At 50.7% G+C, this 70,610-nt stretch overlaps 1 protein-coding gene across 1 annotated transcript; it reads right to left on the bottom strand.

Annotated features, from left to right (window-relative positions):
• Nucleotides 1–14,858: 14,858 nt before the first annotated feature.
• On the bottom strand, nt 14,859–62,667 carry PRDM11 (PR/SET domain 11; the record flags this gene model as incomplete). The annotated part of the gene is made up of 7 exons (XM_082660584.1): nt 14,859–17,023; nt 18,065–18,691; nt 22,653–22,840; nt 37,733–37,800; nt 61,242–61,504; nt 62,091–62,194; nt 62,549–62,667. 7 exons carry the CDS (start codon nt 62,665–62,667, stop codon nt 14,859–14,861), a joined length of 3,534 nt encoding a protein of 1,177 aa, XP_082516710.1.
• Nucleotides 62,668–70,610: the final 7,943 nt, after the last annotated feature.

Genomic DNA, 70,610 nt, shown 5'->3' with positions numbered 1-70,610 from the left:
CGTTTTGCTTACCTGTGTGATTGAAGAGACGCTTATCGTATACGGTCTGTGTGCAGGTTTTGCAGCGGGGGTCAGGCCAGATGCAGGGAATGCTTAATCTGGGGAATAATGGATGCAAGGAATGTGGCTTTTTAAAAATAAGTGTGTCAAAAAGGGTGACAGAAATGATGTATCCTGGATCATCTCATAAGAATTAGAGATTGTCAGGGCAGATGGAATCTTAGCCAGCATGAAATCGTGCTACCGACCCCAGGCACTAACTAACCCAGCAGTTCTCAAACCTTAGTGCGTGGAGAATCACCAGCAGATTCCCAGGCCCTGTTCTAGACATTCCGAATCCGAATCCGTAATCCTGGCTGCACCCCAGGAGGCTGCATTTTTAACAAACACAGAGTAGTTTGCATGCCAAGGTTGGAGCACCGCACTTGGAGAGATCCCTTTTACAACATCCCAGGCAGGATTTCACAGTCCTCGTCAGGCCCCCAACACCCTGGGGCTGCCAGTGTCGATGCTGGACATCCTAACTGTTGGTGTAAAATATAGGAGCCTCCGTTTTTAATGTCGTCATTTGAATTCTTAATGTTTTCATCTGTGCTTTTCAGATCCTGCTCTTGGACTGAATTTTGTGCTTTCTATTGAATAATTGTATTGTTTCATCTCAAAATCAATTTATATTATACTTGGGGAGACCTTCCCTGACCAGGAATAGGTGGGATCCCCCGTTAGTTATTGGGTGCTGGTTGTCATGTCCACCAGCATCACCGAAGTGACCCTCTGAGGCAAACGCATCCCTTCTCAGTATACCAGCCACTTGAGAAGAAATTCAGTTTGGGGCACATAATTTAGTCTGGTTCTGTGGAGGTAGAGAAAGAAAGGAGGTCTTTTGCAAATGTGCCCCTGTCCCTCTGTTTTTAGAACCTATCACTTTCATTAGTAAGTAATGAGCAGCTAGGTTTCAAATCACTACCTGATTATTCCAAATAGCCTTGCACATCATTAATCATATTATGAGCCTTGCTGAGTGGTTATAATCTTTGCCTGGGAACCAGGATTCCTGGGTTCTGTTGTTGACCATCCATAAAATAGGACTAGTGACGTGGCAGCTCTGTCTCTGTGAACGATGTGATAGATGAAATTGTGCTTGAGAGCTATAGGCATCCCTGGCTAGAAACAAACTCCGAGGCTGCCAGCAGATCATCTTTAAGCTTCATGTTGGCAACTGACCATGCCCGGAAAGCGCCAGAATCATCCCAGGCATTTCCAGAACCATGGATTCTACATTTGGACTCTTTAATACTGACATCTAAACTCCTTCAGATGTCACCCAGGCCCCTGACCTAAAAATGAATTCCTTTCCTTCAGTCCTTTAACAAGTCAAATCATTCTTGGTCTCTCCCTAAGAATCTGAGTAGAGACATATCAACGTTTTGTCGTTATTTTTCCTTTCTGGACAGAAGTAGAAAAGCATTTAGAAATAATTTCCACCTATCCCCTGAAGAAACAGAAAAATATCTAATCCCTCTCAAATGGGAAATTCTTTCACGTAACTGGAAATCTCTCCCATTAAGGCTGACCACCGTCTGCCAAGTATTTTTAGACAAGGCATTTGTTAGTGGTTTCCTACGACATGTTTTTGAGAACCCCCTCACCATTCTGGTCTCCCTTTTTTGGTTGGCATGCTGAAACAGAACAAAACATTCCCTATGTAAGCTGACCAGTACTCTCTTCTTGGTAATATCTTCTACTCCGATCTAAAAAAGTCTGGATTCTAGACTTAAATTCAGGAGACACGGGTTCTACTTCCTTATAAGTCCATTCACCTGCCTTACAGTCACACCAAAGGATGTTTGAGGTGAGTTAATGGGGCCCCTAATCCCAGAATACCAACTCCACCCACAGTCATTCTATCATGAGGCATTCATTTCTTTGGATCTCAAAGGTTTAGTGATGGGAGTCAAATGTCACTGCTTAACATGTTAGGTGTCAGCCATCACCTCACTTAACAAGGTTGTATAGAAATGAGACAGATTTTGCAGGGGTTTTGCCTGTTGTGTTCACTGGTATATTCCAAATGCCTAGAATAGAACTGGCTCATGCACCCTCAATAAATATCTGTTGAATGAATTGATGAATGAAGACTGGATAGGGGAGTAGGCAGGAAAAGACACATTTTTATGTAAACGGCATAAAAATCAGAGTCCTAGCTGAGTTCTCAATGGTAAAGTCATCAGACACCTCAGCAGTTGGCCTAGAAATTCATGACATTGAGTATTACCGTTCACCTAATGACAATTTATAGCTCACTATGTAAATGTAATTAACGATAGACGAGATTATAAAAGCCGTGCTTTTCCACCAAAACTCCAGCTCAGTGAATTTTAAATTACCCAGAGATATCAGACTGCCGGATGAAAAAACTTCACTAATCTTTGCATCAGCTTACCTTGTACCAGATACACTTGCAATTTACTACCACGTTAGAGTAATCGAGTCTGTGTGAATGCATCTGGTGGGTTTTTTTTTTTTTGAAAGGAACACCTTGTCCTTTGCCAGGAAGCATTTTCTAAGAAGTGCATGAATCAGAGGTGAATTGGGAGTCGAATCTCATTAACCTGCAACTCACTCCTTGCCTCAAATCAGTATATATTTGTTGAGTGCCTATTGATCAAGACCTTGCACACATCTGTCCAATCTGAGATGTGACTCTTGGTGTGGATTCAATGGCAAATCACCCCAAACAAAGCTACGTAGAGAGAACAATTTGGGAGAGCAGTTCTTCAGGGGCAATTCCTTTGGGATGTAAAGGACTCCTGGGCAGCTTAAGTCAAATGGAGGTGAGGACCACCAAAAGAGAGACCTAGTCCTTGGGATTTGTTTTTGCTGCCCGTGTTCCTGTTGTCAATTCTAGGTGTGTGTCTGTTTTGTAATCATGAACCGAAGCACAAAAAGACGCATGAGATGTTGTAGTCACGTGTCTGGTGTCACACTTTGGAGCAAAAATCTTGCAGTGGTAAATAAATAATTTCCAACAGGGTCAGCTGCCTGGTGTTTTTTATTCCCTTTTACTTAATATTTTAGACATATAAAATGTAGAAAAAATCATTTGATAAACACTCGTGAACCCCTGCCACGTTTTATAAAACTTGACAAATACAGTTGAAATCCTCTCGGCCTTTCACTCAGGAGACCGCCGTCCTGAATTTTGGGTTTCTCACCTCAAACCTTTCTTTATCTTTTTACTACCTGTACATGTAAACCGTGAGCACTACAGAATATTTCGTGTTTTTTATTTTAAATCGCATCACATTATTTTTGCTCTACATTAAAATGTTGAGCTTTATCCATGCATATTTATTTAGCTCTAGTTCCTTTATTTTTTTTGCTGCTGTGTTATTTTCCATTGCGTGAATATATCACAGTCCCATTCTCCTGTTGACGTATGTTTAGATATTTCTTTTCTTTTTTTTTCCGTTACAGGAAATGCTGCTGTGAACATTCTTGGGCAAGGCCTCGTGGGGATTTAGCTTTATTCTTGAGAAGAAAAATCAGGTGGAAACTAGAGACCTTCTCTAACATCCCCCGAAGTGGTACTCCCATCACTGGAAGAGTCAGGGCAGTGGCTTGGGGTTCACCTGTGCTCCAGGTGGTGGGCAGGGACAAGGGAACTTCCAGAATCCTGTCATCTTAGGCCCTCCTGGTGGCTGCTGCAGCCCTGGCTTCCGGAAGGGGCTCAGGCATTAAGCCAGGGGAAGGGCCTGAATTTTCAAGTCAGTAGGCAATCAGCCAGGTCACATGGAATTAAAACCAAAGGCTCTTAAAGAGGATAAATGAGCCGTAAAGAAAGGCTTTGCTTTTCAAGTCTGTGCATGTAATTCCTTATTTTATATCATATACATATTTGTTACCTTTTAATTACAGCCAGGATTTAAATTTCCATAATTAAATAGAAGTGGGTTTTATCCCACGTAGCCGAATACTGTGTAGACTATGTTTCACAGGCAACTACGAATATGGCTCCTGGAGCCCAAAACTAATATTTGAGAGTCTGGATTTATATAAAAGAGAAACGGAAGAGGCAAGAAGGGTTCAGGAATCATTTTATATGGGGCTTCCCCCTGAACCGCCTTAAATAACAAACTCTGCTCCTGCCTATGAAATAACTCAAATCTAGAGCACTGCATTTAGGAGCTGAGAACCTGCAACCCAGCTGGGCTTTGTCACTGCCACCTTCGTGGCCCTGGTCACGTCACTTGCCTCTGGGCTTGTGCCCGCATCTGTAAAATAAATGTGGACAAAATGATCACTCTTCAAGTTCGAACATTTTGTGATTTGGTAATTGAGACTTTTTACATGTATCTCTGGCCTCCAATCTCATGCATAAAATGGACTAAACCCACGTACATGTGTACCTGCCTTCCCTGCCCCTGGTTTGGTGTCCTGACAGCCACCCGCTCCTCCAGACAGTATGTGATGTTACCTGAGGCTCTGAGTCAGCCTCTTCTCATTTGCTTAATTGCTAATGGAGCCGGTGGTAATTTTCCACCCAAGAGTTTCTATTTTTTCAGAGCCGGTTAGAAGCCCAACATTTCAAGAGCTTGGAACCCTGGCATCTGTTCTGTCTCCCTCCCTGGGCAGATGCCTGGCAAGGACAGAGCCGTGCGATGTGGCTGTGGATGGATTTAGGGGGTGGGGTGTTTTCTTGGTACCAGCCTTGGAGAAGGCCCCCTGTGCCCCTCCCTCATCTCCTGCAGGTGAGCCAGCACAGATGGTCCCTGGCGGGGACCCTGGCAGCTTCCCAAAGCCAGAGATGGGGGCAGGTGCCTACCTGGGAGGAGGTGGGAGGAAGCCTGTCTTAGGACCGGAAGCCAGATGTTACCATAGAAACCAGTCTACTGGTGGCTTGTCCTCGGCCAGGTGAGGTCTCTTCTCAAGGCAGACTCTGCTGGAGCCCGGTTTCCCATCCCAATTTCCCAGCACTCATTCTTGGTGGCTCAGGGCAAGTGGGTGATGGCAGAAATCCTGTTTCAGAAACTCAGGATTCAAACCAGGGACAGATGAGGAGAAATCTGTTCTTCCAGCCAAAAACAAACAAACCAACCCTCTTTGCAGTCCCCTTTCCCTCGAGAGCCAGGGAGTTGAGCTGTTGACCAGAAGAAGGTGCCCTGAGGCTCTCTCTCCAGGCTGAGAAGGAAAAGGTGAGTCAGGCAGAGGTCTCCAAGTCAGCTGTGGCATAGGTATTGGTAGCTCTGTATTAAAAGTCACAGGCAACCCCTCATCCAGGGTAGACCCTGGGATTCAGGGTGAAAGAAGGGAACCCTAAACTTCCTAGCATCTACTTCAACCTGATGTTAGAGGTAACAGTAACGATGATAATGACGCTGGTCACCATGTTGTTAAGCCTCTGCTCTGTACTGAGCCCTGAAGATGCAGACTCAGATAAATGACTTGTCCAAGGTCTCACAGCTTGTAAGAGGCAGAGGGGGGACTTGAATCTGGTACCACTCTAACCCTAAAGTTCAGGTTCTGACTTAGAGCCAGTGGCCAAGGGTTTTTATCGGAAACATAACAGATGCGTAGGCAGTAGTTTCACAGTGCTACCTGGAACCGTGGACTCAGAATTGCCACTCTGGAAGAAGCTGGAAAAGTTCTCTTCCCTGGGGGAACTCGGAATACCTGCCTGGGTGGGGTGGAACATTATCCAAAGAACAGGAGCAGGTTGGAGTGGAGGAGAACTCAAGTAAGCACCTCAGGGGCCGCCTCCACTTTGTAGAGAAGGGGCTGGGTCAAGGCCAGGTGTAGCCGGGTGTAAGTGCTGGGGCATCCTAGTCAAATGAGGAAACTGAGACAGAGACGGGCAAAGTGGAAGAATCTGGGATTTCTACTGTGACCAATACAACATTGCTGAGATTGCACTTTTATCGGGCAAATGAAATTTACATTCATTCATTCATCCCTTCGATAAACACTGATTAGGTGCACTATGTGGCAGGAACTGCACACAGTGGTATTAAAAAGTCTCTACTTTTCCCTTATGGGCATTACAATACAGAGGAGGAAGACCAGACATAGAACACACACACACACACACACACACACACACACACACACACACACACACACACACACACACACACACACACACACACACACACGATAATTACACAGTTCCAAAGTGAGATAAGTGTTATGAATGGAAATCTCAGGAGGAACAGTGAATAGTGCCTTGAGGGTAGCTATTTAGAGGACATGGTCAGGAAAGACCCCCTCGGAAGGAAGTGTTTCAGCTGACACTTAAAAGATGAGAAGAGCTACTGTCCTGGGGAAACCATCCCAGGCAGGGGGCACAGGGTACTGGGAGGTCCTGTGGTGGGAAAGAGCCCAGTGAGCTTGAGGAACAGAGAGGAGGCCAGGGGGCATGGGCAGAGGAGGGCACAGGAGCCCAGGAGGTAGGTAGGGGCTGGACAATGCAGAGCTGATGGGCCACACTCAGGACTTTGGATTGAACTCTAAGAGCAATGGGAAACAGAGGTTTCTAAGCAGAGAGGATACCACGACTAGATCTGTGTTCTCACAAGATCACTGTAGAAATGGTCACATAGCAGACCTTTGGGTCTTCAGGCCAGCCTCCTGAGTCTTCTTTCTGGGGTGAACTTGTCTTTTGAAGCTTGGAGAGGGAAGCTGGGGCAGCTGGGGAGAAGAGGGAGGGGAGGGAGTGGACTAGACCTCCCCACTTGCCACATACTCCAAGCCCCACTTTGGGGAGACCGAGCTCACAGCCAAGTGCAGATGGAATATCTTTCTTTTCCTTGCTTCCCAGCTGCAAATGTGGGTCAAATCCGATGGCCAGCAGTGGGGCGGGGCTGACCCTGGTTCACCGGAGCTGGTTAGACATGGACAGCTGTGCCCCTCTGCTCCTTCCTTCCCACTCCCCCTCCCCTGGGAAAAGAAGAGAACCCCAACATTCTATGGAGACTGTGGAAAGGCCTTCACAACAGGAAGCCTCTGGGTGACCTAGGGGCTGGAAGGGACACAGGCTGGGAGGAAGATGGCGGGAACTGAGAAGGCGGAGGTTCAGAAAAAGGGAGAGGGAAGGCCCCTGACAGGAAGCTGGGCTGGGGTGAGAAGGGGCTGAGAGGAGGAGGGTTCAGCATCCGGGAGGAAACAATACAACCACTTTTCTATATTTTTCTTGAATGTATGCCCATCTTCTTTCTAAAACAATTTGGGGAAAACATCACTTATCGGGACTTCCCTGGTGGCGCAGCGGTTAAGAATCCTCCTGCCAATGCAGGGGACATGGGTTCGGCCCTGGTCTGGGAAGATCCCGCATGCCGTGGAGCAACTAAGCCCGTGAGCCACAACTACTGAGCCTGCACTCTAGAGCCCACGAGCCACAACTACTGAAGCCTGCGCGTCTAGAGCCCGTGCTCTGCAACAAGAGAAGCCACCGCAATGAGAAGCCCGCGCGCACCAACAAAGACCCAATGCAGCCAAAAATAAATTAATTTAAAATTTTTAAAAAAATTAAAACAACAACAACAAAACATCACTTATCACCCACCCCCAGACCAGTGCCATTAGCAAACTACTGGGGAAGGACCCCTCCCTGGGGACTGAGTCTGCCAGTGGAGAATCAGGCGAGGTAGTTGGAGGGGGAATTAGAACACTGTTTACCTGCAATAAAATCTGAGATTTTTGTGGGCTAAATGTGTGTGAGGGCAGAGAGATTTATTTTAAATGGTTTTGGTGACACCTCTTTTTGGCCTGATGGGTGGGTGAGGCACGTAAGTTACCTGGTGGAAGTGGACTTGAATGGGGGAAAAGTGAGAACAGCAGGAAGGGACTTGGAAGACCTCTTCCAGTTCCTTCCCACCTGGCAGGCAGTAGGTATCTCACCTGACACCCAAGCATGGGACTCATTCTGAATCGCCCTGAGCACAGGCTGGGAGAGAGGCAAGAAGGCAGAGATTCGACCTCCGTGGGTAAATTTAAATGCTTTTATTAACAATCTTCTTACATTACAAGGATAATATGACAAAAGGAAAGTTTCTGCGTACATATTATGATAAACCAACATAGCTCTATTTGTATCCAGTGTTCTAGGTCCCGTCACACAGGTACTATAAAGCGTAGTCTGCAAAGTAATAACATGAAGAGTTGTTTTTTTTAAGAAAGAAAGTATTAACATATTAATATGTATGTGATAATAGACTCCTAGGTATTCCCCCCACCCCCACTGTGTTTTTCCTTTGTGATTGAAATGAAACGGTTCAGCAGCGTGGGGGGTGGAGAGAAGGAGAGAGACGGGGCTGAAAAAGACGGGAATCAGACTGCTGGCTTTTCCGGAGAGACTAAAGTGAAGACTGAGGGTGCCCCGAGGGCAGCCTGGCCCTTGTCTTTTTGTGAGCAGTATTGTAACCGGCTGTCCTCCTCTGGAGGGCGGGCCCGGCGCCCTTGATGCCCCATGGTATGCTCTCTCTCTGAGGTACAGTGCATTGTGGGATTGCTACCCGGGGATGCCCATCCCCTGGCCACGGGTCTGGTCCACCGCAGAGGGAGGAAGGCTCGGGCCGGGCCTGGTCTCTCTTGAGCCAGGCACTGGAGGGTGTTTGGAGGCCCGGTTGGCAGCTAGCTGTGGCTCAAGGAGACCCAGGTGGACGTGGAGGGGAGAAGAGGTGGGCACTGTCAGAACAGATCCTCCCCGGACTGTAGGTATGGGGATGTCTGCTGGGGACTGAGGTACATTGGTAAGATCGGAGGAAGAGTAGGACAGAGGTCAGGGGAGGCTTGGAGATGGGCGATAAGCGCCTTTGAAGGCCAAAAGGCAGAGGCTGGTCTACAGAACAGAGGATGCCACTGCCCTCCATCTCCCATCATCTGTAGCCCCATCAGCCCCTACCTCCCTACCTCCCGGGGAAAGAAACGATCGAGAGAAACCTGGAAGTGAAACGGGTTTCTGATTCTGTCAGGGCTGCACAAGCCCTTCGTCATGCTGCCAGTGGCACCAGTGCCCCCTCAGGCCCCCAGACATCCCTGCCATCTAGGGGTGGGAGCAGGGACAAACTGAGGGAGGCGCCCTCCCCGGAGGAAGTGAATGAGCTTGGGGCATCCGGCTTAGCCTCTGCCTCGAGTCACAGAATCAGAACAGTGTACGTGAACTAAACCTGCCTGTTACGGTGTCGGTGGGGTGAGGGGTCGCTGGGCCTCCGTGCAAGAGAGGGAAGAGCGTTGACCTGAGTACAGCCAGCAGCAGCTGTGCAAAGTGGGCTGGGCCAAAGCCCTCCTTCTGAACTTGAGTTGCTACTGAATTTATGAGTGTGCGGATATGTCTCTCTCACCCTTCCCCGTTAGCTGATGCCCCCTGCCCTGGCCAGAAAGCCTCTGGATGGTGGGCAGCGCTGGCTGGCCATGCTGCCCTGGCAGACAGCGATGGAGTGGGTGAGGGAGGCCAGGACGGCTGTAGTTCAGAGGTTTGGCCTCTAGGGGGCAGCAAAAAGCATCTAAAGGGGGAGCGGGTGGCATCTTTCCTGGACCTCTCTTGGTCCAATTTGCACCTTTCCTATGGCCACAAATGCTGCTTATTCCTGTGAGGGGGAGGGTATTTGGGGAAACTGTGCAGTGGTCCCTCCACCAGGGGTCAGAGACCACATCCTACTGCCAAGCAGCAGTGACCACCCAAGCGTAGGCTTGTGGGGGGCGGGGACTAAGGGGGCACTCCACGGGGAGCTCAGGGGCTGAGTATCTCCTTCCAACCTCAGACCAAGCCTGCGGGAAAGAAGAGAAAGTGCACGGAGAGGGTCAGGGCCCGGCTCCCCTCCTCTTCAACACTCCGGGTCTCGGAGGCCCCGTTCCCAGCAAACCCTGCCTGCTCAGCTTCCCCGGCCCCCCAGCAAAGGCTCTGCCTCCTCCCTCTTCTCAAGCGACAGGCTTTCCCGCTGCTCTCCCAGCTCTCTATAGACTCTATTTTTATATCTATTTAAACATAGAAATGTATAAATATATAGGATATTATTCATAGATATATAGACGGGATTTAATCTCTTACTCTGTGTGTATACGTACTGCATATGTCCATATATACAATATATATGCTGTAGCATTTGTATCATACACTGCACATACCCCTGCTTCCATGCGCTCTCCTAGGGAGACTGGATTGCATAGGTATTTCCAGGGCGATACCACTTGAAGGGATGGGGGGATGGGGAGAGCCAGACCGAAGAGGAGGGCCGTACCATTTTCCTCCCAAAAGGGCACTTTTCCTCCCTCTGGCTAACACACAAAGATCACCTCAAAGTCTTCTTAAAATATCACAGCTCCATCCACTCACCTAAAGCACCATGTCCACAGATAGTAGAGAGAGGCCTTCCTCCGAGCAGGAGAAGGGCCCTGTGTATCTCTGGACATAATCTTCCCTCCTCGAAGCTGGAGGAGGGAGCCAGCCTAGAACCCATGACCCTCGTTCCCCAGGAGGCCGGCATCTGCAATGGGACTGTCCCAAGCTCACCTGCCCTCTGAACATGCCTTTCTTGTCTAAGGAAGAGGCACTCCCCACTTTGGCTGTCCCAGGCTGGCCTGGCTGGGCCTGCTGCTTGAACGGGCGAGGGGATCCAGAACCTTCTACCCAAACTGGGTGTAGGGACCAAGACAGAACACAAATTCGACTTGGAAATCCACCCAGACCGGAAACCACAACCAGCTCTAGATACAGAATTCCTGTTCCTAGGGGGGTGGGAGAACAAACAAAGCGGGGAGGAATCTAGAAGTTCTCTTTCAACCCCCAAGCCACTTCCTGGGCCCCATGAGGCTCCAGGTGAACGGCTAAAACGATGCCCGCCCCACAGCCCAAGCTGGGCCACGTCTGATCCATTTCAGTCTCTCCACGATCATTTTCAGCACTCTACATGCTTTCGCCTGTTTTCTCCTTCTTGATAACACTTCTAAACAACTGGAAAATATTTAAACATCATCTTAAATAATTACAAGCTCCTTTCTCCAAATCAAAGCGTCAACATAAGCAAGTCAAGGAGAGGGGCCTCAGCAAGACAGCTCAGCATGGAAACGGGTAGCAGGGGCGGGCTGGAGACCTCCAGCTGCCCTAGATTCAGGGCCCAGCACCGAACGCGACCAGCCAGGGATCCAGGACGTCGAGCCTGGTCTCATCCTCCCGTGAGGTTGAGGAAATGAGGGTCTGCCCAGCACCACAGGATGCTGCCCGCAGCCATGGAAGAAAAAAAAAAAAAAAAAAAAAAAAAAGCTGGTGTCGTGGATGCCCGGATTCTCACATTCAACCAGGCAGGCGAAACTCGGAAATTGGGACATGGCAAGAGTTACAGACAGGGCTGGGCTGTCCTCGGGTCTCACAGATAGGTACAAAATGGCAATGGGTCTTTTTTTTCCTCCACTGAGGAAAAGCAGACCATTTTAATCACAAGGGCTTCTGGCTCCTGAGCTCTGCGATGTCTCTTTGGCACAATTGGCCACGAACCTGATCTCACTTCCCGCCCCCTCCATGAACCGAAGAAAGTCACTGATCAGCCAACCCAATGAGGACAAGTTTCAATTCTAGAGACACAGACCTTTCATTCTAAACCAATGGTTGTCACTCCTAAGCCAGGGGCTGAGTTTAAGGGCTCTGTCTCGTCCGAAGGGACGAGGATGCAAGGACCGCCTAGCCACAGCTTTTTGTACTTATCAAAGGGAGGTTAGACTGCCCAAGCATGCGGTTCCCTGGGCCAAACCCTGAGGGTCCCCACAGTCCAAGAGTCCTTCTCAAGGACGCAGAAGAGTGGAAATGCCAGGGATGGAAATCATGGGTAATTGCATGCAGCATTCACAGGATAGAAACACTGGAGCCTCCAAGAGGTAAAGACTCTGTGTCAATTGCAGTGGTGTGTCACCCAAATTGCTCCCTGTCCCAAGGCAAAGTGGCCTTCAGAGTATCATGGGCAACTGGAGTTTTAGGGAGGCCTTCCCCAACTTCAGGACCTGCCAGAGAGCTCATCCTCTCTGAGGTCTGGAGTCTAGCTGGGCAGGTGATGGCGAGCAGCCTCGTGCCGCTAGCAGCTGCTCAGGCTTCTGGCCCAGAGGCAGGTGGCCAGCTCCTGCCCCTCTAAAAAGACAAGGTAGACACTGGCATTGGCCCAAAGGATTTTTTCCCCTCTGGATAAAAATTTGAGCTGATTTTGGCCACGGCCTCCTGAGAGGAAACAGTCGCAGCCCTGCTGCGGTACTCAGGCAGCCATGGGCGATTCTCTCCTCCTGGTTTCCAAATGAGTGATCTAGGGGAGGGCTCCCTATCTCCTGACATAGTGGGTGGGGAGGTGCAGAGGGGGGCAGGAGGAGGCGTAAGGCAACTGTTGGCTAGAAGAAAGGATCCTGACTACTGTTTCTGACCCCTACGGAGGCCCACCTTGCCAGCCATCTCTGCCCTCAACGCATCTCAGTCTGTGCGATGTTCAAAGGAAGCTCCCACAGACACGGTGGTTTGGGTGTGTGGTGGAGAGGAAGTTGGGGAGGGAAAGGTGGACCCTTGTGCTTTGCACTTGACCACAGGTACTGACCCTGATGGGAGGAGGCAGATGGGGAGAGAAGACATCGGCCTAAAGTGGAGAAGCGGATGAAGCTGGGAACTTCAAAGCACAAGGAAGGGCTCTGGGTCTTTCCTTGCAAGTTCCTGCTAACTCTCTCCTTGTTCAGAGGAGGGTGGGAAAGTACGTGCGACTGGGGAGGGGGGTGAGGGGTGAATGTCACCAGGCAGGGGTGCATTGATTTGTTGAAGAAGGCAGCATATGAGGCCTGGCAGTGGGACAGTCGGAGAAAACCAGTTGGTTTTTTGTTTTTTTAACATGCTACATCACTGTTGAAAACAAACAAAAAAGTTTCAAAAATAATATATAATATATATAATATATTTATATAATGAAAAGCTATCGACTAGCAGCAATGACTCTAAAGTTATCTTAGCACCAAGACCATAGGGTGGGGGGGAAGGGATCTGGAGGGGGTGAAGGTCTGGCAGGACAAGGAAGGAGGGGGTGACATGTTCAGTGTTGATGACAGTTCCACTCCGGTTCTCAACGGTGGCATGAGCCCTCGGAGACAAGATAAACCAAGAAGGAAGGAAGCCACCACAGTTTCCTAATGTCTGAGCCGAGCAGGTGGGGGACGCTGGAGCCATGCCTGTGGCCAGATCACACCGTCCTTTGCCCACCCTCTGCCAACTGAGAGGGATGGCTCCCGACAGACCACAGACAATGCAGCTCTTCCTCTCTCCCCCCAGTATAACCTGCACCCACGATGCAGGATCTCTGCATATCAGATATGCATACATCAGATGTGGAAACATGGACAGAAGTTTTTAACAGCTCACGCACATTTTTTAAAAAACTCCCTTGCGAGGTATACTGGTAATTAAAGGAACAAAAGAGCATTGATCAAGACTCCTCTAGATTAAACCACTACTTGCCTCAGGGAGTAGGCGAGTGGCTATTTCTAAAGCTTATATCTCGGGGTGTGTGTGTGTGCGTGTGCGTGTGCGTGTGCGTGTGCGTGTGTAGGCTGATGCCTTGAGAGTCCTGTCTTACCTCTTGTGTATTCCTTTCTTTTAGGACGTCTCTACCCTGTTCAAAAAAGGAAGCGTTCGCCGGCATAGATGCATTACCCACTTTCCCACTACCTTCCTGCCAGGCTGCAGGGCTCGTCATCAGCCTTACTGCAAAAGGACCCAATCTCTAGAGACTCTCATCGGAGTTACGCATAACCCAGGGCACAACTTGCATTGACATCTCCTGCCACCGAACTCTAGCAGGCATTTCTTGATTATTAAAGGGAAAATAAAATACCCCCAAACACATTATATGATTATAAAGACAGAGTATAAATAATTCATGTAAATTGATTACATACTTTTCATTTTACTTGTTTTTAGCCAAAAATTGCTGCCCTACTGGGGTATAGACTTTTTGGCTCTTCATTCCCCCCATATTCCCTGGATCTGAATGGAATTATATTATGTTATCCCACACCAGGTCAAACAGGAAGGCAAGGCGCTCACGCCCCACCCCCACCCCGTCCCCGGGATTTCAAGCTCGGTGTAAGGCGATTTTGCCTTCAGTATAACAGGGAAAATGTTTAGGATCCAGGGGTCTGGAAGGAGGGATTCAACAGACAAGGGACAGGACAAGCGACACGGGTAGGGAGTGGTGGGTGTCACAGTCTGACCGACGCTTTTGTTTCGAGACAGTGAAGGAACGCTGGTCAGGAAATGAATGAAAATCTCTCAAGCTGAAGTTGGGTGGGAGAGGGAAAAGTCAAATACCCCGATCCAGATACACAGCCCACCCTCTCCCAAATGAGAGATCGGATTCAGCTGGACCAGCCGGTCAATGAAGAGGCCAAGAAACCCCCCTCATGAAACCAAACAAGAAAAAAAAAAAAAGGCAAGAACATACACCCAAACCCAAACCCCTCAACCCCCGAACGAGAACAGAAACAAAATGAGCTACCTAAGGTGATGACAGACCCGTCATTTTAGCTTATGCGGTTGGTTGACTGTGAGGTGGGAGCACGTGTGGCCCCAGCACATGCTTCTGTGAGTGAAAATGAGTTTCCACGTGTGTTGCAGCTGCCAAATTTTGTAGACGAGAGTCAGTTTCTGACATTATTCCTTTCCCAGTAGCTTCTGGTGGACGTGTCACCTTGGTTTTTAACATTTTTTCAGTGTGGGTTTATATATATATATATATATATGTATATATATATATATAATATAATATATATTTATATAATGTATCAAAGCTTATGAGTATAGGTTAAAAAAATATTCAACAGCTTAGTGAACTCTGCGATCCGGCTCCCTAAATATCCGGGTAAAACTCTGACCCGTGGTCCACGGTCTGAAGCACTGGCTTCTGTTCCAGCGCAGACATCCTGCTGAGGACCTCGGCCGACAGTGTGTAACTGTTGCCAGACTTCTCCTCGAACCAGCTGTCCAGGGCTCGCTTGGCATCAAAGTTGGCGATCGGGGGGCCGTTGACAGCGATGGTCAACAGGTCGCTGAGCTGCTCCAGGGTCAGGCGGGAGCGGTGGTTTTTGCGGACTCGCTGCAGGGCGTTTCGGCCTTTCTCGCAGCAAGCGGTGGAGGTGGGGAGGACTTTGATGACCTGGATGATCTTGTTCAAGAGTGGAAACCTCTGCTTGTATTTGCAGATGTGGCCGATCAGGTCCTTGAAGCCGTTTTTGGTGTAGTAATCAGCCTTGAGTTCCCGCCACTCCATCAGCAGACTCCCCCGGGGGTCCAGCCCTTCCCTGCAGACATCCCGGGAAAAGGTGGGGATGGCCTCCAGGTGATCAAAGATCTGCACCATGTCCTCCTTGCCGTAGCTCATGAGCTCCTCGCTGTTCCTGGGCCAGGCGGCCAGGTCAAACACCTGGCAGGCCTTCACGAAGATCCGGCTGCGGGAATCGAACCGCTGAGCCAGGATCACTTGGGTCTTCTGGCAGATCTTCTCCCGGATGGACTGGAACTTGGCTTCGGCCACCCTGAGGTTCTTCACGGAGATCCCGTTGAAGCTCTCCCGGAAGTTCTCCTCGAACTCCTGCAGGTACTCCCCCGGAGAGTCGGCCAGCCGGCTGATCTCCTGGATGGCCTCCTCGAGCTTGTCGTCCACCTGGGACACCAGGAGGTACTCGCCCTGGAAGACGTAGGCCAGGCGCGACAGCACGGCGATCACGTCCAGGAGGAAGTAGACGAGCTTGATGGACTGGTAGTCCATGAGGAACTGCAGCAGGGCCAGTGCGATGGCCGAGGCGTCTGCCCTCTGGGTCTGGCTGCTGACATCCTTGAGGTGGGCCACCACCTCCAGGTAGTCCTTGATGAGGGCATTGAGGACGTTCTGCTCTCCGATGATCCACCTCACAGCCCGGATGTCCCCCAGGAACTCCGTCTCCTCGCAGAGGGTGGACGCCGTGGACCGCAGCTCGCACAGGAGGCGTGGCGAGTAACGGTAGAAGCTCAGCAGCTGCTTCAGGTTGTTCTCCAGCTCCTCCAGGCAGGGGAGCTCCTTCCCACTGATGGCATCCAGGATCTCCAGGTGGGGCCGGTGCACCATGAAGGGCAGGCACAGCAGCCAGGGCAGCGTCTTGCGTATCGTCATGAACATGCTGGCCCGCAGGCTGGCCGTGACGTTGGCCCCGTCTATGCCCAAGCCCACGGTGGGCTTCTCATCCTGCAGCCGAATGCCCAAGGCGGAAAAGGCCCGGTCAAGCGCCTGCAGATAGCTCTCTGTGCTGGAGAACCCCAGCTCCTGCAGGGACAGGAACTCCGTGGCCGGGGGCCCGTCGCTGCTGGTGTATTGGACGTAGACCGCCACCGTGTCAGCCAGCAGGTCGTCGCTCTGTCCGTCCAGGATGATGCTGAGGCAGGGTGACTGGCGGATGCGCTCCACCAGGTCTTCGCGCAGCGCCCGGGCGATGTGGTGGATGAGGATCTGACAGTCTCCCTCGTTCATGTACTGGTCCACCACCTTGAGCTCGCACTTCCGCAGCAGCTCGGCCAGGGGCCGGAAGTCCAGGTAGGGCCTGCCCTCCAGGGCCAGGTGGTAGGCGGTGTTGAAGAGCAGGGTCATGTTGCGACACATCTCCTCCGTCTTCTCGGGGTGCATGCGGAGCTTGTAGAGCTGCAGACACTTCTTGTGCAGGTTGCTCTGGCTGTGCAGCTTGATGGTGTGAATCTTGAACTGCTTGGAGCCGATGATGAAGGCCGAGGTGCGGGAGGACTGCACCGTGTACTGGCGGCAGACGTGACACCACATCTCGTTGAGGGTCGGGGAGTACCGCAGGAACCAGAATTTCTTCAGCCACTCCTGCTTGAAGCGCCGGATTCGGCGCCCGGTGGCCGACGACATCTTGGAGGGCTCATCGGTGGCCGTCATCATATCGTTGGAGACGGATTCGTCTGCCGAATCGACCTCCTGGTCGTCGTCCTCCATGATGGCAGGGCCGGAGACCATGCTCTCTGAGGCTGGAAGACAAATGGGAAAGAAACAGTTACACCTGCTGGAAAGAACACGGACATTTCCAAAATGAAGGAGATAGGGCCCAAAAGGTAGGTGTCGCATTCTGTGAAACAGGAGCCGATCCCTATGACAGACTGAATCCCAACCTGGAATTCATTTAGAAGCACTCCTGTCGTCCATGCATGTCTCACCCTCTCTGTGCATTAGCCCCGGGGGCCACCGCGCTCCAGGCTGCCTGCCCTCACCTTCCACGAGTAGGTGCTCAAGGAACTTAAATGTTCTGTATCAGCCGAACAGCACAACTAGGAGGGCAGAGCTGCTGGAGCAACAGAGCACGTCAGAGGTTCCATAGTGGTACACAACAAGGACAGGACGTGGGACGCGTCCCACCACCAAGGCGGTCAGGGGAAGGCGCGCTGCCCTCAAATGAAGGGAGCTCGGGCCCCAAGTGATTTCGGGATCAGAATGCAGTGTAGTTAAGATGCGTGCTTTGAACATCTGAAACACCTCATTCTGAGCTAGGGGGTGCGGTTAAAATAGGAAGTGCTATGTAACTCTCTAACTCAGCTGCAGGTGCGTACTGAGAAAACCTCCTTGTGGTTGAGCATCCCTAAAAGATGCAGGCAGCCAACAGAAAGCAGCGAAGGCAACTAAGTGCCCTGTACCCCCGTCGGTAAGGCCGGGGGCTCTCCCCCACGGGACAGCCTGCCTGAGACTGGGAGAGGGGAAGATTGGGTTTGGAAGTTGGGCTTTGGGGTGAGACACTGGAGAAAGGCAAGGGGTCAAGAACACAGCACACACCCCTCCTGCAGCAGAACTTCCTTTATTGACGAGGAGGATACAAGGGCAAGACCCAAAGCCCCACCCGAGCTGTAAGGCGGCCTGTCGGAGGCACCCGAGGGCGTGCGCTGCGGCCGGTACCCATCTCCGAGCTCCACGCCCCAGGTCTCCCCAAAGGTGGCTCCCCTGGGGAGCGCCAGGCCCCCCTCCACACTGCCCACCACGTGCTCTTCCCTCTGACAACAGTCTCATCCACACCAACTTACCTGCGGGGTCTGAGAATTCGGGGAGCTCCAGTACCTGTGCTGGCAAGGTGGGGGGCTCAGGAAGCGTGCCAGACTTAAGCATGTCTAGTTCGGCCTGGAGTTCCCGGACCTTCTTCTTTAGGCGAATACAGTTAGGGCAAAAGGAGGTGGTGGGCAGCTCGTGAGGGTCGGATGCAAGGGAGGCCTCGGCGGGACTGTCGGCCTTGAACGACGAAGGCTCCTCCTCTTCATCCTCCAGTGGGCCTGCCTCCTTGGAAACCCCTTGGGGGATCTTCCAGTCTCCTTCTCCCTGGGTCCGGGTGACATTTTGCACGCCATGTGACACAGTCATTGCACACTGACTGTAGGCGTCGTTCTGGTACTTGGGGACCTTCCTGATGACCAGCGAGGTGCTCAGTGCCAGCTGGTGGGCTTCTACCTTTGCAGATTCCAGTGAGGCCTCCAACACATCCTTGAAAATGAGGTCGATTTTCTTCTTCTTGGCCTGGGGGTGCACGTCCCCCTCATCAAAACCACGCTTGTAGGGACTTTTGCCCTGTCTCAACACAGGGAGCTGCAGGGGACCCCTCAGGTCTTCTGGGTTATCCAGAGCCTGCTCAGACTTCTCCCTCTGCAACTTCTTCTCTCCTAGGAAGGAAAACCAGGGTGTGAGGAAGTGGGGAAAAGCCCCAAAGAGGAGAAACCAACAGAAAACGAAGCGCTCCTCTCAGGAAGTCGCTTGACACATCCCTCTGGGTCTGGCCTAATGGAGCAGATGTGGCAAAAAGGGAGGTGGGTTACTCAATGGACCGCGGGGTCTAGAGTCAAAGGACCCGAAAAAGTGGGAAGAACTCTTTTTAAAGAGACTGTTTCCATGGAGCTTTATGTGTAGAAGCTCTATGTTTATAAGTTGAGCAAACGCTATAGGGGCAGGGAGTTGAAAGTTAAGGAACTGGCCATCCTGTCGTCCTAGAAGATGGTATCCCACGTGATTAGCCAGGTGGGTGGTACCATAGCTCAGCTAAGTGCATGTGGAGTCCCCACCCCTCCAGGCTGCTCCTCCAGTCCCAGCAATCGGAAGATGGCTGCTTTGACTTGGTAAAAGGTACACACGAAACACTGAGGCCCACTCCTCCCTCCTCCCTGACTCCTGGGAGACAGCCCTGTTAGGGCAAAGTCTGCCTTATAGCAACCGTCCTTTCTAATTCTCCCAGGAACCGGAAGCCTTGGATTATGTGAGGAAGCACGGCCTGAACCTCTGTGGCTCTCACGGATGACCGAGGCAGGAAGAAAAGGGAAGTCGGGCATACCAACAGCGGCTGTGAGCTCCAAGATGGCAGCTCCCCAGCACGATAAAGCACGACACGCCCACGCGGACCCAACACACGCTCAAACTACAGTAGCTGTGTGTCCTTACCTGACAATTCTAAGGACATTTCCTTTTCTATTTCTATCATGTAAATGACGTCAAAGACCTTGGTGAACACCCCAGCAAATGTTAGCCTGATTTTTCAAAATGGCCAACACAGTTGCATAAATTGCTATAGATGTATAGATGCTGCCTGGGGCGACAGATGCTAAGAGGGACCCTCAGAAGGTCCTGACAGCCGTCTATGGAGCTAGAACTCTCAAAGGCTTCCTAGATCAGGGGCGGGGCCCTGGGAGATGTGACTCTGACCAACGTCTTGACCTGAATATATGTTGTCATTAGGCTTCTGAGAGCTGCGTTTGCTCAAGGCCTCCGAGTGAAGGCCAAGGGCTCTCCATGTGCAATCCAGATGTCCCATGCTGTGACCAAGCCTTGGCATCCCACAGCTGGCATGGGGTGATGGACCCTGGCCCGTGTATGACTCCAGGTTTCCCACAGGTCACAGCACAGAAGGGAGCAGCCTATTCAGGATGGTCCTTTTCTGTCCTCACACGAACACCTAAGGAACGACCTTATCTCCTGAAGGCTCCAAGGCTCTTGAGCTCAGGCGGCTCCCCGCAGCCTTGTTTCTATAACATCTGAGGGTGGAGGTGAAGAGAACTTTTCAAAAATGCAACTCGTTCGCCTTACAGATCAGACACTTGCCCATCAGAATCTCTGAAAGTGAAAGGCCACCCTTTCACTTTCTCATGGACCAATCAGGCAGCAAATAGCTGAGGATCTCAGGAGGTCCAGGATACGCATCACCGGGGATTCCTCATGCATCTGTACTCAAGGACAAGGTTATTCAAATTTCCTAGGATGAGCAGGCGATTTCTTTGGGCTCAAGGCTCCCGGAAAAATCTATGGGTCAAAAAAAATCTTTAAGCATTATGAAATTGATGCTAAAGCCTCCATAAAACATGAGGGAAACACCACAAAGAAAATCAATGACCCAAAGTAGACAAAAAACATAAATTCTTTGAATACATGTATTAGATGCATCCTATCCTTAAAAGATAACCACAGAGGAATAATTTATACTCTTCAGGAAGCAGTTCTGGGCTCCAACCAATGTCTCTACTTAATAAGAGCTCATAAGTCATGCTCTGGACTTCACCAAGGCTCCAGCCTCCAATTCCAAAGAAGCCTCCTCCCACGTAAGACCTTGAGTGGTTGAGCGTGGGGAGTGCCCCCTACAGAGCAGAACTGGCACACAGATCTAAGCCACCACTAACCGTGTCAGAGTCTGCAGAAGCTACAGGCCACGGGGACACACGTCTAACGGCCACTGAGCTCCACGGCTGCTTCCCAAGGGCTTTACGGCCAAGTCCACCCTCTGCTCTGGCCCTGCCCCATGGGTGGCTTCCAGTTTCCTTCATGTTTCCTACTTCTCAGCCTGGCCAGGAATAGACACTCCTTCCTCCTGTATCTTCACGCATCTTGGTTTATCTCATTTCAAGTCTGTCTGCCACGCTCCTTTGAACCACCCCTGAAAGCTGATGCCCTTCTCTGAGCGCTCCCCTTGGGTCTCAGGGCTCTCTGAGGATGAAGCAGCTTGAGGTGCTCTGGAGTAGACACGGGGAAGAAAGGACATTACAAATCCAGAAGAATTCAAGAAGATCACGGCCAAGGGATGGAACCCATGTCCTCGGATATGACTTCTCTTGGTTTTCTCTTCTTCTGGTGATATGATTCTTTTGGAGATTTCTTGGTGGTCTTCATTCATTTCTTCTTTTATCCATTCAACCAAGATTTATGGAGGATGTACTATGCATCAGACACTTTTTTACATGGCATCTCCAGAAGTCAAGTGGAAACCACGGCAATCATGTCACAGAAACATGCCTTCCCAAGTATAATCGGCATGTACGTGCCTAACACCCAGCTCCAAAGAAAACAAGAGATGAGGGTATCTATTGGGTCTCCTTTCACTGCTCATCCAATCACCAGATACCTTTTACCAAGTCAGGCAGCAGTTGTGCACTCAATGTCCACAATTCGCTTTGCTCTGTTTTGGTTTTGAAGACAGCTTACTTCCAATGGGTCACTCTTACCCCCTTTTCATCTCTTCCCCTCATGCTCTAAATGAAGCTTTACTTCCAATAAGTAGATTGGTCAGAAACATGATATGGTGGGGCTTGGGTACAGGCTTGGTTCCCGGGACCAGATGAACTCTGGGTCTTTGGATATGTGGTTTTAGTGTAAGGAAGGTCCTGCTGGAAAAAGGACCTTGGGCTCACCCGTTTGCCCTGGCCTGGCTGAGGATGGAGTAAAGAGGTAAGAAAGGCCTAGGAGCTGGGGAGTATTTTAAACCACTTTCAAATGACTCAGTTAAATGGAGCCTGGATGGATACCCACCCACCAGGCCACCACCCACCTCCCTCCAATCTTCTTCTCCTAACAGAGGTTGTTCTTTCACAGCATATCATTAGGACTGCCAGGAATGAGACCAGGAGGAAGCAGGGAAGAAACTAGTTTTGTCTGGGAGGCCTTATAACATGGTAGGTTAGAGCTTAGACCCTGGACTCAGACAGATGTGGGTTAGGAACCTAGCTCTGCCCCTGCTTGCCATGGGATTCTGGGGGAGTCACTGTATTTATCTGATGCTCGGTTTCTACATTTGTAAGGTGGGAACAATAACCCACATGCTATCATTAGTATTAAAGTTCACAGCTGAGGGCTTACGATGGTCAAGACAGACGTTGTTCTAATGTGTTACGTAGATTACCATCTAATTCTCACTGGGCACTTATTGGGCAGGTGCTACTAGGATGATTACAGGGGACACCACAGAAAACCTGCTTAGCACATATTACGTACTTAGTAAATGTCACCTATTATTGAGCCAGTGGCAGTTCACAACATCCTTCCATCAATTTGAGTCAGGGAAACAGAATCAATTTTGATTAAACTTATATGCTTGGCACTGGAGACTTGTCTCTCTCCCTGATCCTCTGAAACGTCTATAATAGGGCTTCTGACCATGTCTGAGGGAGGGGACACACCGGGTGGCCACGGGCGGTGCCAGAGCGGCTGCTCCTACCCAGCCCATAGGTTCCCCTGAGTCCCTCTGGGTCTCCCCATTGCTGGTGTACTGTATTTCCCATCGGTTTTCCTAGGAAGCTCCTAGAGAAGAATTTCTGGCCTCCCCTGGGGCTTGGCAGTGGGCGTGGCCCTCCCTTGGGTGTGGGCACTCACCTCTGGCCAGGTTGCGGTGGATGGTCTCTTGGGACATGCTGTGCAGGCGCTTCATGTAGTCTTCGCTGTACCAGACCCGCAGCCGCTCCCCGGGCCGGATGTCCCGGCACGCCCGAAAGTAGATGCACTCGCTGTGCTGGAACGCCAGCAGGTTCTGCTCCCTCTCCTCCCGGGAGATGACCACGTACCTGGGGGCGAGGGGGACAGGTAAGAATGCGCGGGCCACTCTTTGGCGAGTGCCTGCCGGTACCAGGCGCGGTGCCGGGCAGGTGCCAGCGGCTAGCCGCCTATGAGCGTGCGGGTATCTGCAAAAGTCTACAGAGCGGCTTCCCTGCCGAGGAAAGCACTCCAGCTGGAGCCAGTCCCTTGTCTCACTGTTCTGTGGACTTCAAGCAAGCCTTTGAACCTCTAAGAATCTCTGTTTTCTGGGACTGGAAATGACACCTGCCCTTCCTACCTCCCAGGTTCTGGTAAATACGAGGTTCAATACCAGATATACAGGTGATTGGAAAACCATTCTTCCCTAACTTTTAACCGCAGGCATTCCCAGATACCCGCAGGCCTCTGATGGTGGTAAGGGCGAGATCCTTGAACTGTTCTCAGAATGTCACAAAGCCTATGTGAAAAGGGTGCCCACGAGATCAATTAACAAATGCTGAAGATCAACATCTTTACAAATAGAGGGTCCAGTGGGGACAGGGGAGGTAGGGAAAGGAAAGGAAATGTGAGCAACCACAGGTTAATCCAAGTCATTTGAAGGTCAGGAAACTGAGGCTCAGAGAGGCTAAGTGACTTGCCTAAGGTCACACAGCTAATAAATGGGAGATTGAGCATTGAGGTCCATGCTTTTCTCACTAGAACTCACGGCTCCTATGTGGGCATGTAAAGCACCAACTCAGCAATGCCCAGATAACCTTTAAAGTTCTGTCAGACCCTCAGAATCTATGGACCTCACCCATTCTCCCTGAAATGACATTTCCGATATCCAACCTGCCACCTCACTCGCCTCCAAAAGGTGAGATGATGCAGTATCTGTAGAGAGGTGGAGATGTACAGATCAAACAGGCAAGAGGAAATTATTTGGAGTTTTAGGGTTCTGTGGTATCCAAGTGCCTAGGAAATTTGTAGTCAAAAACAAACTTCTTTTCCTTATGCTATGAGTTGTCTCAAAAGCCAGGGAAGAAATCAAAGTCTGTGCGACTGGCACAGCCCAAAGAACTGTACTTGGAGCAGTCCAAGGGAAACAATAATTCACAGAAATAAATCCAAATGGACAATGAACAAATGAAAGGATTCAGCATCACTAATAAGAAAAGAGGCACAAAGCAGCACATTGTCTTGTTGGCACAGAGAACTTTTTTACATTGTAAGCTCTGTATTGGTAAAGGTGGCAAGACTAGGGTCTCCCATACTAATGGTGGAGCATAAGCTGGCACGACACTTTGGGAAACGACTTGGCAACATGGACTCGAACAAGTATTTGTTCATTCACGTTCACAGCAGCATTATTCACAATAGTCAAAGGTGGAAGCAACCCAAGTGTCAACTGATGGATGAATGGATAAATAAGATGTGGTAATATACACCCAATGGGATATCAGTCAGCCACAAATAGGAAGGAAACTCTGACCCACGCAACATGAATGATCCTTGACGACACATACTAAGTGAAATAAGCCAGTCATAAAACAACAAATACTACAGGATCCCACTCATATGAGCAGTCAAATTCACAGAGACAGAAAGTAGGATGGTGGTTGCCAGGGGATGGGGGAGGGGGAATAGGGAGCTAGCGTTGAATGGGAACAGGGCTTCAGTTGGGGAAGATGGAAAGAGTTATGGGGAGGGATAATGGTGATGGTTGCCCAACAGTGTGAATGTACTTAATACCACTGAACTTTACACTTAAAGATGGTTAAAATGGCAAATTTTATTTCATTTGGGTCTTTCCACAATATTTGTAGAATTTAAAAAAGAACACCAGAACGTTAAGGTGTGGAACAAGAATGCAAAATGCATACCGCCACGCTGACTGTTCTTTGTAATGGAGCAAAAGCTAGAACATCTAAACTTCTGATACTAGAGAAACAACTGAATAAACCATGGTATATTTGTACAAAGGAATGTTACTCATCTACAGAAAAATGTTTTCAAAGAATCTTTCATGACATGGAAAAATGGTCCTGATATAAGGCAGAGTGGGAACAACAGGACTCAAAGCTATTTATATTATGGTTCTAATCATGCTTTACAAACAAGCCTGGGTAAACTGCTGGAAGGAAACACACCACTGTTTTAACAGTGATTATCCATTATACATGATTCTACTTCTTTGTAATTTTCTGTACTTTCCAAGTCTTCCTCAATAAGCAATTATTACTGTTACTCCCTCTCCCTCACCCCCTAAAAAAGGAAAAGACATACACCAACGCCAATTGCAGTACAGGGTGGCAGTGGTGACGGTCACGGTGGCCAGCAGCATTGGGAATCTACATTTGTGGTACCCCAGGCATAGTGCCCCTCACATACAGTCTCAACTCTCCAACGGCGGAAGTCTGCCTTTTCTTCATACGTGAGATTTCTTCTGAATGTGCACACTATTTTCTAGTCCCCAGTTCAGCAAGAGTCTGGGAATTGACCTAGTGGTGAGCACAGCATGGAACTGAGGTGGATCCAAACTTTCCTATTCCCAGACACAGAAGGCAAACCAACCATTCATGTTTTTTCTACCAAGAATCACTTAAATCATAGAGCACAAGGAAAGAAGAATACAGTCTTTTCTTTTTTCAGCCTCTAAACAGCCGTCAGGCTCTAAAAGCTAGAATTGTTTTCTCTGGCACTCAACTTAAAGAGAGAAAAGGTAGATGAGAAACACGTAACTATCAGGGATGTATTCCAAAGAGCAACTTGGTGAGGACGTCAGAAGGTTTAGAAAGATTCAAGTCAATTTCCCCTTCCAACTTCTGGTGTTTTCCTGCCCAACAAGAATCAATATTTAGGAATAGAGGTCCTCCTGTATAGCACAGGGAACTATATTCAATATCCTGTGATAAACAGTAATGGAAAAGAATATGAAAAAGAATGTATATCTGTATAACTGAATCACTTCTGCTGTACAGCAGAAATGAACACAACACTATAAATCAACTAGACTTCAATAACATTTTTAAAAATATTTAGGAAGAGAGCTCCAAATCTTTGTATGGATCACGAAGTATCTTCAAAGATCAAAATTGGTTCAGCATCCAGTTGTACTGGGTTGTTCTGCAAGTTGGCATTTGCAATAAGCTATATATGGCAACTCTCAGTGAATCGTAACAATCCACTCTCCCTGAGAAGATGTTTACGCTACATCATTTTTGAGGTAAAGCTAAATGGAGCCAGCTAAGTCCCAACACCAATTACTTCTAGTCAGGTCTCCCCGTTGTAAGTATTTTGCAGTAACACCCAATGGCTTGATCCACTCCAAGAATCCTGTTCCCACACAACAGTCCCTGTATGAGGAGGCCTGCCTGTCCCATTACATGGCTGCGGGTGAACAAGAGCCCTTCCCGGAACAGAAGGCTTCCAGGAGTGAAAAATCTTTCTATTTGAAGTAGTTTCCAGGTCACTACTTCATTGGAGGGAAGGCACAGAGTATGTCAGAAGGGGGATGGAAGATGCATAGCACAGGCTGATCTGTAAACACTGGTGCTTATTTGATAGCTTTTCGAATCAGACCCTTTGAAGCAATCGAGGGGGTGGGCGGGGAGTGGCGGTGGAGGGGCGGCTCTGGACTGAAACTTTCACGATGATAATGGATTGTTTTTATTCCAAACTCTTTGCTGACTTTGGGTATTGGCTAGATAAGCATGAAGACAACACTTTTCAGACCTCATCCACTGTGTCTTATCCAGTGCACCATATTTTCTAGCTGGGCCAGGAAATGGCTATCAGTTCCAACTCAAGAGAGGAAAATAACCCAAGGGGCGTCCGTTTTGTTGGAAGGGATAGACAAAGGCCGGGCTCAGACACCCTCACTCAGTGGCTATGCCTCCGATGGAAAGGAAGCTGCCCCAGTCACTGAGGCAGAGATGAGGAAAGACTGACCAAGAAGAGGCTGGGCTCTGTATTTTCACATGCATTGAGGTCTCTGGGCTGGGAAGGTCTTTGGGTCATGCATCCACCCACTAGACGGTCACCCGGACTCTAACAGAACACCACGCAGCCAGCCCTTGGCATGGCTGGAGGCCTCAGACTCTTAGTGGGGGATGTCCCCATCTTAAGCTGAAATTGGCTGCCCATTCATTTCCATCCACCGGCTCCAGTTTCACCTTCCTGTTTGACGTGCTAGCCCCACAATCCCCACTGAAGCCAAGAAAAAGAAACTGAAATCTTTTCCATCTGAAGTTGACAAGTCTCTTCATCTCTCTGTCCCCTTTGCTTTCAACTTGGCCCCTTTCCCTCCCCAGGACCAGAGGGAGAGGCCAGCCAGTCACTGCTTAGTACCCTGACCTTGGTGGGAAAGACCCTAGGCCCGGTTTCACAGAACCTCTGTATCTCCTGGAGATCGGAAAATCTTGATTTCCACGACCATGCTTTTTGGTCAAGAATGGCAGAGGATGACCTGGATTCCCAGGTCTGGTTAAAGCAGGCTGGAATCTTCCAGAAAGCGGATGGATCCCTGGTCAGGACATGGGTATTTCCTGCCTGGGAGAACCTCTCCCTGTGACTGGAAGCAAGCCAGGGCAATGCACGGATCAGGGGGTCCCTTTCCTGCTGAGGAGACTCTCAAGGGGAACCAGAGGAAGCCATTTCAATTACTTTGAGAAGCCTCAACTCTAGGTGGGCAGGGCCTTACCTGTGACAGTCAGATACCCAGATCAGTGGGGGAGGTGACCAAAAAAAAAGTGAGTGCCTCAGGGTGGTCCCTGAAGTACCCTGGCAAGTGGACAGCCCCTGACCCTTCTGCAGTCTCCTGCCAGAAATGGTGGGGTTTTTCCCCAGGACCCCTGACATACCTTTAGGGAAAAAAAGGTAGAATTCATTGAGCGACATCTCACTTTCGATTTGCAGAGAAATTAAATATAGTGAAACGGTTTCATACGTGGATGCTTTGTCCACCTCGGCCCATCAGTTCCTTTCCTTTCCTTTCCTCTAAGGGTGCTGAACACAGGGCATCTGAGAGCTGATGAGATCTGGGAAGTACCAGGGGCACTTGAGTCTCCCTCAGCAACACACTTCTCCTCGGTCATCTAACCCCTGCTTCGGGGGCCTCGAGGTTTCCACAGGAAGCGAAGAAAGAGAATATACACCAAAGAAAGATCCTGGAGACCGGGTGTGTTCCAAGTGTGAGATCAATTTCTTTTTATTGCCATCTTAACAAAAATACTTGGGAAGGCAATCTTTGATTCCAGCATCGGAGGGCAAGGCAATGCCAGGCAATAGTCAAGCCATCGGGCTGTCGGACAGGGGGAGCAGGAACCCCCAGAGAACCACAGGCTGGGAGAAGGAGCCCAGGACACAGGGACGTTGCAGTTGCCCTCCATTCTCCCGCCACGGGGCTAAGCTTGGGCTGGGGTGAGAAGCAGAACTCCAGGAATGGCGGCAGCAGGCCCTGGGCATAGCAGTCCTCCCAGCCCCCACCCAACTCTGGCTCTAGGGGGCAGGTGTGGCAGGATGGAGGGTTGGGATATGAGTCAGCCTCAGGCCAGGGAGCAAAGAGGACACACAGCTGAGCTGCACCCACGTCAGAGCTGAGCTTGCATCCGCCACTCCCCGCCTCCCGCCCTAACTCTAAGAAACGGGCTCTCTCCCCACACTCCAAACCCAAACACGAAGCTTCGAGATGTGTGTAGCTAATGCATACGCAGCCCAAGCAAGCAGAGGCAAGGCATGCTGGGACCTGGAACGGGACAGGAGCCCTGCTGGGCTTGGGAGGGGCCAGAGGAGGGGTCGCCTTCTGGATCCCGAGACCTAGGCCCTACTTCTCCCCAGCCACTGGCTGCCAGCCTTCGTGCCGGGGCGGGGTGGGGTGGACTCGCGCCCTGAACGCTGCTGTGGCCTCCCACTGAAACCCCGAAGAGCTGGGCAGGGGCAGGAGCAACCCCCCTCCCAAGTCCCACAGCTGGTCTCTGACAGGGGAGCTGGAAAAACCCACAGACCTGGCTTCCAGTCCTGGCCCCGCGACCGACTACTGTTTCATGTGTATGAAATGCAGATGACGATGGTAATAAAGTTGATCACAGTACCCGACGTGGCTGCCTCGCGCACTGTCCTGAGGACCCACTGAGATCACACGTCTGCGAGCGCAGGGAGAAACATAAAGTGCTCTAAGAATGCCAGGTAGTCTTCCCCTTCCTCCGATGTCACCCCCCTCTTCTCCCAGCTCCACAAAAGGCAAGCATGGCAGCTGAGCACACGAGCGAGGGCAAGCGGAAGGCCAAGGCTGGGGCGCCACCCACCGGGGCTCAGAGCCCTGGGGGAGGGGAGGACAGACCCCTCCTGGAAGGGTTGAGCTCTGCTTGCCCATTCTCAGGCCTCACCCTCCTCGAAAGCAGCAGCCTCAGGGCCGGGGAGGCTGATGCGGCAGCCCTGAGGACGGAGAGCGGGATTCCATTCGGATGCCCCCCACTCTCGCTCCCCCTTTCCCTGCAAGGCCTGCTGCTGTGGGGTGCAGACCAGGAGGAGGCCGACCCTCAGGCCAAGCAAGCATCAGGCAGGCAGCTTCTCCTGCATCTTGAGCACCTGCCAAAGATGAGGGAGTAGGGCTGAGCCCAGGGCAGCCAACCTGTACGCAGTGAGGAGATGACAGTCCCCCCAACACCCTACAAGGGTCTTCGATCCTGGACACAAGAGACTGGCCCCTGTCTCAGGGCCAGACACCCCTCCTCCATCTCTCTTCCTCCCAGCGCAGACTGGCCGGCTTACAAACTGTGCTTTCTCTTCCGAGACCTGGTAGTCCGTGCGTGGGCCGGCGCTGGGGGCGCCTCTGGGGGCTCCGCTGGGGGAGCCTCGGCCCGGGGGGTGGAGCCTGCGGGCGCTGCCCCGTCAGGCCCCCGCTGAGATGCCTGGACCCCATCCCGGATCTCTGTCAGCGTCTGGCACATCTGGCTGACACGGCTGGTCAGCTCGGCCATGGCCTGGCCGATGGCCTGCATGCCACTTGCCATGTCCCGGTGCACGGTCACCAGCTCCTGGCAGAACTGCCGAAACACCTCAGTCTGCTGGGTGTGGGTGTGGAACAGCTGCCAGTCTAGGCCTGTGCTGGGTGGGCCGGTGTGTGGCCGAGGGGCCCTGCAGGTGGCCTGGGCCTGAGGCGAGGGCCGGGGCAGGGCCTCGGGCTTGCGGCCCACTGTCTCGGACTGGTCAGAGGAGGAAGAAGAGAGGAGCAGGGCAGGCCTGGCCAGGCAGGCCTCTTCCTCTGGCGACGGCTGCAGGGGCCCCCGGAGGGGCTGCCTCGAGGGCCCGGGCGTCTCCTCATCTTCATCATCTTGGGGGACAAAAAAACAAAGAAGGGCAATTGATTACAACTGCGAGAAAGAAGGCAGCCCTGGGCTCGGATGCACCCCCCAAAGTTACCTAGCCTCCCCCCACCCTGCTACCCCTCAGCCTCGTTCGGCACCTGCCCCCCCCCAACCCGTAGAGAAGCACCTGCTCCCTAGATCCCTGAGGTGCTTGGGCCAGGCACGCCTGGCGAGACAGGTGAGCATGAACAGTGCCCAGGTCCCCAGGTCCCCTTCCTTGTACAGGAACAGCAACTTTCTAGTGGGACCCCAGCCCCAGGGATGGCACGTCGACCCAAGGGCTCACTTCCTCTCTCTGCGGCTCAGTTTCTGCAAAGCAAAGGTAACAACTGCTCTGCCTACCTCCCCGACCACTTGCCCACCTAGCAGGGTTGTTAAGACTACACAGGAGGACAGACGGAAAGGCACTCTGCGAAGCTCGAAGAGCGACACCTGCCAAAAGGTACTATGATGCTCTTGGCCGCCCTGAGTTCCCGCCTCCATGCGGCCATTTCTGAGCTGCTTGGGGCCACCTTGTGGGCCTGCTGGAATCTGCAGCTTTAGGTCATAGAGGGGGAAGCTGACAGGCTGGAGAAGGGAGGGAAGGGATGGCTCTGGAACAGACAAGCCCAGATGATGCAGAGCAGATCTACCTGGGCGACCAGCCCTGCCGTCCTCTCAGCGCCCCAAGGCAGGCTACCCGAGCAGACACGCCCCTTCTACCTGGAGCACCTGACGGCACACAGGGACCATCAGACAGACTGCTACTTGTGACCAGTCGCAGGGAGGGGCCCAGCCCTGCACATGCGGGTCTCGGCAGCTCTCTCGTGAGCTGGTTCCCACAGCAAGAGCAAAAAGTATACAGGCTGACCCTCCTGACAGGCACACCTCCCTGCCTGTACCTGGGGGGCTGAATTCAGAACCACCCCAGGGGAGGTGACAGGAAGACAGACAGATTCCCGTTGCCCTGAGCCACACGCCTCCGAAGGGTCCCGGCATCTCACCTGGGCCAGCACAGCAAGAGAGCCCAGTGCCTCATGACCCCCACTTGGCGGACACCCATTCTGCAAGGGCAGGGTTGAAAGAAGTGGGACGGGCTGCCGTGATGCTGCTCCCTCCCTTTCAGGGCCTCATTCTACCCAGCCCCTAGCCAAGTGCCGTGGCAGCTGGGAAAAGGAGGCCTGGACCAGCCTGCGGTGGAGGGGTCCTGGGCCCCCTACCCAGTTCAGGTCACATTTGGTAACCTCATTACCTTTGGTCTCAGGGAGACGGAAGGATGAGCAAGACAGAATTTAAGGAACAGACTTCACTAGATGCTAGCCTTCTCCCTTTTCTCATAATTAGGTAGCATCATCCTGAAACTCCCGGATACACTGATTCAGCGGGAGCTGGCAGATCCAGGTTCAAGTCCTCATTCTGAATCAGGCTCTGAGACCACCTCTGTGTCTGGAGCTTAACTACCTCATCTGGACAACATGGAAGTGGGACCGGATGATCTCCTCCTTTCCTAGTTCTCAATATCTGACTCCGAACGGCCACCTGTCAGGAGCCCCGGCCAGACAGGAAATTAGCAAGCTCCCTGCGGCAAGGGGCCTGGGGAGGGGAGGCTGGGTCTTTGTGAACCATCTTCCCGAGGGCTGGTGTTCCTGGAGCCCTGCTGCCCGACTGGTCTCTCACAAGCCAGACAGCCTCCAGCTGGGACCGCGGGCTGCGAGTGGGGGGCAGGTCTGTGCAGAAGCACAGCTGAAGGGGGTGCAGCCCCAGCAGGGAAGGGCCTCGAGTGCTCCCCCTTCTGGTGAGCCCCGATAAGCACTACAGCCCCAAAGGACGCCCCGTGTAGGCCAGGAGATTCCACACCCCCCAACCCTTAGCATCCAAGTTCATCCTGAGACACAGGAAGCAGAGGGGAAAGAGGGAGACGAGTGCTGGGGAGCAGAGGGGTGGAGGGGGCCATGCAGAGGGGACCCAGAGCACAGAGAGGGGGTCCTAGTAAGAGCCCTGGGGCGGGGGTTTGTGGGGGGGGTTGGTGGGAAGAAAGAGGCAGAGTGCAGAGAGGAGAGAAGGCAGAGTGGCACCGCGGAGGGGAGTGTGGAAATAACACAGAAATAAAGACACTCGGAATACACAGACAGAAAGGACTGAGCTTTCGGGGCCTGGGACTTGGCTGGCTTCCTCTCGCGCCCCTCCCCCTCGCCTGCTACACGGGGCTTCCCTGGCTCCTCTCTGTTCCTGGAACGTGCCAAGCGCCTTCCTGATGCAGGGCCTCGGGGCCTCGTACATGCTGTTCTGCCTGCGAGGCCCTCCCCTCCCCTGCGCTGCGCCCCACGGCCCACGCGTACCGGCAGGCTTAACTCTTCCTCACCCTTGGTCTCAGTTCAACTGTCATTCCCGGGAGCCTTCCCCAGCCTCGGTGGATGGCCAGTCCACCGCTCCTGCGCTCAGACGGGCCGCTACATAATCTGCAGGGTCGAATGCAACACGAAAATGCGGGCGCCTCGTTCAAAAACTAGTCTGAGTTTCAGGAAGGCAGCCGAGGAGCAGTCAGCCCAGCTCCGGCCTTGAGAGCGACGGGCCGCACACCCAAGTAGTCAGCCCTGCTCTCAGTACCTCCTGTATTTGTCCTTCATGCCTTCTTTCAAATTTCCTTGCGCAATTATTTAATTAAAGTGTGTTTATTCTCACGAGTTTAAGGAACGTCCCAAGAGCAGGGGCAGGGTAGGTTTGTTATTTTTTTTTTTTTGCGGTACGCGGGCCTCTCACTGCTGTGGCCTATCCCGTTGCAGAGCACAGGCTCCGGACACGCAGGCCCAGCGGCCATGGCTCACGGGCCCAGCCGCTCCGCGGCATGTGGGATCTTCCCGGACCGGGGCACGAACCCGTGTCCCCTGCATCGGCAGGCGGACTCTCAACCACTGCGCCACCAGGGAAGCCCTAGGGTAGGTTTTATGCCCATCTCTGTCTTCCCAGCTCCCAGTGCAACTCCCGGCACGGTGTTCAGGAAATATTCTCGAATGAATGAAGGGAAAGAGGTAGAGAGGACAGAAGTGGGGGAGGGAGGGAAGGACGGAAAGCCTGGGCGAGGCAGAGGGACAGGAGAAAGAAGGCGGGTGCAGGGGACTCCGCCAGGAGTGGGTGGGGAACAGGCAGGGGCAGCCCGGGGAGGGGAGGCGGGCGGTACTCACAGCTGGTCGAAGGGCTGTCGGTACCATCCAGTTCCACCCTGGGGAAGCCGCGCCCGGACCGGGCTGTGAGCAGCGCTGACTCGATGGCCCTCTCGTGGGCAGTGAGCACGATGGCGGGGGCCCGGCCCCCGGCCCCTGGGCCCGACAGGGACTTCTGCATGAAGGCCAGCTTGTCCTTGGTCCTCCGTTTCATGTCATCCCATCTGTGCTTAATGTCCTTGACGGAGCGGGGGACCTGGCTGACGGAGGTGATTTTCCGAGCTATGCCTTCCCAAATCTTGTCCCTGTCGGCATGGGACAGCCGCATGGTCTCCCTCCCAAAGAGAACCGCTTCGTGGTGGGTCACCTCCGTGACCAGAATGTCCAGCTCCTCCTTGGAGAACTTGGGCTTCCTCTTACGCTCAGCCAGGGGCACCACGTTCCTTGGGTTGAATATCCCACAAAGCACAATTGGGTAAATGACCGTCAACGCGGCAGGCCTCCTCCTTCCTAATTGCCGGCCCCCAGCCGGGGAGCCAAGAGGCACCTGGGCGCCCTCGCCCGCTCACCACCACCACACCCTCTTCCTAGCGACAGGCCCCTTCCACTGCTCCTTGGAGGGCAGGAGGAGACGCGGCGTACTCGATGGGAGTGCTGGACGGAGCCGGACGCCTTCAGTTTCAGGCCCTGCCTCGCCTCTGACTAGCTGTGAGAGCCATGGCCGCTCAGCAGCCTCTCCTGGTCCCACTCACTCCATCCGGAACCCGAGTAACAACTGCACCAACCTAGGGGCTTGTTACTAAGGAGGCAAAAGCACAGCGATGTGAAAGAGCTTTAAAGCCCTGAACGGGAATAAAGGATCCTTACTGGGGTTAGGGTGAGGCCATTGCCTCTACAAAGCGATCTTTACCTAGGGCCATAGACCCCGGTGGCTTGGAGGAAGACCTTTACGCAGTGAGACTATTTACAGTGGGCTTCCATGGGGTGTGGCCTCGCTGGTGATGTCCATGATTAGGGCGTGGCCACAGAAAGCCTGTTCTGTCCTGCGGCTCTTCCCCTTCCCAGTCTCCCCAGCCCCCACCTCTGGGTGTGTACAGGCTCCCCCCCCACTGGAGTGCTGGCTGGCAGCAGCTCCTTTGGGGGCGGGCTGCTGTGCTTTTGGGCAGCTCAGGGGTAGAATGTGAGGACCCCATGAGCACCCATCGGGAGACAGGTTCCACTTTGATGGAGACCAGGAATGACCTCAGCTTCCATCTGCACAGAGCAGCCAGGGGCCCCGGGCATGGGCACAGCACAGCCCTGACCCCTCTGGCCTGGCACCTACTCTGGCTCTGCAGCTCCGTATTTCCACAGTGTGGTTCTGTCCACTCTTTAACTCATGCCCAAGGTCCCAAAGGTCCATCCAAGAGAAGAACCTAGGCTATGGAGGGAGCCTGGTTCACCCCTCTGGCAGGTGCCAAAGCCACAGCAAGACACAAGGGCACAGAGATCCTTCAGCCTTCACCTCCCCCCCCCAGAATATCACAGCCCAGGAGGCAGGAGAAGGAGTCCGAGACTTTGTCACCTGGCCAAGACAGTGGAGGGCCCGGGGCTGGGGCCTGGGCCTTGCACTCAGGCAGACTTTGGATGAGAGGCTGAGTCTCCTGTGCAAACCCCACTTCCCCCAGTACCACCTCCAAGACCTGCCAGGAAGGGCTTCCTAATCTCACCACATGGGATCAGGAAATTCTTTGTTGGTGGGGGAGGGGGCATCCTGGACAATGCAGGATCTTCATCAGCATCCTTGGCTTCTGCTCGACAGAAACCAGAAGCATCTACCTGCAGAGGTGTGACAACCAAAAATGTCTCAAGGCGCTGCCAATGCCTCCCGGGGACAAGAGAGCCTGTGGTTGTTGGCCACTGATTTCATGAAGGCAGTGCACGCACGCTCATCACGCGGGCGCCCGTTCTCTGCCTGGCCTACCGCTTCGGGTTTGAGGAGGTTAACCAACTCCATTCGATCATCTGCGAGAGCCTACGCTGTGACAGTGCTAGTGAGAGTGCCTGAAAGTTAGGAGGAGCTGTACAAATGGAAGCCTTACCTGAAGGGGAAAGGAGGGTTCCCAGGATGAACTGGCTTCCCCCTCACTCCAACTACCACCAGAAGGCCATCTCCCTGGCAACAAACCATACACCCAAACCGAACCTACTCCTTGAATCTCCAATGAGACGAGGGCCCACCATCTGCGACAACCCTGGCGCCACCCTGGATCAGAACGGGTCTTGGAGCGGGAACAGGATAGATCCCAGGCCAGCAAGATAGCAGTAGCTGAAGCCACCCCACACAAGGCCCAGGAAGCCATGCTGTGCCTGGTCCCTTGTGTACAAGCAGAAGGAACACCAGCCTAGACGTTCAGAGATGTTCTGCCACTGACTGCATGATCTGTTCTGTTCTGCCGCTGACTGCGTGATCTTGAGTAAGACCCTGCCCTGCTCTGGGCCTCAGTTTAGCACTGTAGCATGGAGATCAGAACAGAGCAGTGGTTCTCAACACCAGCGGCGCATCGTAATCACTCTGGAGAGCTTTAAAAATTACCAATGTCCTGGGCTCAGCCCCAGCCTGATTAAGTCAGAATCGCTGGGCGCTAGACGTCCACTCAGTTCGTACAGATGATGAATCCCCTTCTTTGCGGTTACCGTAAAGCCTTGTCCCGGCCAAAGCTTCAGTGAAGAAAGGTCTGACCCAGACTTCACTCAAACACACTCTCCTTTGCTTGCCTAGAGCCACACCAGAGCTACAGGCCAGGGGTCTGGGCCATGCAGCCCATCTGATGACCTGCCGGACACCGGGCCCCCACTTCCCACTTCTGAGTCTTTGCTCACAATGTCCTCAAATGAAAGCCCAGCCCCTTTGAAGGCCCAGCTCAAAGGCCCTCCCCACCCCTGCTTTCATCTGAGCCCTCCCAGCGCATTGTCCATGCCTCCATCAAACAGCCTTATTAGAAAAAGCAATTTCCACGGCGGAAGGTGTGAGTCCTGGGAGGGCCAGGGGGGCAGGGCTGGGCCCACCCATCTAGGGTGCCCAGTACAGGCTCTGACTCGCCACAGGTGCTCAGGAATGGGTGGAGTTGCATGTGCTAAGCTGACCTGCACCCGGCGGTCGCGGAGAAGAAGAGAGCAGAGGTTCCCATCCACCTTCTTGGAGCCACTTTCAGGGCATGGCTGACCTGATGCTGTGAAAGGGGGCTGGGGAGTGGGTGCCTGTCCCCACAGCACAAGGCTGGGGCCCGCCTGTCCCTCGGTGCCTCTGCTTCTGCACCTGTTAAATGACGATGAGGACAGTGGCCCCGACAAATAAGAGGGTGAATCCTTAAGGGCCCTGGACAGTGCAAGCTGCAGGCCACACCTCAGCGGGCCTCAGGCGGGAGCCCATGTGGGCAGTGGGGCGCCGGGGAAGGGGGCTGGAGAGCTTACCACAGCCTCCCCACCTCAAACCCATTTCTCCTCATTTGCTTGGCACGTCTCAGGGTTTACATCCAGCAATCTCCCTCTTAGCGAGGCCCTAACTGCCCTCCCTCCAAGCACAATCTCTCCTCAACCTCCCAGCCCCCAGCCCCCAGCCCCCAGCCCCACGGGGCACAGAACTGCACAAACACCGACAGTGGGCCTGATCCACGGCGCGGTTCTGCCCCTGGGTCCAGCCCTCTGAGGCCTCCCTTCCCTCCCAACCCAGCTCCTAACCCCCGTCACAGCTCCTGAATCCCAGAGAGAGGCCACCAAGGAGACGATGAGGCAAGCCCGACCTCCCACACTGCTGGCTGACCCCACCAGGCAGGGCCCCCCAGCACACCACACAGGCCAGCAGCACAGAACCCAAAGGAGTGCCCTCGGTCCCGAGCTCAGCTCGGCCGCCTCTGGGTGACCCTGGACCCGTCCCCTGCTCTCTCTGGCTGGCCGTGAAGGATCCTTCTGGCGCAAACGTCTGTCCCAAGCAATGGACAAAACCAGTCTAGCAATCGAAAACTGAGCTAGAGACTGTGCCCTTTTCTCTGGGGGGCTTTTTAACAATGGCTGAGGGCTGCACTGGGATGATTCCTGCACCCCTCCAGCCGGACTCTGCCTGTGAGAGGTGTCACAGTCCTGTGGCAAGGACACGCGCCCCACCCCCCATGGGAATGCTGTCAGGAGCCTGGGGCCTAGGGCTTCCAGAAACACTGACAAGGGTGTCCCAGTAAATGACTGGTCTGGCCACAGGCCTCCTCCAGAGCCCCCTGAGGGAAGCCTGTGGGAGCTGGAGGGTTGGTCCCCCAGCGCTAGACACGTCTCTGCAAAGAGCAGTCCTGGGGCCTTCAGGGACCTCTAGCACTGGAGACCCTAAAGGCCCAACATGCTCCCTTGGCCTCCTTTCCAGAGTTCGGGCAAGGCTCCCGGGAAATCAGCAGACAGCAGGACTCACCTCATCCAGTTGGCTTTAGTCTCATCTGACCCATCAATGGACTTGTAGCGGTTGTTCTTGTCCACAATCTGGAAGACAGAGAGAGAGTCTAGAATGGGCATCCTCGAGGGGGCTCTCGTGTCTCTGGACTCCTCTCCAGACCAGGGCCCAAGGACACCACACAGAACCTTCCCGAGCTCTCCCCCTGCAATGCCCCCACTGCTGCAGGACTGACCCCTGAGCTGGGGCAGGAATCCCATCTCCCTCCTCTATCTTGATGGAATACCCAGCAACATGGCCAACAAGCGGCACTTCCAATAGCATCACGTTGCACCACCAGCTAAATTCAGTCCTTCCCCTCTCTCTATGCTTTCTGTGGGAGACAGAGGCTGGCACTGAGTGACTGGGCATATGTGATTTTGGAGGGCTTCTCCTCTCCCCAGTCTCCAAATGTTCAAGAGCCTCAGGGTTTGCAATGGGCCCCTTCATCTTCTATAAAATTGTCTTTATTTCATCATCACTTTCGAATCAGAGTTCAGCTGGATATGGAATTCTAGACAGATGAACTTTATTTTCTTCCAACAAATAAAGACTGCCAAAAAGGCTGCCATAGGCGCTTAAGCAACCTACTGTCAGTCTAGTGTTGTTCTTTCACGCATAATCTGTCTATAGTAAATTTTAAGACTTCCCCTGTATTCTTGATTTTCTGCAGTTTCACTATGTGGTTTTGAAATGGAGATTTACTTTTTAAAATTCTCCTCATTACTGGTCAAGCACATTACTTGATAAGGACTTATTTCAATTCTGGGAAATTCTGAGCTATTGTGCTTTTGAGTACAGCTTCTCAGTCATTTTCTCCAGTCTCTTCCAGCAGAATTTCTATTAAACAGATATGGTAGGAGTCCAATCTATTCTCCATGTCTTACAACTACCCTTTCATAATTTTCCCTCTTTATCTTTTTGGGTGATGCTCTCAGAAAATTTCTCAGAACTCTCTTCCAATTCACTCATTCTCTCTTTGACTTTGTCTGGTCCAGAGTTTATCTGTCTGCTGAGGTTTTTCCTTTCTTTCTGGCCTTCCTTTTTATTTTATTTTTTCCTTCCATTTTAAATGACCACTTTTAATGCAATGAATATTCTTCATTCCCAGATTTTCAATTGGTTCTTTTTCATACCCATTTTTTCTTATTCTGCCTCTTTTTTGTTTCATAATGTTGTGTTCCTTCTTCTTCTAACAGCTTTATTGAAGTATAATTAACATATAATATACCATTTGATAAATTTTGACAAATGTATATATCACAATCAAGATAACAAACATATCCATCACCCCTAAGAACTTCTTCAGGGCCCCTGTAATCCCTCCCTCCTGCTTCTCTCCACATCTCCTTTTCCCAGTCCCCAGGCAAATAGTAAGCTACTTTCTGTCACCATAAATTACTTTGCAGTTTTCAAGACTTTACACAAGTAGAATCAAATGGAAGGCATGTCTGCCTTCTTTCACTCAGCACAATTATTCTGAGATTTGTTCCTACTGATGTGTGTATCAGAGTTTATTTCTCTGTATTGGTGAGTAGTATTCCACTGTTTGGATGTGCCACTATTTTTCTTTTTTTAATCTCCTTATTGATGGACATTTGGGTTGTGTCTAGTTTTTGGCCATTACAAATAAAGCTGCTAAGAGACATCACTAATAAATCTTTGTATAGACACATATGCTTTAATTGCTCTTGGGCAAATAATTAGTAGTGGAATTGCTGGGACACATGGTAAGAATAGGTCTAACTTTTAAGAAACTGCTAAACTGTTTTCCAAAGTGGTTGCGCCATTTTACATGCCCACCAGCTGTGTGCGGGATTTCCAGTTGACTCACATCCTTGCCAATACTTGGTATGAACAGGCTTTTTCATTTTAGCCATTTTGATAGGTATGAAGCAGTATCTCATTGTGGTTTTAATGTGCATTTCTCTGATGACTAATGATACTGAATATCTTTTTGTGCACCCATTTGTCAGCTGCGCTGTCTTCTCTGGTGAAGGGTCTATTCGAATCTTTTGCCCATTTTTTAAATAGTGGGGCTTTTTCTTATTGTTGAGTTTTGGGAGTTTTTAAAAAATACATTTTGGATACAAGTCCTTTATCAGGCATATGTCTTACAAATATTTTCTCCTAGTCTATGGCTTGTTTATTCACTCTTTTGGTGGTGTCTTTCTAAGAGCAGAGGCTTTAAATTCAAACAAACAAATAAAAACTCACTGTCTTTTTCTTCTTAATGGATGTTATCCTTACTTTATTTCTTTGAAGATCCTAAGGCTGTGAGTGTTAATTATCTGTTATCCCTTTCATCCACAGTAACAGAACCCCTGGATTATAACCGAATACCTGGCTACCTGTAATAACAGAATACATTTCTTGGCTTCTCCTCTGGCTAAGTTCTGGCCAATAGAACGTAGGTGGAAGTGTCATGTGTCATCTTCCTGAAAACTTTTTAAAAATACAGCTGATAGGGCTTCCCTGGTGGTGCAGTGGTTGAGAGTCTGCCTGCCAATGCAGGGGACACAGGTTCGAGCCCTGGTCTGGGTAGATCCTGCATGCCGCGGAGCGACTAGCCCCGTGAGCCACAGTTACCGAGCCTGCGCGTCTGGAGCCTGTGCTCCGCAACAAGAGAGGCCGCGATAGTGAGAGGCCCGTGCACCGCAAGGAGGAGCGGCCCCCACCTGCCGCAACTAGAGCAAGCCCTCGCACAGAAATGAAGAGCCAACAGAGCCATAAATAAATAAATAAATAAATAAAATTTTTTTAAAAAGGCAAAATTCCTTAAAAAAAAAATACAGCTGATATATGCGCTTCTACTATCCTGCTGCCTGGAATGCAGATGTAATGGCTGGAGCTCTAGCTATCAACTTGGACTATGAGGCTATAATCCAAGCATTGAGACAGTGATTAGCTGGATCAAGCTTGGTTCCTGAGGACTTAATACAGGCTCAGAAGGTATTCACAGAAGAAAACTTAATTCCTGTTTTGCTCGAGCCACTGTTATTTTGAATCTCAGTGACTCACAGTCAAACCTACTCCTGATTCAGATCCTAGTTATTTTAAATTCATTTTCAGAATATGCTACTATTTTTATTTTAATTAGAGTGAATTCATTTGTCATTGTTTTTGAAGGCTGTCTTTGTAACATTAGTTTTCTTCATTAGTTCTGGAGGTTTGGTCCAGAGGCTCATCTTGAGTAGGAGTTTGTCTGCCTACCTCTTGCTTTTTCTCATTTGAAGCAGTCAACCTGGCTCCCCTCTCCACCTCACCTGGGGCACTTCTATTTCATAGTACCCTACAGGAGCTAAAACTGATTGCACTAGACTAGAGCCCTATGGGCCTTTGTTTTCAGTTCTGTGATCACTTCATGTTTCTCTCCTCTCTCTCTTTTTTTTTCTTTTTCTTCTCTTTTTTTTTTTTGGCTGGGGCTCAAAGTGTGAATCCTCAGTCCATCTGAACTGCAAGCCCTCGTGCCCCCGCCACACACATCTTCTTTACCTATACTCTTTCTCTGGACATTCGCATCCATTTCCACACTCCCAATCTGTTCATTACTCACAGATTTTCATCTCAAGCCCCAGGTGTGAATATCTGATTTCCCATGTGACACGCCCCCTTGGATATCTCACTGGCTGCTCAAACTCACCTCAGGCTCCACCCCCAAGCCTGTTCCTCTCATTTTCCCCATCACAGTATTTGAAACCACCATCCACTCAGGTTTCAGAAAGAAAGTCATCCCTACCAAACCCCAGTGAATTGTAACACTTTAAATGAATGAACTGTACAGTATGTGAATTATATCTCCATAGAGCTGCTAAAAAAAAAAAAAAGGAAAGTCATCCTTCATGCCTCACTCTTTTTTAAATTTTATTGAAGTATAGTTGATTTACAATGTTGTGTTAGTTTCTGCTGTACAGCAAAGTGATTCAGTTATACATACATATATTCTTTTTCATATTCTTTTCCATTATGGTTTATCACAGGAGACTGAATATAGTTCCCTGTAATGTACAGTAGGACCTTGTTGTTTATCCATCCTACATATAATAGTCTGCATCTGCTAATCCCAAACTCCCAGTCCTTCCCTCCCCCACCCCCCTCCCCCTTGGCAACCACAGGTCTGTTCTCTACAGCAGTGAGTCTGTTTTTGTTTTGTAGGTATGTTCGTTTGTGTCGTTTTTTTAGATTCCACATATAAGTGATACCATATGGTATTTGTCTTTCTCTTTCTGACTTACTTTAGTATCATAATCTCCATCCATTTTGCTGCAAATAGCATTATCTCATTCTTTTTTATGGCTGAGTAATGTTCCACTGTGCACATGTACCGCATCTTCTCTCTCCATTCATCTGTTGATGAACATTTAGGTTGCTTCCATGCCTTGGCTATTGCAAATAGTGCTGCTATGAACATAGGGGTCATGCCCCCCGCTTGATCCCCACATATCTAATCCCTCAGCAAGTCCTCCAAACCAAATTTCAAAACGGCTCCTGTCTCCACTGCTTCCTACCATCATCAGCTCTCCTCCAGACAGCTACAAGAGGTCCCTACTAACCTCCCTGATGCCATTCTTAACTCTCCACTGATTCTCCTCAAAGCAGCCAGAGGAATCTATTAATGTAAATTAGATCATGTCACCCACCAGCTCAAGAAGGCATACACTGTACTTACAATAAAATTCATACTTAGGTTCACTGCCTTGAAGGCTTGTACGACCTGGTCCCTGCCTACCTCCCAACTTCTCTCAGGCCTCTCTCTCCCCCTTCACTTTTCTGCAGCCACAATGCTGTAAGAGTGAGACTTCACGCTGCCTGCCACCTCTTTTCCCCACTCTTAAAAAAAATGATATTCATGAAATATCTCAAGCATTCAGAAATTATAAAGAGTAATGTAACTGACCACCTTGTACCCATCAGTGAGAGCCAAAAAAAATGATCACCAGCATTTCTGTCCCGGACCTCTGTCTCCTCTTGCTTCAGGAAAATACATAGATGTTGTTGAAGACCATCTCTGCCTCCAATTCATTCTCTTTCCCACCCTCCCTCCGTCCTGAAGCTGGAAGGGAACCTTCTCAATTTTACTATACAAGGATTTCTTCTAAAAACAACGTACAGAACCATTTTGCATGTTTGTACAGTTTACAGAAATGACACCCAAGTGAAGGTATTATCACTTTGGCAACGTTTTCTAAGTTTCACACGGCTGGTCCCTTCCTATCTTTTGGGTCTCGGCTTCTGTCACTTCCTCAGAAGAAGGTTTTCTTGACCTGAGCCTCAGGTGGGTTCTCCCCTTCCACACCCTGACCTCCACGTGCCTCTCTCAGTATTATCTCTATAACACTGTCCTGTTGCTTCCTTTTAGAGACCCAATTGCAGGGTTTGTCTACTTGCCAATGTGGTAACTGACTGCCTTCTCTTTAGGTCATAAGCTGGTGACGGCCAAGTGCATGGCTATCTGCTCATGACAGTGGCCTGGCCCCGGTTCCTAACACGGGGCACGGCACACGGTAGAATACTGGTTGAATGAATGAAGGATTGGATGAAGAGCCAAAGTATATACTGTTAATACTTGAGTATAAAGGAAATGAGTGGCGTGCTGGAGCTGGCTCGTACTGGCTAACGAGAGCTGACTGCGAAATTTTCCAGAATCTCATGAACGAGTTGTGAAACACAGCCAGCATTAAAAATTAAATTATATAAACTTACAATTCAATACATTCTATTTTTACGAAGGTAATATATACCCAAAGCTTCCTAATGATTTTACTATATTTTACGATATCAATGTTCTCAAGGGTACTGGCATCTACCGTATCCGCGTGGTAGAGATACTATAGAATAACTGTCACGATACATCTCTTCCCAGCTACTCATTTAATGCCTTCATGTTGGCAGCTTGAAACCAGCCATGCTGGGAGCCTTGACATCAAGAAAACTGGCACATGTATCCTGCAGTACAACCATCAGCAGGCAGCAGGTTGCTAAATATTTGCTAGCACATCACACCATATGTTTGTATGTGCATAGACAGTCTGGGAGATGCGTTTCAAACTCTCACCTCTGGTTACCTCTAGAGGGGAGGGCAGAGGGAAGGAGGATGAAGCTTTTGCTCTGTTTGTCTAGCTACAAGACTATACTGTCTCCGTGGCTTAAAACTCTCAGACAAAAAAGAGAAAACATGCAGCTCAGGCTTCCCCTCCCCTGGCAATCTCCCCAGATGACACCCCAGTCTACAGGGACCTTCCCCTGGAATCTCAGGGAACCCTGTACTTTATCATAATACTAACCACCCTTCATTATCATTTTCAGATTGCTCCTTTCTCTCTGCGGGGAAAAGAGAAGCATCTGTAGGTCCCGCAGCCAGTAGCAAGAGCACCTAGTGGGTAGTGAGAGTCGCGGAGCCTGAGGAATCGGCTAGAGCCTCAGCGTCACCACCGACGAGCTGAGTGGTCTTGGGCAAGTGACTTCCCTGGTCAGGCTTCAGTTTCCTCCCCTGTAAAAAGGGGTAAAAACCAACCTTGCGGCACTGCCATAATGACTGATTTGGAGGCGCTCCATAAGAGGTCGCTGTTAGCACCGTGATCGTAATGGTGATTATTAAAGGGACCAAATGTTCGTTCTGATTAATTCTGGGTGGTAGGGGTCAACAGTAGTTGTAATCAGACTTTTTGCAGCTTCAGCTGGGCCGAGAGGCCTGAGTGGGAGCCGTGAGGGACACAGGAGCTGCCTGAGGTCTCTGTTGCTGGCTTCAGATCCCCCTAAGATCTCCAGGTTTGCTGAGGGATGTTTCTTGGTTTATCGTCCCTGTCAGTCAGGATTTTCTCCAATCGAGCATTCATTCTTTCAGCAAATATCACCAAGGGAGCAGCTACAGTGACAGGCTCTGGGGATAAAATGGTGATCTGGGAAGACAATGTCTTTGCTCTCACAAAACTCACAGTCCAGGGGATGCAGAAGAGAGGCCACTGTGCTGTCCCGTGGTCAGCAGTGTGGTGGGGAATTCTGTGGAACACGGGAGCGCAGAGCTGGAGCCCTGTACCTGGTGGTCAGTGGAGGACTTCTCGGAGGGTGTGGAATCTAAGCTGCCGTCTTGGAGAAGAAGAGGGCGAGGGGGTTCTAGGTGGAGGAAGCAGGGGCGCGCAGGATCACGGAGGGTATTTAGAGCACATCGCATGTTACTGATTAGCCCTGCCATCCGAGTAGACAGCGGGCTGTGGGCCTCAAGTCCTGCGACTGAGATGGTCCACGAAGGCCCGGTCAGGGCCAGATGCTCGGGACCAAGCCCAAGAACACTGGTTTCCCAGCATCCTCCTTTGCCTCATCCTTCAAGGTCGATTCCTTGGCCTCCTGAACCCAGCACTTCCTGGACCAGCCCAGACTCTGAACACTGTGATGTGAGAAGGACTTTGATAACCTGGGCCTGACCAGAGAAGGACGACCTGCATGGTAAGAGGGTCCCTTAGACTGGAGAAGAAGAGGCTAGAGAAAGCAGAGCCGTCATCAAATGTGGGAAGGACCACAATGTGGGGGAGGGCAGGCAAAACCAGGACCACTTAGAGGACACAGGCCTGAACTCGGCGTGAGGAATATGCATGCAGAACGGTCCTAAGATACATGTTCTAACATGCAAAACCGTCCTGCAATGGAACAAGAAGCCTTGTGAGGTGGTGAGTTTCTTGTTACTGGAAGTATTTAAGCAGTAGCAGGATGACTCGTTGTCAGGGAAGCGGAAGAAAGAATTTCCCCACTGAGTGGAAGTCTGTCCTAAATGACGTATAAAATTCTGTCTAAGAATTTTATGATGCTATGTGGACCGATCCTCAGAAAATAATATAAAAAAACATAAGGTTTGGCTCCCTGGGTCAAGCATGGGTCCATGTGGACTAGAACACTATTTCTGACCATGGTAATAATTAACAGAGACATCAATAATAAAACGTCACCCGCTGCCATTGATGGAGCAATTTTACTGTGCCAAGTACTCTGATCTCATGAATTCTCACAACTCTATGAAGGTAGCTACAACTATTATCTCCATTTTACAGACTAGGAAACTGAGGTTCAGACCCAGTAGGCAACCTGCCTGAGGCCACAAAGGAAATGTGTGGGGCAGCTAGAGTTTAGACTCTGCAGGTACAGCCCTTGCTCTTAAGCGCTCTGCAGAGTGATGGATGTCACCCCAGGCTCCCCCAAATGACCTCATCAGAATCAACCAGGATCGTGTCCTGGGCCCTCTCCGGTGGACTTCCAGCTTTGCTGCTGGTTTGAGCAAATCATTATCTTTCGCATACTGATGCGAAGGTCGGCATTTTAACAGGGAGGAACATTCTGCTTTGCGGCAGAACGTCTGCCACAATCGAGGATTCACTGTTGGACTCCTCTCAATAACCAGGTGCTGGCAAGACTGGATTTTTAAAAACCTGATTTGCCTGCCACTTTCCAGGAACCCAATGAATCCATAAAACGTTCTGATTTTCAGCTCTGCAACTCCTCATAGAGCAAAGCGGTTACAAAAACGATTTGTGAAGCCACTGACAGTTGACAAAGCTCTTTCACATGTCTCAGATGCTCCTCCCAGAAGCCCAGGAGGCAGGCGGCATCACCTCAGTCCCCGGCCACTTCCCAGGCTGGCTAGCTGAAACGTAGAGAGATAAAGAGGCCGGCCTGAACTTGAACTTGAACTCTGGCTCCTGCTATGCCCAGAAACACGGAATGAAGAACGCTTAAATTGAAAGGGGGCCTCTGAGATTATTCAGGGCCTGGGTTCCTAACTTGGTGTCTAAGGATGGACTTCGGCCAGGAGAATGGGGGGCAGTCCCTTAAAATGTGCATAGCATTTTATGAATATACATGAGTATAACCCCCTAGGTATACGAGTATATGAGTATAACCCCCTAGGTATATGAGTACATGAGTATAACCCCCTAGGTATATGAGTACATGAGTATAACCCCCTAGGTATATGAGTACATGAGTATAACCCCTTAGGTATATGAGTATATGAGCATATGAGTATAACCCCCTAGGTATATGAGTATATGAGTATATGAGTATAACCCCCTAGGTGACTCAAGAAGGCTCAAGAACCATGATCTAACCCAGCCCCACACCTCCCGCACCACCATTTAACCGATGATGGAATTAGTACAGTCAGCGCTATGTATCTGCGGGTTCCACACCCACGGAGTCAACCAACCAAGGATCAAAACTATTTTTAAAACTTTTTTCCAGAAGTTCCAAAAAGCAAAATTTAAATTTGCCACACACCAGAAACTATTTACATAGCATTTACAATAATTTACATAGCATTTACATTGTATTAGGTATTATAAGTATTCTAGAGATGATTTAAAATACACAGGAGGATATGTGTAGGTCATATGCAAACACTGCACCATTTTAGAGAAGGGACTTGAGCACCCATGGATTTGGGTATCCATGGAGGCCCCTGGAACCAATCCCTGCCGATTCTGAGGAACAACTGTACGTACTTCCTTTCATTATTCTATTTATCAAATTTCAAAAAGGCCCTGGAGACCTGGTAAATGAGGCGTGTTTACATACAATCCCAAATTCCACATCCAGGTTTTACAACTGTAATTTCACTCATCACCCCCAGCCGGTCCTGAAACCCACGTGAAGCTAACTGGAGATAATACAGCTGCAACGTGCTTATCACCTACTACACACCAGGCACGCGACAAGCATGAACAATAGCAACTCATGGGGTACGTTCCATTAGATTGTGCATCCCCATCTGATGGGTAAGAAAACTAGAGCTCAGAGAAAACGGTGACCAGCCCCAAACACGCTTCTTTCAAGCGGGAGGAATGCGAGTCCAGAGCCCCGTCACCAGTGCAGCTCTTCCTTTCCCAAGTCCCTCTGCTCTGTCTGGAAAAGGCACCCACAGAAACGAGCACCCTCTACCCTGAACACTCAGCCTCACTCTCCTTGGTAATAAATCTGGCTGTTGGTAAAACTGATGAAATGAGCCCTTGGACCAGGACTTGAGGAGCGGGGTCAGGAAACTGGCCTGAATCCTGTCTCTTCATTATGCCTGACGTGAGGGTCTTGGGGCAAGGGTGGGGGAGATAGCCAGGAGAATGTGCCCATCTGGGAGGCAGCAAAAATGCAAATAAGAATGGGCATGCTGTCAGACAGAAATTAGCGAGCAACAAACTTTATACATCATGCTACAGACCTGAAAGTTCTTCCTGGTTAACAAGGCAGAGGGAGGTGGTGACAGAGGCAGAGGGAGGTGGTGACAGGACAGGTGTGAAACTCACCCCGTGGGGTTATTCAGAACACAACCTGCACACCCATCATGGGCAACTCTCCCTAATAACCAGTGAAATGGACAAGAGACAGAAAAAAGCAGAGAAAAAACCCAAAGGCCCACAAGGAGATATCGCTTCACACCTACTAGGATGGTTAGAATCAAAAAGGCAGGTAACAGTAAATGTTGGAAATCAGAGCCCTCATATACTGTCGGTGGGAATGTAAAACGGTCCAGTCACTCCGGAAACAGTCTGGCAGCTCCTCAAACAATTAAACATAGAGTTACCATATGACCCAACAGTTCCATTCTGAAGCACAGACACAAGAGATGGGAAAACATATGTCTACACAGAAACCTGTACACAAGTGTTTACAGTAGCATTATTCATAATAGCCAAAAGGTGGAGACAACCTAACTGTCCGTGCAAGAATGCACAGATAAACAAAACGTGGTATATCCACACAGTAGAATATTATTCGGCCATAAAAAGGAACGATACCTGTTACAACGCGGACACACACCTTGAAAACATTAAGCCACGTGAAAGAAGCTGGTCACAGAAGACCACACAGTATATGATTGATTCTGTTCACATGAAAAGTCCAGAATAGGGAAATTGATAGAGACAAAGCGTAGAGTAGTGGATGCCTAGGGCTGGAAGGGAAAGAAGGGAAGAGGCGGGTAACAGCTAAAGGATGGAGTTACTTCCTGAGGTGATGAAAATGTACTGAAACTGACTGTGGTGATGCTGCACATATCTGGGAATACACTGAGACCACTGAACGACACTTTAAATGGGTGAATCGCGTGGCACATGACTTCCATCTCAATAAAGCAGCTTAAAATACCTGCCAAACCTTCAGCAGCCATCAGACAAGGAAAAGGAAACGACCTTACGTCACTGGCTTGAAAAGCCTTCCCCAGAGAAAAGGGTGTGTCCGTGGCAGTGGGAAGACCGACAGACGTCACGTGGGCATCTAGACAGTCACATTCGGGGTTGGAGACTAGGAGCTCAAGCTTTGGTTCGGAGACCTGCTTCCACACTGCATGGCCTCAGACAAGTAACCTGGCCCTTTAAGCCCCAGTTTCCCAATCTGTAAAAGGGGGATGATAACACCTATCCCATAGAACGGTTGTGAGGATACAAGAATTAAGCCACACAAATCCTTCAGTGCCCAACGAACAACAGCAATTGTTGTTGCTATTATGATGCTTGCCCACCAACCCTAACTAGCATTTGCTGAGGACCCACCGGGGTTTAAGTGGTGCTGAATTTGGCTCTGAGGGTATAAATCAGACAAGACTTCTCCTGGAGGAATTTTCAAACACCAGGAAACCCCCAAACCCCTATTGTTAAAGCCAGAAAGTTCACTAGAGATGAGTGTTTCTCAAAGTCGGGTCTTTGGATATGTTCTCAAGATCCAAAAGTTCTAAGAATGTTTAATTCAATGTTTTCCTTAAAAAAAAAAAATCAATACATGGGAACCCCCATGAGATTTCTGCCCCACAAGAGTACTGTGCTTGTGGAAACTCCCTGGTGGTCCAGTGGTTAAAACTCCGTGCTTCCACTGCAGGGGGCCTGGGTTAGATCCCTGATCTGGGAATGAAGATCCCGCAAGCCCTATCGCGCAGCCAAAAAAAAAATTAAAAAAGAGTATTGTGCTTGTGACTGAGTTGGCACCCGTGGTAGGTTGAATTCTTGGCGCAGCTCTCGCCCCTCCCTATCACCCTGGCCGTGTGACTCCGCACTAGACTCTGTCTTACAGGTGGCCCATACTTCTTCACTCCTTGACCTTGGGTTCAGCCACATGACTTATTTGGCCAATGGGGTGTTAACACGCACGATGCGGACACGGGCTTGAAACGTGCTTGTGAGGGTGGGCTTGCCTCCGGGATGAGAAGAGCTTCCCCAGGGAGCCTCCGCCTCTTCAGTCTGGGCCCAGAACAGACACACTTGGAGCAGACTTGGGCCTCGGTGAGCAGCCAAGCCCAACTAAATCAGCCCAACCGCAGGGAACCAGTGGACACACCAGAATCAATGAGGATCTGCAATCAGCCAGCAGATACCCGAGCAGGGCTAAATGATTGTTGTTCTATACGCCAGGGGTCAGCAAACCAGAGCCTGCAGGCTTAATCCAGCACCCCCCAATTGTTTTGTACAGCCCACCAGCTAAGAATGGTTTGTACATTTCTAAATGGTTGAAAATAAATCAAAAGAAGACTATTTCATCATGTGAAAATTATGCGGAATTCACATTTCGGTCTCCATAAACAAAGTCTTACTAGAACGCACACACCTCCGGCTGCTCTCACACCGCAATGGCAGGATTGAGTAGTGTGACAGACACGGTATGGGCCACAAAGCCTAAAATACTTACTATCTGGTCCCTTAACACAAAAAGTTTACAGAGCTCCATTCTATTCCACTGCTTGTCCCATTGTCACAGCTGACTGTACAACACCAATTATGACTACTTGCCATGAGCCGATGAAAAAAGAACAGATACCAAGTTTAATATGGAAATGATGCATTCTGGCAAAGACTAAGACACATCGTGGCAGTTGCATTAATGAAAGATTTCCCAGTGTTTTAAACAGAGACAAACAAAGAAAAGTGTCACGTGGCACACAAAAGCACAGGCATGCCCAATGCGGAAGAAGCCGTGTCTAAGTAGTATTCACCCTATAAACAGCACGTTAGTTTCAGTAACACATTATCCAACACAGGACATTGATTTTGTTCATTTGAATTATGTTGGTTTGTATAGTTCTGTTCATTTTATATTTTTAAGTCTGTCTCGGGTTTATAGTTGTTTAAAAGCTATAAGAAATGTGTTTATCTAGTTTTTTATGTTTAAACCTTTTAAAGTAACTTTAGAATAAAATTAATGTAACACTGGGACCCCATAAAGAATAAAAGTCAGACACCTGACCAAAGTGCCCATGAAAAGATGCTCAACATCACCAGTCATCAGGGAAATGCAGTTAAAACCACAACGAGACACCAGTTCACACCTCTCAGAATGGCTTTCACCAAAAAGACAAGAGATAACAAGTGTTGACGAGGATGTGGAGAAGAGGGAACCCTTGAGCACTGTTTTGGGAATGTAAATTGGTGCAGCCAGTATGGAAACCAGTATGGAGGTTCCTTAAAAAATGAAAAATAGAACTGCCATATGATCCACTAATCCCACTTCTGGGTATTTAACCGATGGAAACTTAACACAAAAAGGTATCTATACCCCCATGTTCACTGCAGCATTATGTATAACAGCCAAGAAATGGAAACAACCTAAGTGCCCATCAACGGATGAACGGATAAAGAATATGTGGATAGATATACAAGGGAATATTTTTCAGCCATAAAAAGGAAGGAAATCCTGCCACGTGCAATGGCATGGATGGGCCTTGAAGGCATTGTGCTAAGACAAGTGAGATCAAGACAAATGCCGTATGATCGCACTTATATGTGGAATCTAAAACAACAAGCAAACAAACCCTGAACTCAGAGATACAGAAAATGGGTGATTGCCAGAGGCGGGAGGTGGGGTGTTGTCAAAATGCAGGAAGGGTGGTCAAAATAAATTACTCCTGGGTATGTGATGTACAGCACGGTAACTATAGTAAAATATATACATATATTTTAAAAAGCGGCCTCAATATAACAAAAGTGCGAAACACAACTGCAGTGCAAGTGCTGCGGAGACAAGGAATGTTGAAGGTCAAGTTAGAAGCCGGCTTATAGTGAAAATTCAGAAGAGTTCAGAATAGTTTTTCATGCTTTATTTTTGTTCCATATAGAGTTTGAGAATTAAAGACTCAGTTCCAGCCAAAACTAGTTCACTAGCATATTATATTTGGGGTTGGGGGGGGATATCTCTGGTTTGGTTCATGATTCAGTAACCAAACTACCAGCATTTATAAAAGTTATACAAGCCAAGCCATTTAATGCTTCTGATATTAAGAGGAATCTTAGGGTTGAGGTACATATTTTTATTCCTGGAAAAGCTGATATTGAATCAATAGTGTTTTAAGATCCATAACATCTTAGAACATGAGAAAAGCAACTTTTTTCTAGCATCATCTTCCACTTTTCCTTCTAAGCACATCCTGTACCTCTGCTATACCCCATTACCATTCCACACCTCAACTTACACATGTGTCCCTGGGCCTTTGCACATGTTATGCCCACTGCTTGTGATTCCGTGTTCCCTCATTTCCTGACTCTGTTGGCCACTCACTTCAACACATCTCTCAAAAACCTAGTTCAGGATTAGAAGCAAGGACACCCCAGGAGCAATGCACACACCTAGTGCCCAGAGATTTGAATTCTAAATACCATTTCTCACTAAAGCAAATTAGAGCTCCTAAGAGAGATGGCTAGAACATCTTCTTTGGGACTTCCCTGGCAGTCCAGTGGTTAAGACTCTGAGCTTCCACTGCAGGAGGCACGGGTTTGATCTCTGGTCAGGGAACTAAAGAACCTGCATGCCACGTGCCATGGAAAAAAAAAAAAAAAGAACTTCTTTGCACAGGAAGTAAGGAAATACTAAAAGAAGGACAAGAAGCCAGTCTGAACGGGTTCCTGTTGGCCACATCTAGGGCAATTTAAAGCTCAAAATGAATAATGACGGGAATGGACTAGAACACACTGAAGAAAAAAAAGAATCCTTGAGTCCATACTGATACTAAAAATAACTTTAAGGAATGGGGTGGGGGAGAAAGTTGAGCACTTTTTTTCCTAACAGAAGAATGTCAAGTCATAAGTGTAGAAGGAATGGTTACAAATCATTTTGAACCATGAAAAATAACTGATACAGGCAAGAATCATCAATAGTTGCTAAAAGCACTGGGTTAAAGAGAAGACAAACGGACGTCACGTGTTCCTGCTATCTGCAGTGCGAAAGACAAAACACCCTCTGTGCCAAAAAATCTATAATCTGAACCTATCATGAGGAAACAATCAGACAAATCTAAACTGTGGAACGTTCTACAAACAACTGTCCTGAACTCTTCCAAAGCAGCGATATCGTGAAAGAGAAAACACAATGCAGGGAAACTGTTCTAGAATAAAGGAGACTAATGAGACATGACAAGTAAATGCAATGTGTGATGCTTGAGCGGGTCCTGAATGGAGGGAAAACTACCAAGGCCGTTACGCAAGGCAATTGGGAAAATCTGAATATGGATTGTAGTTGAGACAGTACTGTATCCATGGTTAAATTTCCTGAATATAATAATTATATTGTGATTATACAGGACAGGGGTCAGCAGACTACTGCCGGCAGGTCAAATCCAGCTCCTCATCTATTTTTATACAGCCTGTGAGCTAAGTGTGGTTTTGCTTGTTGTTTTTTTAATAATTGAAAAAAAATTTTTTTCGTATAATTTCATTTGTTTGATTTTCAAAACTTGTGAAACTCAAATTTCATTTGAACTTATATGAAATTCACATGTCAGTGCTTACAAATAAAGTTTTATTGGAACCCAGCAACGCTCATTCATTCATGTGCTGTGTACGGCTGCTTTCATGGTACAAAGGCAGAGCTGGGTAGCGGTGACAGACACTGCATAGCCCGTGAAGCCTGATGTCTGGAACTACGTCTCAAACAGTTCAGAAAAACCAAACGAAAAAGAATGTGTGTGTGCGCGCGCGTGCGTGCACGTGCCTATAGGTAGATATATGGAGAGAGACTGAAGCAATTGTTATAAAATGTTAGCAGCGGGCGAATCTAGATGCAGGGTGTGTGGCTGTTGATCATACTATTCTCATACTTCTGTAGAGTTTGAAATTTTCAGAATAAAGAGTTAATAGAAATTAACAAATAAGCACGAAACTCACTTGCTCAGACTCTCACACACACACAGAAGCCCAACCTGTTTCAAATGGGCCTTCTTTTCTTCCTGGACCAGCCCCTTGTTCTTCCCTTCTCTGAGCCCCACCCCACCCCCTGCTCCCGCTGACATCTTGCACTGTTGCAACTGTCTGCTCAACACTTCATCTATCCCAGCTACTCGGGATTTCTCAGACTCTGTTCTGGAGGGCGTCATGAGCTTTTGCACATCCAATTTCAAGTTTTAAAATAAATCTCCATTTTTACGATGGAAGCTGAAATGGAAAACACTGAAACCCCATTTCACGTCTGCTTCTCCCCAGAACAGTAGGAGCCTGGCAGGCAGAGAGGCTGGCTGACTGCGGGGGAACAATCCCACCACACAGTGTCCTCTCTATAAGGAGGCCTGGGAAATCTCCCATCCAGTCTCTACCCAGAAAAGGAGACCTCCTTGGGAGCTACCTGGGACTTCTCGAGTTATGGCCAGAAAGTACTGGTAGCTAAGCAGGCTTGCCTTTTCCCAGTGGCTGCCGGACTGGGACCTTCTATAGCTAAAAGTGCACGCACAGGTCATTATGGTATGCATTTTTAGCCTCATTCCTGGCTCCATTTAGGGTCTCCACCCTTGTTTTTCTTTCTTCTCTCTCTCTCAGTTTTAATATGCTATCATGTTATATTTGATATATGCTGCTAGGCTGCCCTAAATCCCTTCTGGAACCAGACTGGGTCTCAGTGAAAAGCTGAAACAGAAACCCTGTGCTGGCCTCCTCTTTCTCTGCCTCTTACCAAACCATATGGCTGCCTGGCGCTCCCCAAGCATCTCATGCCTGCAGCATCGTCTCTGGCCTGCAGCGCCTGAGGGCAGCCTGGCAACCTTGGCAATGACTTATGGAGTCTGTGATTTCCAGTGAGATGAGTAAGCAGAGGAAGTGGAATTTCTTTTCTAAACAGTCAGAAGTGAGAGCAAAACTCCTTCCAAGGAGGCCAGGCCATGAAGGAGAGATGCAAAGTGGAAATGGCCATTTGGTTCATCTAAACCCGGGCCCTGTCCCTGCAGGACCAGCTTTCCTCCAGGTTGAGGGGAGATGGAGAGGGACCTTGTACTGGGCAGGAAGGATGAGTGGAACAGAGTCGACCAAGGCCAGGATGTAGGCATAGGCCCGACAAGTAAGGCAGGTGGAGAGGACCAGGAGGCCGAATGAGAAGGTGGGTTCTGGAGGCACACTGCCCAGGTTTGAACCCCAGCTCAGCTACTCACTAGCCGTTTAGCTTTGTGCAGAATGACTCATTCTCTCCAGGCCTCAGTTTTCTCAGCTGTGCAATGGATAGAACAATACCTGCTTCACAGGGGCATCGCTAGGACCAAATGAGACCATGCTGTGAAGTGCTGAGTACAGACCCAGACACGTAGTAGGCGCTCAATAAACATTAACGGCTATGCTTATCCTTACAGCACCACCATCGTTTCTGCTGGAGGGGACTCTATATACTGAGTTATGGAAGGAAATGTGCTGTGTTGGATGGAGGCCAGAGCTTTGGAAGGCAGGCAGAAGGTCAAGAACAGACAAGTATAGCTTTGGGACAGGATTTGACAGATGAATGCAGTTTATTTAGGATGTGGAGTTTCCGGATCCTGGTCCAAAGTCAGGGCCGTGGTTTAGCCCACCTTTTCCCCCCTCGCACCATTCAGCCAACCCATCGTCTGAGCAGGCAGAGCTGTTCCTCATTCCTGCTTTTCCCCAGCTGAGGCCGCAACTGAGGACAGACACACAGACACACACACAGGCTTCAACGCCTCTCACTTCTCTGCATCACAAAGGTCAAAGCCTCCACGTGGTCCTGCGACCTCCAGCCATATTGTCCCTGCACCCATGCGTATGCCGCAGCTCAGAGGCCCGTGGAAGGAACCTCCAAGGAAGCAACATTGCTGCCTCTGGCCCTGCCCCTGAACGACAGGCCACGAACAGATGGAGCTGGTCTATGATCACGCTGCAAACTCCAGAGCTTCCTATTATCCCTTTTCTCTGGACCCGGACCCATGCCAGGCCACGAACCTGGGGAAGCTATCTGCTTTAGAGACTCCAACCTTTCCTGGCTGGGCTGTCCCAAAGGGTAGACTCTGATGGGAAAGAAGGGGACCCTACTAGCCCTTCCCTGGGCATGACGCTAGATTTTTCTCCCCTGAGATTTTCCTGCAGGCTGAGAAGGCATCAGCCTCCTCTGCTGAACTCCTAGCCATCCTTCAAAACCCATCCCCAATTTGCCCAGCCAAAACCAACTCCCTTTCTGCCTACCCCTACAGCCTACTGCAGCACCACAATCACCAGTAAAACTCTGGGTCGGGAATAGGCCTCCTGCCTTCCCGTCTACCTCAGTCCCCGCTCCCTGTGGCTGAACCAAAGGCTCTGTAAAAACAGAGAGCAGGGCTTCCCTGGTGGCGCAGTGGTTGAGAGTCCCCCTGCCGATGCAGGGGACGAGGGTTCGTGCCCTGGTCTGGGAGGATCCCACATGCTGGGCCCGTGAGCCATGGCCGCTGAGCCTGCGTGTCCAGAGCCTGTGCTCCGCAACGGGAGAGGCCATGGCGGTGAGAGGCCCGCGTACCGCAAAAAAAAAAAACCCCAAAAAACAGAGAGCAAACTTCTTGTATTTGTGTTACCTCCAGAACTTCCTGCTCAGTGCCCAGTGCATGGGAGTTGCTCTGCCTCTGTGAGGACAGATTGAATTTGGACACATAACCACATTCACTGCTCCCCCTCCTTAGGCATGTCTCCCCATGATGGAACTCCTTAAAGCCCCAGGCATCACGGAGGGATGCTGTCTTTGAAGGAACCCAAGGTCTGCCAGGTACCAGCTACGGGAGCTGGGGCTGCTTGCTTGACCTCTTCAGTCCCGGGTTCCCTTATCTGAACGAGAAGGGCAGCCACCTCCACCTGTGGGACTGTTTTGAGGGAGAATGGGATATACACCTGGCATATAATAATTGCTCAATGAGCAGCCAGACTTTGAAAACAAGCCAATCACCCTTGCTGGCTCCCCCTCCTCACCTCCCACTCACATCTCGATCCACGGCAATGTGGCTTCCACCCGTGAAACTGCCCCTGTCAAGCACACCAAGACCCGTGTGCCAATGGGCTCTCGATCCCCAAGCTTCTCGCCCTCTGCAGCACTGACCCCACTGCTCGACCCTTCCCAGGGCTCAGCTGCGTATATTTATATGCTTGGTTTTCCCTCCATACGCAGGCATCTGCCCTCGGCTGCTGACCCACACCTGGGCAGCAGGTGTGGACGTGCCTCGGGACAGCGCCACCTGGGCATCTCGACGTGCCTCGGGACAGCGCCACCTGGGCATCTCGAGGGCATCTCCATCTCTACCCATCCCAACCTGAACTCGCCTTCTCCTCAGTCTCAGGCACCACCTCTCTGCACATTTTAGCAGACGTCCCCCCAAACACAAGCCCACCGGATTAGTGCCCTACTACGGCTGTAACAAACGGCCACAAACACGGTGGCTTAAAACAACACAAACTTATTGTCTTCCTTTTCTGGAAGTAAGGAATCCTAAAATCAAGGTGTTGGCAGGCCTGAGTTTTTTTCAGGTGGCTTGAGGGAAGAATCTGCTTCCTGGCCTTTTGTAGACTCTGCAGGCCTTAGCTCCTTCTCCATCTTCAAGGCCAGCAGCATAGGGTCTTCCAATCTTTTCTCTCTGACTCTAACCCTCCTGCCTCCCTCTCATAAAGATGCTTGTAACTGCAGTGGGCCCACCCCGATAAGGCAAGATGATTTCTCCATCTCAAGGTCCTTAACTTGATCACGTGTGCAAAGTTCCTTTTACCATGTAAGATAACACATTCACAAGTTCCAGGGATCTGGACATGGCCATCTTTGGAGAGCCATTGTTTGGCCTACTATAGTCACCTCCCTTCACCTGCTCCAAATCTCCAGGATATCCCTCCAGGGACAGACAAAACGTTGGCCCACCTCCTTTCTACAGCCAGTGTCTCCATGTGAACCTTCTTAGGTAATATAAAAGCTTACCCATCACGCCTTATCTCTACTGTATATTCAATCATTTCTTCAGCAGGACTCCCTCCACTGGGTTTTTTAAGGAAGTTAATGTCTCATTAACAAACTCCCTTGACCCCAGTCTTCCCTCAGCCATCACTCTTCCTGTCTCTCTCCTCCACGTATTTCTAATCAAACTTCTGAGAAGTGACTACACCAGTCACCTCCATTCTAATGAGGTTTCCATCTCATTACTCTTCTGCAGGATTTCTCAGCCCTGGTACTGTTGACAACTGAGGCCAGATCATTCTTTGTTGTAGGAGGTTGTCCTATGTATTATAAAAGGTTTAGCAGCATCCCTGGCCTCCTACTTCTAGATGCCAGTAGCATGTCTCCATCTTAAGTTGTGATGGCAAAAAAAAAAAAACCATCCAGACATTTCCAACTACCCCAGAAAGGGGGCGGGGGGTATAAATTGCCCCAGGTTGACAACCACTGGCTTATAGTAACAGCTCTTGCTAAAGTCACCAGTGACTTCCCTGGCACTAAATCCAGTAAATGCTTTCGAGCCCTTCTCTTGCTTGGCTTCTCAGCAGAGCTGGACATTGCTGGACACTCTGGCCTTCCCACCCCAGGCCACTCTTGCTCTGGCTCCCCTGCAGGATCGAGCTCCCCTGCTGTACCGCTCACCGTTGAAGTTCCTCAAAGCTTAGTCCTTAGGCTGCTGCACCTCTCGCTCAGCCTGTTCTCCCTGGGGGCTGCCCTCCAGCCCTCTGGCCCCACGGATCACCTATGCACAGGTGACTCATGAAGTAACATCTCCAGTCGTCCTTTCCAAGCTCTGAACCCATATATATAAAGCTGCCTAGTTGATATCACTACTTGGATATCTTGGCATCACTCAACAATATATCCAAGGCATCACTCCAAACTCAACAAGCCCCAAACCAAAATCAGGATCTTCCCCTCAACCCAGTCCCCTTCTGACGTTCCCCATTTCTCACAGAAATTCACCATTCCTGACCTGTAGGGAGAGGAACGCTGCAGGAGTTGTTCATGACACTTCCCTCTCCCTTACTTGGGCCAATAGGTCTCTTCCCAAGTCAAATCTCTTTCATCTCTGAAGTAGTTCACAAACCAGTTCACTTGTCTCCATGTCTCTGCCCCACCCTAGCTCAACCCTCCACCGTCACCGACTTCAAGAACGAACACAGTCCTCCGACTGGGGTGCAGACGTCCATTCTTGACCAATGCCTCCACCCCATCAGTTCTCCAGCCTGCAGCCAAAGTCACCCTTTCAAAACATAAATGAAAGCTTTTCGCTGTTCTTAAAATGGAGAACGGAAGTCCCAGTCTGGCCCACTGGGCCCTACGTGACCCAGCCGCTGTCTCTTCCAGGCCCATGTTTGCTGCACTCCAGGCACACTGACCGCCCAGTTGCTCAAACGTGCTTTCTTCTGCCACAGGACCTTTGCTCATGGTGCTCCATCCATCTTGATGCCCCTCACCAAGCATCACCCGGTGGGAATTCTCCTCCTTCAATCACAGCTCAACTGTTAGCAAGCCTTCCCCGACTCCTGGCCCCATCAAATTCCTTGGTTGAGCACTTTTCTCCTAGCCCCACTGTCTCTCCATTACCTTTCAGAGCCATAATGTTACATTTATTTTTATTTATTTATTTATTTATTTGTGCGGTACGCGGGCCTCTCACTGTTGTGGCCTCTCCCTTTGCGGAGCACAGGCTCCGGACGCGCAGGCTCAGCGGCCATGGCTCACGGGCCCAGCCGCTCCGCAGCACATGGGATCTTCCCGGACCGGGGCACAAACCCGTGTCCCCTGCATCGGCAGGCGGACTCTCAACCACTGCGCCACCAGGGAAGCCCCATAATGTTACATTTATTGATGCTTATCTTATTCTTTAATTTCTTCCATCTTCCCCACAGTAAATTCTATGAGGGCAGGATGATGTCTGATCTGGTCCACCATTGCGTCCCTAGAGCCAGCCCAGTGCTTGACACAAAGCAGACCTTCAAGAGGTGTTTATCTAAAGATAAATGAATCATCTTCCTACCCCCAGCCTGCCTCTCTCTACTGTCCCATGTCCCCCTATCTGTGGTCAAGTTTGGTGCCTGAAAGTCATCATTGATAATTTTCCAATCTGAAAATCCCTCTTCCTCACCTTCACATCCTGTCTATCAACGAATCTTGGGGATTCTCCCCCCTAAATCTCTCAAACGTGCCCACCTTTAGCACTTGAGTTTAAGCCACCATCTTTCCAGATGCGAACTCCCACTCCAGCCTTTTACCTAGAATCCCAATTCTCCATTCTGCAACCTACCACGTCACACCTCTGCTTGAAACGTTCCGATGGCTTCCCCTGACCCACAGGATGAAGGATGCACTTGTCACGGCCTATGAAACACAGCATGATCTGGCTCCCACCTCCCTCTCCTGCCAATTCTCGCCGCTCTGCCTCTCAGGCTCACTGCTGCTGCCCCACCGGACTTCTTAGGTTCCTCTCTCTCAGCTGTTCTGCCTACATGGAGCATTTTTCCATCCCCCTTCTACTAACTGCTACTCATTCTTCAAGTCTCAGACCAGAGGAAGTCTTGACCAAACCCCTCAAGTAGGCCAAGAACAACAATAATAGCTGACAGTCACTGCGTGCTTACTAAAGGCAAGCACGATTCTAAGAACTTTGCAGCATTAACTCATTTCATCTTCACCATCAGCTATGATTATCCTGGCACAGAGAGGTTCAATGACTCATCCAAGGTCACATTAGATAGTAATTAGCAAACCTGGCTGACATGATGAACTCAGGCTCCAGGCCCCAAATCCCAGAGCTCTGTGAACGCTGCCATCTCCCTGTGTACCCAGAGCGTCCTGTATTCCCCCTTCAGTAGCAATTTGTCACATGCGCATGTATTTGTTCACTGCCTGTGCTCCCCACCAGACTGTCCACTCCCAGAAGGCAGGGGCCGTGCCTGTCTTGTTGGAAGCTTTCCCTCTAGCATCGGATATCACTGCTTTTTTAGCTGAACGTCATGCTATGCTCCAGGTCACCCACTCCAGAGGAGGGCTGGGGTAAACCCTTCATAAATGTCATAGAATGGCCCGCCAGACACACGCACGAGGATTCATGGAGAAATTGCCCCACCACTGATTCCGCTGACTACTGCCAGATGGGGCTCCTCCGCATGGCCCTTGGCTACCAAGGGTCACAGGGGCAAGGGGACAGCAAGATCCATCATCCACGTGTCCAGGAGTGATGGCAGAAAAGCTCTGGGCCAGGCTGGGCCAGCGTATGGCTCCCCCTGCTGGTTTCCTTCCATGTTCGTGGCACCCTTTTCCGAGGCACAGCCCAGGAGACACTCACCAGCCACGAGAAGAAGCCAGCTGATTTGTCCTGGGTGGAGATCTGCCCCTCATAGGGGCCGAAGATGTGGCCCTTGGGGATGACCTCATTTATGCAACGCACGTCATTCTCCCCACTGGCTTCCTTGACCACCTCCATGCCCTGGGGGATGGTGAGGGCCGCCCGGTCTGGGATGCCCACAGGCACCGGCGTGTCGGACACAAACACCGGGGGACCATGGTTCGGGCACTCATCCACAAAGTACTCCTGGCAGGACTCGCAGACTGGAGGGATGGAAAGAGGAAAGAGAGCCTCAGTTGGGAGGTAGGACCCCCATGGAGGTGGCTGAGGGGCTGATGGGAGGCCCACCCTGAGGACAGCGTGAGCCAGTGGAAAGTACACAGCCTGGAACTCGGGAGTCCCAGCCCTGGCTCCACCCCAGCCAGTCACAGGCCCCTGAGTCTTCAGTAGTGATAACTCACTCCCCTCCCTGGGGACTCAAAGGACACACCCACCAACATCAAGGAAGCCAGTTTGAAAAAATAGAAGAAAGATCATGACTGGAGTCAAATAGGCCTGGGTTTGAATTGCAGCTGTGCATCTGTGAGCTGTGGGACCTGACGCAGGTGGTACTTAACCCTCACCCAGTCTCAGTGTCCTCCCCTGGAAAATGGGACCAAATAATGGACACCTCAGTGGCTAACGGTGAGGATTAACTGAGGCCTGGACCTGTGTCTGGTACATAATAGGTGAGTGTCTATCTTCAGTATTCTCACTGCAAATTCCCTAAGCAGAGATGGGATGGAGGGGGGGTGGGGGGGCGGTGAAGGGCACGCAGAGTGGCCAAGAGTAGCCCCAAGCTCCACTTACACCAGAAGTCCACTTGCTGGAAGCTTTTGGGCATGATGAGGTCACGCTTCCCCTTCAGTTTCCTGGGCTCCACTTCCATGGCGGAGGGGTCTGGTCTCCTAGAGCTGGCCAGGACAGGGGCCAGTAGAGAAAGCACAAAGCGATCAGAGTGAGAGGCTGCTGGGCAGGGAAACTGAGGACGTGACCGGATGTGAGGCAGGTGGAGGAACCCCAGCCCACCTGCTTGTTCAGTGCAGTGGGTAGTGGAAAGGTAGGAGTCCTGAGACCTGGGTTCAGGCTTTCTTGGGCCACTACTTGGGTTTTTCTAGAGCCTGTGCTCACCCCTGGTCCTAGGAGTTGCCCAGAGCAGAGTATGGAAGATGAGTAAAGCATGGGATGTCTTCCCAGGGTCTCCCATCAACCCAGCCCAGCAATGCTCCCCCCCTTCTCCCTCGCCTGTCCCCACATTGGGGCCTCACCAGGGTTGGCCATACTCCTGGTCGCGGAGAGGTGAGCAGACCTCTGTCTTCACCACCGTCACCATCTCCCCCACGGCTGCCTTGGTCTGCGCCAAGCACTCCTTCATGTTCTCAGTCATTCTGTCCTGGGGACGCGAAGGCGGGACCACCACAGGAAGAGGATCAAAGAGACAGGGGAAGAGGGGTGAGTGGCAGAGAGGGCAAGCGGGGGTCTCCTGGAGTCTGGTTACCCTCCCTGCCATCCCCAGAGGAAGCGCTTGAGAACACAGACAACAAAAACAGCTGTAGCCCAGCCAAGAGGAAATGCCATTTCTATCCCGGGCTGGTCCTGGGGACGACTGGAGCCACCAGCCCCATGGGGTCAGGGGCCGGGAGTAGCTCAGGCCAGGAGGCAGGGCTGAGAAGCACAGCCTGTACCCCAAGACCAAAGGGCAAAGGGTACGAGGGACCCACAGGAGCCTCTGCACAAAACCCTGCAATGGGGAGCAGGGGAGGGATCGACTCAAGTCCAGCTGGGGCCAAAGGGGGCAGGCAGATGAAATGGGCCCCGAGCGCCTGGCTGCACAGCCCCTCACCCAGGGGCTTCCAGGGAATGCAGCCAGGCTCGCTTCGCCAGCTCAGAGCAGGTACAGGCGGGGCCTGGGGGTCCCCGTGTGGGCCGGCCCTGACTCCAAGCCCCACCCAGCTCTCTCTAGGGGAGTCTCCCTAGCCCGCAGCTTACCGCCCTCCTCCACCACCGCGCTGGGCTTCAGCCCCTCCCTTGGCACCCCAGGGTCCTCATGCCAAGCCCGGGGACACTCTTCTGGCCAGAACAGCGCTCAGCTCGGGCTGGGAGCGCGCTCGGCCCCCGGACTGGGCGAGCAGCGTGTGTGACTCACTACCCGGGGCCCCGCTGGCCACACCCCTGCTCCTCGGCTAATCAGCCCCCTGCTCCCCACCGGGGCCCCAAAGCCGCCGGCAGCGGGAGGGGTGTGGGGAAACGTGACGGCCTGCCCCCTTCTCCGAGCCGGCGGGGACTGGGGGCGCGCGGAGGGGGGCGGGGGAGGCCCAGGCCGGGCCGAGAAGCCCCGCCCCAGCCCCCCACCGCCCCCCCTGGGACCCCCAGCTCCTGAAGCCCGCGGGTCATCCCGGCTGCGTGTCCGGCTGGGAAAGTGTGAGATCCCGAGATCCGGCCGGCACTGCGCACCGGCCGGGAGCAGGGGCGGCGCGGGGGGCCGGGGAGGGCGCGGGCTCGCTCTCTCCCTCTCACCAACCTTCCCGGCGGGGCGCTCCCTGCCCAGCCCGGCCCTGCCCAGCGCCCGCCCCCCGCCCGCCAGGCCCGGCATTCCTTGCGGGGGCATGTGGCTTCTTGCCGGCCCCGGGGGCACGCAGTTGGCTGGCGGCCGGGAGGGGGGCGCGCGGGGAGCGAAAGGAAGCGGGCGCCCGGGAGGGGGCCCCGCCTGGGAGGAATTCCAGCCCCTCCCGCGGGCCTCGGCCCCCACGCGGGCCGGGGGGCGCCTCGCGGGCGTCTGGTGAGGATGATAGCGCCGGGGAGGCTGGGCCCCGCGGCCCACCGCGCGCCCTCCCAGCCTCCGCAGCCCACTCGGCACGGCGGCAGCGCGGCCTGCGGCGCGGCCAGAGCGCCAGCGACACCCAAGTCGCCGGCCACGCACCGCAAGCCCGCCCCTTCCCCACCTGCGCGGCCTAGGGTGGGGACCGGCGTCTGCGAGGGGCCCCAAGGTTGGTGCTTGGCTGACCTCATAGCCCACGAAATGGCCCCCAAGCCACCCGTGAGGTGGGCAGGGGTTGGGAGTCAGCGAGGCAGGAACCTAGAGCTGGAAGACGTCCAGTGACTCGCCCAAGGTCACGCAGCCCATTCCTGGCCAAGTCTGCACTGGAGCCTAGGGCCTCCTCTGAGTAAATGGGAAACAGCAGGACCCCGAAATGTAAGCGTTTTGCTTCAGGACTGGTTCACTTTCACGCCACACCCTCAGTCCAGTCTTCTTCTAGAAGTATCACCCGAATCACCCTGGGGTGGGTGCAGGACTCAGCCCATAGGTGCAGCTGCCAGGTGGGGGCAGGACCCAGTGGATTTATAAACAGTCACAACACCCCTGCCCTAAGGAGCACTTCTCAACCGCATGGACAACATTTACACGCAACACATCCTGAGGCAGCTGGTCTAGAGTTTAGGAGCCTTGCTCCTAGAGCCCACTGCTTGTGTTCAAATGCCAGCTATTGGCTCTGTGACCCTGGGCAGGTGTTAAGGACTGAATGTTTGTATGTGCCCCCTCAGAAAAAAAAAAAAAAAAATCCATAATCCCTATGTTGGATGCCCTAACCCGCAGTGTGCCTGTATTTGGAGACAGGGCCTGCGAGGGGGTGATAAAGGTTAAATGAGGTCACAAGGATGGGGCCCTAATCTAATAAGGCTGGTGCCCTTAAAGAAGGGGAAGAGACACCAGAGCGCCCCCTCTCTCTCCACCAGGTGAGGACAGTAGGAAGGCAACAGTCTGCAAGCCAGGAAGAGAGCCTTCACCAGGAACCAAATTAGCCAGCACCTTGATCTTGGACTTCCCAGTCTCCTGAACTGTAAGAAATAAGTGTCTGGTGTGTAAGCCACCCAGTTTATGGCATTTTGTTATGACAGCCCGAGCTGACCTGGGCAGCAGGCTGTCTAACTTCTCTGTGCTTCCATTTCTTCATCGGGAAAATGTGTCAAGTATTAGATTCTATCACAGACGTTGCTGTATTAAACAGAGACGTGTTTGGAGGGAGCTAGGGAGCTAGGCACCGTCTCTATACATCCACTGAGTAAAGCTCATCAGGAAGATGGGTATGTGTGACATCATTAAGGAGTGGCTTTGAATTCTCTCCTTTGGATTGGATTTATTTTAAGTCAGTCATTTGCAGACTGCCACTATCATAGGAACTGACCGCTCGGGACCATTTTGCATTGAGCTCTCCTGTTCTAGCCCCTCTGCCCTCCCCCGGCTTCACCTGTATGCCATGCTCCACCCTGCCAGGGGGGCCTGTGAACTTGCTGTGTATTCCACCTGGAACACACCTGGAAAGCTCCTACCTATTCTTCAGCCCTCACTGCCCCCCCATCCATAATACCCTCTCTAGCCCCATGTCCCTTTCCTCATGACACTTGTCACTCTTAGAGCAGTCTTCTGTCAGTATGATTATTTGATGAATACCTGTTTCCCATAATAGATTAGAAGCTCCCCAAGGGCAGAGGGCAGGCCTTTTTGCTCACCACTGAATGGCCAGCACTTGTAACAGTGAGTGCCTGACGTCAGGGCAGAACAAGTGAAAGACAAGCCATATGCTAGGGCATGAACTTTAAGGAGGCACCCATTCTCAGGGTCATGCGCTTGCAGGGCTGGCACCTGAGACTGAGTGCCTCCTTCAATTTTGCACCCCTAGGTGCCTTGCTTGCCTTACCCGGGTCTCAGCCTTGCCTATCACATAGCATATTCTCAATAAATGTTTGCCAAGTTAATTCATGACCCAATGACCCGTCATAACTCACTGTCTCCCACCAATATGTTCTTCTGGCCCCTTTGAGTATCTCAACTCTGTAAGAGACCTCAGAGGGGGAGATAGGGTGGGTGGGTTATTGTTTTGAACCCTCTTCATGGGGTACTTTCTTGTGACCTCTGCCAGGCAAGGTGGGGGAGGCTGGCATCGAGAGGCAGTGAGGGACAGTGAGAGTGTGATGGGATTAGACTCCTGAGGCCTGGAGCCTGAATTTGATAATAAGTGTAAAGTATAAGCTGTGCAACCATGGGCATATGACTTCAACTCTCTAGGCCTTAGTGTCTTCCTTGGTAAAATGGAAATAATCAAAATTGCCCCAGAGAAATCACTGAGACAAAGGCTGGGTCAAGGTCTTGGAAAGAGCCAAGTGCTAAGGGTTTGTAAGGGATATTAATCCCTTACTGGCTCTAAACTGGCTGCCAGAGGCAAGGGGGTGAGCAGGAAGAGAAAGGAGAGGGGGGATGGAGGGAAGAGAGACCGGGGGGAAGGAAAGGAGGGAGAAGTAGGCAATAGTATGGGAATAAAGGCTGGAGGGGAAGAGGGAGAGGAGAGAAAATCGGAGAAAAAAGGTGGAAAGGGAGAGGGAGACTCAGAGAGACAGAGGGAAGAGGCACACAGACATTTTTTCTAAGTCTTAAATGGTCCTGGGGAAAACATCCCCTTATAAAAAAAAGCATTCATTTGAATCTCAAAGTAGAGATGTCTGTGGGCCACGTACTTTCATGTCTTATTTTTCATTTACGTCCCACCTTCATCCCATTAAAAAAATTGTGACGATTTATAACATAAACTCATACTCAGCAGGACAGTTGAACAACCAGAGACCTCATGGAGAGGAGTGATGCCAATTATACACAGAATCTGTGGTAAGATGTTTAGTGATCTAGCTTTCCATTCAGTTCTGAGCCTCCTGGCAGCTAAGGCAAAAAGGGAAACACGATGGGTTACAAAGTACTCATTATTTGATACCTATTTATTGACTGGCTGCACAATTAAGTTCTTTTCATTCTTGGAGGGGTCCAGCTGCCTGGAGAACCAGAATCAACTCTCACTTACATAACTGGTGTGTATTACAACTCCTTTCTGTGTCTGTAGTGAAGGCCATGGGGGCAGGGAGGGAGAAGATGGGATGTGGCAGGACTGAATGAACTTCCATTTGGGAAGAGAGGAAGAACACGGGCTTGTGTCCTTCATTAGGTCCAGCTCAGTGGGCACGGTAAGGCCCCAGCCAGGTGAAGCTCCGGCAACTGTTTCCGCAGACTGCTCTGGCCCTGCTTGCCCAGAGAGGGGCTTAGGGGAGGGCGGGGTGGGGGTGGGGGTCAGCAGGCCTCGTAGAGGACTCCAAGCTGCTGGCAATGCTCCCTCTCAGCTGGCTCCTCTGAGTCTGCACCCGCAGAGATTAGGCATGTTGCAAACCCAGCAATGAGATGCAGACCCAAGAGGAGGGGGCAGAACGCGGCTCAGGAGCCTGCAGCTCTGTTTTCACTCTTGGCAGGTTGCCAGGGTCCTGGAATGCCCGGCAGCCAGTGTGGCCAGAGGACCAGGGGCCTGTACCCACTTGGGTACCCTAGAGGCTAGCGCCAGGAGAACCTGGCAGGCCTGCTCTTGTACCCCCACAGCATTCTGTGTTGTCTCCCCGATGACAAAGGGACACTCAGTGAGGGGGCTGGCCCGAGTTACACAGTGGCCTGGGCTGGGTGTCCCAAGCCTTGGCTCTCAGTCCTGACTGTGCCATAAACTTTTATTTATTTACTTATTCATGGCTGCGTTGGGTCTTCGTTGCTGCGTGCAGGCTTTTCTCTAGTTGCAGCGAGCGGGGGCTACTCTTCCTTGCGGTGTGCGGGCTTCTCATGGCGGTGGCCTCTCCCCCCGTTGCGGATCACGGGCTCTAGGCGCACGGACTTCAGCAGCTATGGCTCCCGGGCTCTAGAGCGCAGGCTCAGTAGTTGTGGCTCACGGGCTTGGTTGTTCGGCCGCATGTGGGATCTTCCCGGACCAGGGCTCGAACCCGTGTCCCCTGCATTGGCAGGCAGATTCTTAACCACTGCGCCACCAGGAAAGGCCCTGTGCCATAAACTTTTTAGGTGATCCTGAGCAAGTTCCTGCCTGGCCCTGAGCCTCAGTTTCCCCTTCCTGAAAAATGAAAGTTCCAACGTGGTTCTTAACAGTAAACCATGGGGATAATTGGGGGAAAGCATGGAATTATTACAGGGAGTTGTTGGATTTATATGTCCAGCAAGCTCTGCCTATGGAAAGAACAGATTATATGCCTTGAACTCATGCATAAGACAGACTTGCAAATGTGTGTAGATACTTCTGCGATGAACTAAAGGTAAATTTATTTAACAGTGTTATTGATTCATAGAAGCCCTACGGCACCATGTGTTTTGTTAAGCAACTGATACCAGCACAGCCACTCAATAAGCTGTGTAACCTTGAGAAAATTCACTATCTGCTCCACCTCGGTTTCCTCATCTGTCCAATGGGACAGATATCAGATCCTACCTCCTAGGGCTGCTTTACAGAGCACAGTGCCTGGCATATAATAGGTACTCTATAGAAATTAGTTCTTCTTATCGTCCATTTTATTTATTATTTTAAACGTGTAGCACACATCAGGTGAGCCTGTTGGTGAAATTTTTTTGACATTAGAAGAGGGCCTTGGGCTTCCCTGGTGGCTCAGTGGTTAAGAATCCGCCTGCCAGTGCAGGGGACACGGGTTCGAGCCCTGGTCCAGGAAGATCCCACATGCCACGGAGCAACTAAGCCCGTGCGCCACAACTACTGAGCCTGCGCTCTAGAGCCCTCCAGCCACAACTACTGAGCCCACGTGCCACAACTACTGAAGCCCGCGCACCTAGAGCCTGTGGTCCACAACAAGAGAAGCCACCGCAGTGAGCAGCCTGCGCACCACAACGAAGAGTAACCCCCGCTCGCCACAACTAGCGAAAGCCTGCGCGCAGCAACGAAGACCCAACACAGCCCAAAATAAATAAATTTATAAAAAATAATAATAATAAAAGAGGGCCTTCACGAGTAGTCAATACCCTTAATAGAGAAACACTTTTAATAAATCTATACTATAAAGATGCTTATCCCAATGGAAAAATAAAATGGAAAAGAACGTGAAAAAGCAATCTACAAAAGAAAAGAGACAAATGGCCAATCTGCTTTATGGAAAATCACAAAACGCTAAGACTCAAATAAATATAAGTTAAAACAAATAAATATCATTTCTCCTCTATGAAACTGGCAAAGATTAAAAATCTTGATACTAGTCAGAGTTGGCAAGTGTGTGGGGGAATACCTTACATACCCTACTAGTTAGAAGAGAAATCGGTGTAATCTTCCTGCAGGGCGACTTGGCAATGCATACGAAAAGCCTTAAAATGAGCAAAACCTTTGTAGGAGCAGTCCCAAATCTAGGAATTTATCCTAAGGACATAATTAAGTTGTGTGCAAAGATTTACCCACAAGGCTTTCCTCTGCAACACTATTTTTAGTAGCAAAAAACAGGAAACAACTTAAACCTCAAAAACAGGGGAGAAGTTAATACATAACACACAATGAAATATTACACAGCAATTAACAGTGCTTTAGAAGAATATTTATTGACACGGAAACAGGCTCAACATACTGTTAAAGAAAAACTTAAAGTTATGAAGTGAAAGAAGCCAATCTGAAAAGGCTACATCCTGTGCGATTCCAACTCTATGACATTCTGGAAAAGGCAAAACTATGGAGAGAGTAAAAAGATCAGTAGTTGCCAGGGGTAAGAGGGTGGGAAGGGTGAATGGGCAGAGCACAGAGGATTTTTAGGGCAGTGAAACTACTCTGTATGATACTATAATGGTGGATACACGTCATTATACATTTGTCCAAACCCTCAGAATGTAAAACACCAGTGAGCCTTAATGTAAGCTGTGGCCTTGGGATGATAATGATGTCAGTGTAGGTTCAGCATTTGGAACAAATGTACCTGCCTCTGGTTTTAACTGTATAACCAACAGCTGAATGCCTGCTGGGGTGGCCACCGGACTGGCCACATAGCTGAGGACTGATGGGTCCAAGCATACCTCCGGCTCTTGGAGTCTGGGCTAGTCCTCAGACTAATGCTGCTGTCCATAGTGGGGGAGGTTCTGGAGGTGGGGGCCAGGAAGCATAGGGAAACCCTCTAGTTTCTGCTCGATTTTCCTGTGAACGTAAAACTGCTCTAAAAAATAAAGTCTAGGGACTTCCCTGGTGGTGCAGTGATTGGGAATCTGCCTGCCAATGCAGGGGACACGGGTTCGAGCCCTGGTCCGGGAAGATCCCACATACCGCAGAACAACTAAGCCTGTGCACCACAACTACTGAGCCTGAGCTCTAGAGCCTGCGAGTCACAACTACTGAGGCCGCGTGCCACAACTACTGAAGCCTGTGCACCTAGAGCCCGTGCTCTGCAAGAAGAGAAGCCACCGTAATAAGCCCGCACACCACAATGAAGCGAGCCCCCGCTTGCTGCAAATAGAGAGAAAGCCTGCGTGCGGCAACGAAG

This window comes from Grampus griseus (assembly GCF_964374135.1).
Source record: "Grampus griseus genome assembly, chromosome: 8".
Taxonomy (NCBI): Eukaryota; Metazoa; Chordata; class Mammalia; order Artiodactyla; family Delphinidae; genus Grampus; species Grampus griseus.
This window is presented reverse-complemented; position numbering and strand designations above follow the sequence as displayed.